General features: G+C 39.3%; 3 protein-coding genes across 7 annotated transcripts in view; 2 read left to right on the top strand and 1 right to left on the bottom strand.

Annotated features, from left to right (window-relative positions):
- Positions 1–5462: 5462 nt before the first annotated feature.
- Positions 5463–15097, top strand: spi1b (Spi-1 proto-oncogene b). 3 transcript variants are annotated; one of them, XM_026166540.2, is made up of 5 exons: positions 5463–5839; positions 6355–6445; positions 7707–7903; positions 10563–10713; positions 13206–15097. In XM_026166540.2, exons 1-5 carry the CDS (start codon positions 5798–5800, stop codon positions 13517–13519), a joined length of 795 nt encoding a protein of 264 aa, XP_026022325.1. In that variant the 5' UTR covers positions 5463–5797; the 3' UTR covers positions 13520–15097. The 3 variants fall into 3 exon arrangements, with proteins under 3 accessions (XP_026022325.1, XP_026022332.1, XP_026022318.1); XM_026166547.2 differs by having other exon boundaries at positions 6352–6445; positions 7749–7903; XM_026166533.2 differs by having other exon boundaries at positions 6352–6445.
- Positions 15098–18374: 3277 nt separating this feature from the next.
- Positions 18375–51755, top strand: mybpc3 (myosin binding protein C3). Its single transcript, XM_080302833.1, has 32 exons — positions 18375–18450; positions 20943–21212; positions 23300–23395; positions 24426–24503; positions 24795–24943; positions 25414–25531; positions 25733–25781; positions 28112–28171; positions 29002–29025; positions 30650–30813; positions 30908–31040; positions 32534–32536; positions 32653–32777; positions 32881–32986; positions 35417–35583; positions 36957–37122; positions 37210–37316; positions 37431–37460; positions 37545–37684; positions 38477–38548; positions 40012–40171; positions 40324–40428; positions 40548–40736; positions 44479–44613; positions 44707–44874; positions 44995–45083; positions 45918–46113; positions 46251–46390; positions 49077–49236; positions 49325–49461; positions 50065–50251; positions 51339–51755. Exons 1-32 carry the CDS (start codon positions 18426–18428, stop codon positions 51398–51400), a joined length of 3810 nt encoding a protein of 1269 aa, XP_080158959.1. The 5' UTR covers positions 18375–18425; the 3' UTR covers positions 51401–51755.
- Positions 51756–57334: 5579 nt separating this feature from the next.
- lgr4 (leucine-rich repeat containing G protein-coupled receptor 4) overlaps positions 57335–61555 on the bottom strand; it is a 28899-nt gene continuing 24678 nt past the window's right edge. For all 3 annotated transcript variants that reach the window (XM_080302820.1, XM_080302826.1, XM_080302828.1), the window contains 10 exons: positions 61494–61555; positions 61252–61320; positions 61098–61169; positions 60803–60868; positions 60604–60675; positions 60442–60513; positions 60231–60356; positions 59807–59904; positions 59472–59525; positions 57335–59377 (listed from right to left, as the gene is read on the bottom strand). The exon at positions 61494–61555 is cut by the window's right edge and continues 10 nt beyond it. In XM_080302820.1, the coding sequence (XP_080158946.1) occupies positions 57969–59377; positions 59472–59525; positions 59807–59904; positions 60231–60356; positions 60442–60513; positions 60604–60675; positions 60803–60868; positions 61098–61169; positions 61252–61320; positions 61494–61555 (2100 nt within the window). In that variant the 3' untranslated portion in view covers positions 57335–57968. The remainder of the gene's footprint in view (positions 59378–59471; positions 59526–59806; positions 59905–60230; positions 60357–60441; positions 60514–60603; positions 60676–60802; positions 60869–61097; positions 61170–61251; positions 61321–61493) is intronic.

Raw genomic sequence — 61555 nt, 5'->3', positions numbered from 1 at the left:
TGTTGGTTAACGACTGTGGCTTATTGGGGCATGTTATGGAAGTTAATATCTATGGAACTTATTCAATCCACCTCCACTTTTTACTCTTTGATGTTATTGTTGATGAAATCGGGCAGCTAAAGATTTGCAGTTGGTTTGCTGCCATTGGTTATTCTTATTAATAATAAAATATTATTATTGTTAGCTGACTCAACGCCCAGGAAATCAACGAACAAAAGAAAAGTAGGTCAAGTCCCTAGAAAACATGGACACTCCCAACAAAGGTGGTTCTGTTGACAAAATCTTTTACCGCGAGCTTTTCCTTTTTTTTGGATTGAATTGTACAAGAAAATAAAGCAGAAACTCATTGTGCTATGCTAACCATCCACTGACTGCAGCTTTCAATTTACCCTAATTAAGGAAATAATATTGATTTGTGTAATTCTCGTTGAACAAGTGGTAGTAAAACACCCAGAAGTAAAACAGGATTTAAAAGTATTCAAGCAGTGATATGGGACTTTTTAACAAAGCCACTAAAGGAAGAAGGACTATTAGGAATGAAATTGCCATGAATGGACCAGCCTCTTTAATATTTACATTCAAAAAGGAGGTTCATTTGCATTCAGCATTAGTAAAATATACAAATGAATTAATGATATTGAAACTTAGGCAGCTGCCTTGTATTTTGATGCTGAGTCGAGGTTAATGCCTTGCTCAGTAACCCTTAAATGTCATTAAGAGTGGGTACAAAATGTACAAACACGTACATTGCAGCAGATGGAAGATTAAATATGGAGCCCTCTGAGTACCTTTAATTTATACTATTCCAGTCTGCTTAGATTTTTTCATGGTCATTATTTTTTTTCACATCTGCAATGTGGGAGTATCTCTGCCAACGGAGATAAGTACAAACAACTTTGGCACAGCGATCACGCTGAAACTGGACATTAGGAGCACCTGTTTTAAGAGCAGCTGTGCTGAGCCTCGTCATGTTTTAGCAAAATGTCTGCCAGTGGTATAACAGAGCCCTAAGAAATAAACGCATGCACACAGTGTTAAGTAAAGGGATACTTTTCCAAAGGTTGCAAAGAAGTTTTTAGATTGTATTACAGTTCACAGATGTACCTAATAAAGTGACCTCTGACTGTATTTCAGCAAGAGGTTAGTCAAAGTCACTGTAAAATCATACACACATGACAAATGGAAGGCTTTCAGAGAAACACTGTGTTGCATGTGATGTCTTGTGGCAATGGTTTTTATGTTGTGTTTTTGATGTTGCAACCTATCTGTATGATGTTGGAGTAAAAATAAAAATAAAGGTTTTACTGAACACTGAATAAGTTGTCAGTATTTCTTTCTTAAAGCAATATGACTACTGAGTTTGTGACTGTACTTGCAATAAGTTTCAAAGCTGTGTGGAAACTAGTTTGTTTTCAGCCATCTGTTTACTGCAGATGTTTCTGTTACTGCAGTTTCTGTTATGTTGCACAATGCGAATTACGTGTCAACGGTCAGCTTTGTTTTGTTATTTACGCCGGCATTGCCACTCTTTTAATAATACCTTTATATGCCTGATGCCTGTCTGTTTATAAACTGCATAGAAGGGCCTCATCTGGAGCTGGCCTGCATTAAACCTGCTGAACCGACCAGAAAATAGCACGCAAATTAAAATAAAAATGCAGCAGAGAGGTGACCCGCTCTTATCGAGACCTGGACAATCCGGACTGTATGACACGTAAAAGGATTCATTTAAAGTCAGCCTTCAAGGAACTGAATCTGAAACAAGAGTTCCCAGTTCCTCATTTAATAGTATAATACTGCTGTTGTGCATGTAATGTACTTCATCACTCAGGCCACAAGGAAAACAAACTAACACTATAAAACCCAAAAGAAGAGACGATTAAAACACTGACGTCGAGTGCAGTTTTAAAAACTTTGACTGTATGCTCATGTATAAAAACATTAAATGTTAATCTGTTTTTTCTGTCTTTACCTACTTTGGACACAGTGTTGATGCAATTGTTACGACAGAAATGAAACCACAGACTGAAAATGCAGTTTTATGTTACACTTAAGCAAGTTCAACAGGGATAGTTTGACTTATTTTTTTAGTCAGCATGTTCACACTCACTCGGCACAGTACTGCATTTTATTTACTGCATTACATATATTAGAGTGCTGATAAAATCAGAGACAAGCATGACACATTTTAATTCCTTTTAAGATTCCTAAGTATCAGGTCATTTTATCTGTGAGGATTGTTAGGTTTATTTTAATTGGTCACCAAAACATTTAACATGGCTCTCTGATTCAAGATGGTGTTGCTAAAACAAAACAAAACAACAAAAAAACCCCATAATGTAGTACAATTACTCACAGTATTTGAGTATTTCAATCTTTTGCAATATTGTACTTCTCTGTAGCAGTTCAGAGGAAAATACTGTAAACCTTTATTAAAGCTCAAGTCACTGATTATGCCTGTAGTACAAACTACTACAAATAAACTTGCCTCTTTGCCAGTTACAGCATTAAAATGAAGAACAATTTTGCATTAATAATTATCGTGAAATAATATAATAAATATGATCTAGAAATGTGTTATTGTGCATAATGAGCACTCTTACGATAATAATAATAATAATAATGGATTGGATTTATATAGCGCTTTTCGGGGCCCTCAAAGCGCTTTACAATACCACTATTCATTCACTCTCACATTCACACACTGGTGGAGGCAGCTACAGTTGTAGCCACAGCTGCCCTGGGGCAGACTGACAGAGGCGAGGCTGCCATATCGCGCCATTGGCCCCTCTGGCCAACACCAGTAGGCGGCAGGTGAAGCGTCTTGCCCAAGGACACAACGACCGAGACTGTACGAGCCGGGGCTCGAACCGGCGACCTTCTGGTTACAAGACGAACTCCCAACTCTGGAGCCACGATCGCCCAATCCCATCGCCCACGATGGGATTTTTAAATACACATTGATGGTGAATCTACAAATACAACAGTTCTTTGGTATTTGTTCTGTGTACCAAAACTACTTTTACAAAAGTAACACATTAAAGTATTTCTCTCACCTCTGAAAATGATAACACATAACTTCTGTTATGAAATGCTGTATTAATTTTATTATATTTTTTATGATATGGAGCACATAACGGAGTAATCTAAATCATATCCTATATTTAAATGATCATATTTGAGTTAGCTTAAATGGACGTTGAATGTTATGCCAAAAATGGTCATTATGTTGCTTAGTGAGGGGGGGGGAAAGAACCAAACATTATCTTTTGGCGTCACTGAAAATAGTTGTGATAGAAATAGTTCCGGTCTTGCTGCAGCTCACTCTGTGTATTAATACTCCTGGAAAATGCTACTGTACATATGGTTGGTTCAGCTCAGGCAGCTGTGATTCAGAGGGGGGCTGGTTTGGGGGTAGGCCTCCGTCTGTGTGTTTTTAACAGCTCCCTAAAGTGAGACAATTATGATCCCTCATCAGTTCAAGGGGAAAGCAGGTCACAAGGATTAAAAGCATTTAAATTTACAAAAGACCCTGAGGTGGCACTATTTCTGTGACGGACTGTAACATGACAGCTTCCATAAAGAGATAAATGCATATGTGCACTCCGTATGACTAATAGTGTGCATTTGCTATAATGTCTATGTGCATGTGTGTCGCATGTGTGTTATTTTAAAATGAAGTTTGACCGACTGAATGATGTATAGCTGAAATCTCTGAATCTGTGTGACCGTGATCTGTGTTCGAAGATAAAGATAAACTCGGTGTTTTGATCCTATGCCGGACTTTATTTTCAGCACAATGCCTTATCACAATACTGCATTCTTCCTCTTAAGCAGGCAGGTCTAACAATATGCACTCAGATTTATGCTACACTGTTACTGTATTATTTATCAGTTATTTCAACATCTGGGAAATACGCATTTATTTTCAGATGTTACAGTTGACATGATATGTTTCGAAACTGGCAACCAATGCAGCTACAACACTCAGCCACAACATTAAAACCACTGATAGGTGAGGTGAATAAAATCATCCTGTTACATCTCAATATTTTTGGGCCCTTGGAATCATGAGGATGAGACTCTGACATGTACCATCCACCTAAAGGTAAAGAAAAGGCAGACCATTGCCATGACAGACCTGGGAGGCAGCGGCGATAAGCCTGCCATACTGCAAAAAACATGCTCTACAACTTCAGAGAATACTCCAGATTGATATCTAGATAGGAATCTGTGGGATGTGCTGGAACAAACCTGATTCACTGAGGACCCACACCTCAATGCTCACGACCGAGAGGATCCACCGTCATCTCACTGCACTCCAAGAGAAGAGGTCAAAGCTGTTCTGTTAGGGTGAAAGCGGGCTAAACATTAATAATCAGGTGTTTTTTTTAATATATATATATATATATATATATATATATATATATATATATATATATATATATATATATATATATATATATATATATATATATATATATGGTCGATCATCTAACATCTAAATTTGATGGCAGCCCGATGTCTTCCTAAACATTGAACATGTTGGCCAAAAGAATTAGTTTAATATATGGCATAACAATGCATTACTGAATTAAAAACAAACAGGTGTTTTCTCAGTTTCATAGACTGTCATTACTGTTTGGCAACAGAGGTACTCACTTCCCCCTCAGGAATTATTCCAACCGTATCTTCTCTGTGTGATAATCACAATCTCCATTTGCCTCGGTGAGGTTACAGCACAGACACTGTACCTTCATCTTATCTCACAGCTGTGCATTGCATGCGTGTGTGTTGTGTGTAGGGGCCACATTTTCCTCAGCAAGCCACTGTTTACATGACCAAAACAAATGTAGTAGTCATTTTGCTACAAAGCACTCCTTCAGTCTCTCGGTTTCAGGTCCGCAGTTCAGGATCCAGGCACATGGTTGCCATTTACATACTAAACATAGCAAGGTTGGTAAAATAGCATGGAATTTTTACTTGAGCCCTTGAGACAAAGCAGCTGAGCATTTATAAGCACCATATAGCCATGTAATACATGCTTTATAACATGTTGTTGTCTATTTGTAAACTGCAAGGGATAGTTGACATCATTTCAAGGGTTGATTTTAAAGCTTAAAAACAAAACATGATGTAGCAATTGTGAAAAAAATAGCAATGTTTATTTTAAATCTACATGATTTAAAAATGCATTATAATGTGCAGAAAGAATTTTAAAACATAAATGTTTATATATACTAGTCCATCTGCTTAAATATGACACGTTGTAAAAGCGCAGACATTGACAAAGAGCACAAACAACAACACGTTAAACGCTTGCAAACACTGTTGCCCACATTTATCACCTCACACTTGATGGGGGGAGAAACTGACAGTGAGGAAAGCCCTCGATGATGATTGGCTACCAAGGCATGGGACAGCATAGAGACCCTGATAAATGTGAAGTTTCATGGTCTCCCCTGACAAATCATCAAATGGCCAGGAACCTTTTGCAGACACACTCTATTGCTCCCACCCACACTAAATTTACAGAAGTCAAAAGTTCCTTTTTCATTTTGCAGTTAAACAGTGGGCCTTGTTTATTTAATTTTATCTGATGCAGTTGAAAGGCCTGTTTGAGCAGTAAGTGTTATAAGCTTGTGCTATACAATAAGAGAGGGAGACATTTTTTGGTTTTCGTTGACTGAGAGGAAATTTTGAAACATTGTGCAATGGTGCCGCAAAAGTTTTGAAAGGTTGAGAGAGCATTTTACCAGCAAAGCATCTGAGAGTCGGTCCTGGATAAGAGGTATCCATGTTCCATCCATACAGAATGGAGAGCTATCTCATTCAGCCTGTAAGTATAATTTCTTTTATTACAAATATCTAAACTCCGAGGAGACTTTCTAGACTTTGAAACTTAAACAGAGCTGACAGACTAGTCCTTTTTTACCGCAGGACTAAACAGAGAAACACTCTTAAGAATGGATGACATACATTTTTTTTAAAAATTAGATGAGTTAATGTGGTTTCTACTACAATTTGAATACAGGGCTTACAAACTCTAAGAGTGTATTATACGATGAGGTACATGAAATTGAAACTCAAAAGTTCTGAGAGTTTCAGAACTGTAGGACAAAGAAGAGAAAAGAAATCGTCATTATTGTAGCAACACTTGAAGCTAATTTAAATGTGTATACATTTACAGGCGACTTAAACGGGTGTTTAAAATGTTACAAATAATTTACAAATCCATTGGATAAAATGCAGATAAGGAATATATTTTCTGCATAGTCCACATACACCATTGACTTAACGCTTTTCATTAATGATATATACATTTTGTTGTTGTTGCTTTTGTTGTTCCAGCAGCACACAGATGAAATTTACGACCCTGAGATCTACAGACATCAAATTCCAGAATATTCATATCCTTATGTCCTAGATCCAGAAAGCCAGGCAGGTGAGTTTTACTTCAACGTTGATTTTTTCTAATCTTTTACTGTTTAAAGAAATTTAATGTAAATTAATGATGAAAAAAAGTTTGGACTGTGAAAATCCACTCGGTGATATTTAAATGTAAATAATTTTAAAATAAAAAACAATGCATGGAGATTGTATTTAAAGATACTGATGTCATTAACTAAACTGTATTTTTAAATATATAAAAAGATTGATATTAAACATATTTTAGTCATCCTTCAAAAAAAAACTTTGGCCATGGCTTAATGTGGTAACGCAGACTTTTCTGGTTTGTTGTACATAAAAAGACTGCAGTGTGTGCAGCTGGAGCACACTGGAACACAGGAAACAGATGCCATTTCTTTTTTGCCGCTATAACTACAGACATAGAACAACTTTCGCCCCATGGGGTTTTGTTAATATAAGAAAGGTGCTTTACTTTCTCTTGTAATCAACTGTTTTGAATGTTGCACTAAAACAAGTTGACACTGGGCTGGCTGTGAAGGCATCACTTGTCATTTTGATGTGCTCTAACCTGGCGTCGAAAGATGTCAAATCTTTATCTACACCCAGAAATGTTTAAATTCATATATACCGATCAAGGTAATAGATATTAATTACTGTTGTAGTGCTAGAGTTGACATGGGACATGCTTTTTTAACTATTTTTGTTTATTAGTGATAAGACTGCACTTTGCATTTAAAATATTTGCATATTTGCAGTGTTAACACTTAAAAAAAAACTTGTACTTTTCAAGCTAGCTTATCTATCTTTTGTTTTTTTTTCTAAACAACTAAATAAGTTTTAAAAATAAAACAACTAGGGAAAATTTGTAAAAAAGAAAATTGCAAATTAAAGACAGTCAGTGGCTGTGGTAATAATGCTAGTGTGGCAACAAACAGGAAAGAGCTTCATGCTGAATTCTCTTTTATTCATTTCACACTGTTGATGCAAACTCAGGCACTTTCAGAAAGCCAGTTTTCCACTTGTTGTTTGTTTAAATTCTTTAAATATCTCCAAATATGGATTTTCACAGAAATACATTGTGGCTTTTATTATGTCTCCACTGTCATTTGTGCATTTGTACAGACTTTTTTCCGAGTTTAGATTTGTCTAAAAATCAGTCTGAATGGGTTTAATTTCTTTCCATTTTTTCTAATTTCACATGTTACAAATTCTGCGGTAGCAAAAATAGTTATTACTGTACAAAAAGAAGAGAAAAGGTTGTGGCCATTACGCTGTTTTTCACCATCTCTATTTAGAACACTGGGACTACCATGCTCACCCTCATGTGCACCCTGCAGAGTTTGAAAACCTCCAAGAGAGCAACTTCACAGAGCTCCAGAATGTGCAGGCTCTCCACCCATCTGGGCTCTTACGACACGACACTCTACGATACGAAGCTGAAAACCTGCTTGATCCAAATCTAGCGGCTCATTCCCATGTGTTACAGCAACCAGTAAGTCCTCAAACCCACAAAACACAAGCAGTCATTAGTAGTCAGAGGCTAAAATGACAGTGATGCTGACTACTAAAGGGAATAATTAAGTGCAAATGAAACTGTTAAAAAGAACAAGTGCTGCCAGCAAGCTTTAAACTGTTGGTCTGCAGTGTGCATTCTTTAAACTAAGGCTTTCAGTGCATCATCATCAACTACTCGAAATGAGTTATTTGAAATCAAACATTTACCCACCAGTGAGTATGATAACACATTAAACTACTTTGATGTTATTTTTTTTTAATCTATTTAAAGCCACTGACATTTACACTATTCAACTGTGCAAGTATGAAGCATAACTATACTCTGCTCTCTGTGGTGGAGTGGAAAAAGCATTCACTAGAAACTGATATCTGTCAGCTGATTAAGCCGATTTTGCTACAGTGCACCATATATTTTTAGTTCTATGCAGACATCTTCAGAATCTACATAATTCGAGGCTGTTATTGAAATCACAGAGAAGATTTCGGGACCTTGAGGCCCTTTAAGGTCCTGTTACAAAAATCAGGAAGTGAATCTTTTGAGTTACAAGAAACACTTTTATTTTAGTGCTTTTTTCTTCTTTCTTCCCAGTGTTAAAGGAAAAATTACTTTGAATAGGCTCTGTAGACTCAGCTAAACTCAAAGTCACATCTGCATGCTTCAAACCTCCAGTTATGAACCAGTGAACTAGAACAGAGATCTCTGGTTTTGGAAAACAGTACGTCTAACCGCTTCAGCGTCGTCAGTTTCAAACCCCATACATTTTGTTGCCTACCTCAGTATGAACTTGTGTTATGCAAGCGTGTGCATGTGTGCCTGTTTTCTTGTATATTCACATGTTTCAAAGGAGAAAAAAACCCACAAAAATTCTACATTCAATCTTCAGCACATGTGAGATCATGTGCATCACAATAAAAAGGACTTGTTTTGATGAAGATCAGAGACTTTCCCCAAATCTTACCATGTATGTACCATGTATAGTGACATTTATGGCTACATGCAAAGTTCATGTTCCCTATTTTAGGTGATGTTAAGTCCAGAGATGTTATAACAATAAACATTTCACTCAGTAGTGTGAAGACGTAAAGTCCTGAAACAAGCAGATACAGCTGACGTGTAGCATAAAAGCATAAGGGATTTTTCATGTTGTAAAACATCTTTTGATTAACCTTAAACTTCACCAAAATACTCACCTCATAAAGAGCAACTTGTGCTTTTGCTGTTAGCAATCACACAAAAAAAACCCTCACAGAGCATGTGTGCCTATAGGTCACATGACGGTTTTCACTTGTTAGCGAGTGAAATTTCCCTTTTAAAAAAACATCTGCCATTTTTTACGAGATGAAAATGTTTGTGTGCTTGGAAAAAAAAGAGACAGAGCGAGATAAGGTGTTGATACAGAAATTTAAGTGTAACAGGAAAGTACAATGTGAAAACCACTGTTCGCACATGGAAATTCACATTTAGGTATCTGTACCGACCGTTGCCTCAAAAGATGTTATGAATACATTGACAGCTATTGCCTGTCACACGCACAGGAGCATCCACACATCACAGCTCATGCAGAGAGAAACTTTGTTTTACGCTTTCACTTGCAGTGAGAACATCTTAGTGGAAACCCACACTTCACTGTACGTGTTTGATATAGAGTACAGTACAACAGTACCCAACGACCATAGCGAATAGCTGTGCAATGAATTATACTTTTGCCAAGCTTATGCATCGGCATTGTGAAGATGACAATTCTAATGTTGCAGTGAAATGCTATACCGTTAAAAGTGTAATATGTTGTGGTCTTGCAGCACTACCCACTCAGGACCTCAGTTTTCATACTTATGGTAGAGCTGTCGGATGGCTTTAGATTTCACGGGCGTTTCTGATAAAGTGGTCACAGAGTGCATTTGAGAGTGGCACCATCATCTCTGTCTGCACTTTATATTAGTAACGTAGTTTAAAACTTTCCAAAAGTCTTTAGCTGTCAAACATGCGGCTTAAAAATGATATTAGAACTAAACCCATGCACACATACATACATGAAATAGATAAATAGATGCATACATACTTAAATAAATAAAACGTGTGAAACTGTGTCTGAAAAAACCAGATAAAGGCTAAATACCATACTTGAAAAAATGTTACATTGCAAGGAAAATTTCTTTTCTCAATTAAAACGGCAGACCTCTTAGGAAATTAAGTACAGCTACAAATACAAATTAAAAGATGGATTACATCATTAAGTTCTGTAGCCCTTGGTAGTTGGATTGGACCACTCTGAACATGGCAGTATCTAAATGTCACATTTAGTTACAGCAGAGTTTAGTTGAACTGCTTTACAAACTGCTCTTTATTGCATCAGCTTGTAGAAAGTACTGTACTGTATACTTTTTTTTTTTTTTACCAATAAATGCTAAGTGCAATTTTGCATTCTTTAGCCATCTTTGGTGCTAAACATTATTTAAAATCATTCGCAAGAAGAAGCTCTTTTCTATGAAATGATACATCATTATTTCATTATTATTATTATTGTTTCACTTCAACTCAGGGGAAACCTGGAGATGAAAATAATTTAATAGATAGTCTACAAGTTAAATCATTGCAAACATTTTATTTAAAACTAACTTTGATTTGTATGCTACAGGTAACGTTCTTCCCTCGGACCTTGTATCCACCGCATATATCCCAGCGCAGCTCTGATGAAGAGGACCATGGGGCACGAAGTCCGCCACTGGAGGTGTCTGATGAGGAGTGCTTGAGAGATCGAGTTTCTTATATCCCAACAGGAGAGCTGGGTAAGGAACTAGATTTGCTGTACTCAGTCTGTGGCAGTTAGCATGGATACTTTAGGAAGCACCAACTGTTCTGACCGTGTTCACATTCATAGTCTCACTCTTAAGATTCTCAGGTCGTTGTATATCTAGAAGTTCTACGTCAATACTCTTTCTTTAGGTTCTTGAGTCCTGGAAACTAAAGGAACTTTCTATAATATCTGATCGTGGCTCAAGAGTTGGGAGTTTGCCTTGTAATCGGAAGGTTGCCGGTTCGAGCCCCGGCTTGGACAGTCTCGGTCGTTGTGTCCTTGGGCAAGACACTTCACCCGTTGCCTACTGGTGGTGGTCAGAGGGCCCGGTGGCGCCAGTGTCCGGCAGCCTCGCCTCTGTCAGTGCGCCCCAGGGCGGCTGTGGCTACAATGTAGCTTGCCATCACCAGTGTGTGAATGTGTGCGTGAATGGGTGGATGACTCGATATGTGAAGCGCTTTGGGGTCCTTAGGGACTAGTAAAGCGCTATATAAATACAGGCCAACACCATGTGGACGTGGTCCAAGTTCCTCTATGAATGCGTTGACCAAGACAAGGGGCATGTTTATTTGTTGCGTTTTAGGTCATGCATGAATCAGAGGTGCTTCAAGAGTCTCTGTCTGACTTACGGATGAGTTTTGCTTTCTGTGCACTTGGATAGTGGACATTTGTCAATAAGACATGTCAGCTTTGTGTTCTGCTGACAAATTAAATTGCGCTTTTAGGATCAGCTACACGTTGCACAACAACTGCTGGTCTTGCATCTTCTCCGGAAATTGGCCACAAAAAGACAGTGAGGTTTTCTTTTCTGTTATGAATTATCATGAATTTGGTCTCCAAGAATGGAATTCAGTTCAACTCATTCATCCGTCCACCAAGCCTATCACAGCTGTCACTAGGCAAGAGGTGGGGTACTCTGAAAACAGGTCAATTCAGTTCAGTTCGGTTAAAAGTTTCTGTCTCTCTACACTGGATTTTGGAAAACATGCATTGTGTAGAGTGGGAAAGCTTGCTACCTCGCTGGCCTTCTAATGAGGTATCTACAGAGATCTGTCAGTCTTTGGGGCATTTTTTTCTGCTGTGACCAAGTTCTGTATAAAAGTGGTAGACAGCAGCATGTTTGTTGAATAGGCATTTTTTCCAACACAGCAGGATTGACTCACACACCAGAGTCAGAGTCTCAGTGTCAGTGGACGTTCTGGATCATGTCCAAATCCTTTCACAGTTGACCATTGTTCTCTGGCTTAACCAAAAGTAGTGTGCACTTCCTCTTTTATATTATTTAGGATGTGACAGAACCTGAGTAGTGTCTGGTGCCCAGTGTCAGTAGTACCTGTAGTCAAGTGGCTTATGCTTTATGCAGTGTTTTGTTTTGTTTGGGGGAATTTTTTTCTTTTAAACCAAGCACCGAGGTGAGGATTTCAGTGGAAGTGAATGTGCGTCATACTAAACTGGTACCATGTAAAATGCTCCCCCCCCCCCCCCCCCAATCGGCTTTACAGAGTTCCTTTAGTTTTGGATTGTGTATGAGTGGAAGTGAAAGGAGAAAAAAAACCAAAAACGCCATATTTCTCTGACTATAGAGACATTTTGTCCAAGGAGTAAATAGTTTGGTCGCATGTGTAATTGTCACCTACACTCCCGATCAGGTGGCTGTAAAAATAACTCTTTTAAACTATAAATTAGATTTTTATTTAATTATTTTGTTAACAAATTAGTCACAATAATCTTAGAGTGCAAACGAATGATTTTTAAATGTCTCAAAAAACTACAGTATGATGATATTAGAAAAAGATATGTGTTGTGTTCCCATATAACATACAGCATGAACAGTGTCTTTATCTTGCTTTTGATGTGTACAGAAGTCAATTGTCCTCAGTTTTGTTGTATGGCTACAGGCAGCCATGTGTAAAGTGATATAAATTAACGAACGACCTCCTGCATCGTTAATGTGACATCTAAGCATTGGTTAACCTACTTCAGATACAGTTAACTGTGCGTCAAGCTAGGTTCATTTCATTACAACAGAATGATTGTGTAAAAAATATGATGAATCATGGACGGCTATATCTGCAGGAAAAACATTTTCCATTGCTTCTAAGAACTTAAAAGCGTTTTCGTGCAAAGTCATTGCAGTGTTGCACTGTACGCCGTGTAACGTTGACACACATAAAACAGATATTGTAAAATCAACTACTGCTCTGCTGAAACAATTTTAGTTCAAATTTTCTCAGTGACCGATCTTTGACTTTGTGTAATTTGTATAAAGTTATACATTTCTTTATTTAATCTTTTATGATTTATATTCACACACACACACACATATACATATATATATATATATATATATATATATATATATATATATATATATATATATATATATATATATATATATATATATATAAGATTTTCTAATCTGTAAGTAAAACAAAAAAATTATAATATGTCACTTCTAATGATGCAACTCTCTTGTTTCCAAAGGTAATAAAAAGAAGATCCGCTTGTACCAGTTTCTGTTGGACCTTTTAAGGAACGGCGACATGAAGGACAGTATCTGGTGGGTGGACAGAGATAAAGGGACATTCCAGTTTTCTTCCAAACACAAGGAGGCTCTCGCACACCGCTGGGGAATCCAGAAGGGAAACCGCAAGAAAATGACCTACCAGAAGATGGCTCGTGCTCTGCGCAACTATGGCAAAACCGGAGAGGTGAAAAAGATCAAAAAGAAGCTGACGTACCAGTTTAGTGATGAGGTGCTGGGCAAGAGTCATCTAGACAGAAAAGCATACATATAGGCAGGAGGAATGCTCAAATACTAGCACTGAATAATGAAAAGTATAGATTTAATCAGTCTTCCTGATGAGTACTGCTGCACAGTGTGACCGGGTCTTTGAAGGTACTAGTAAATGCAGCATAAAGCTATGGACCACAATCTTCCTTCTAAGACATGCTGGGGGACCGTTTAATAAGTACAGAAGAATCACCATAGAAAGCTCAGTTTGGCTTGTCTGTCTGAAATATTTGGAAGACAAAATACTCCAAATGATCACAATGAAAATAAAGTCAGGGCCGAACACGGTTATGTGTAACACGCTGTTTGTAAATGTGTATAGATATTTGTGAATGAGTACTTTTGAAAAGGTGTTATTGCTGGTGTTCCTTGTTGAGGTGGCCAGAGTTGGAAGTGAAAGTCATGTGATACCATGGTTTAGAGAGACCTTTGATACACACACCTAACAGACAAAGTCAATATCAGGAACTAGAAAGAATTCCTAATTACAACTACCCTTGGGCCATTTTAGTCAAAATAGCTTTAAAGTGTGCAGTTTATTACAGATTAAAGTTTATTTCAGGCTTAAAGTAATACAGTTTAATGACTTTAGCTCAGTCTCTCAAAAACTGCAGGCAACTCTTGTCTGACGCCTAACTCTTGTGAATGAAATACAGACAAACAACATGTACAAAACAACCATAAAGTTGAACTTCACCTCTTAAACCACAAAAACCACTACCAGCCACGGGGAACAATCATCTACGATCATCAAACTCTACAACATCATTTTCAAACACATTCATAAATCTTTGTTCTTAATTTTTCTTGTAGAATTTCTTTTTTGTCATTTTGGTTTATTGTGTCTTTTTGATAGAAAGTATAATAGTTTTCCTGTGTACGCAACAGAAATGTGAAAAAAAATACATGGCTTTTACATTAAGACTTTAAATCCATGGGTAAACAGATTGAGTGCTTCTTTTCAAAGGTACTAAAGTCAGTCAGATGAACTTTCTGATAAACATTGCATCTCTGAAATGTAAAAGCAAGCTGGGATTATTGTTTTTCAGCTATTTGGAATCTGGAGCAATGAGTTCCAGCAGGTTACGTCTGCTTTTGTTTTGTAGTTTCATATTAAATGTACAAGCAGCAGCTATATGACTCTTTTCTTCGAACTCCTGGTATGAGAGGGATTTGACTTGTTCGCTGCCTGTTTAAAAGCATTAAGGAAAAGAAACAGAGCCCTCTCTTGGGTGGGGTGGATGTAGGCATGTTGACATCCCCCTATGCAGTTTTAAGTGGGGGTGCACACATAGACGTTCATATTCTGTTTGGAAATATCTGATATATTTTCAAAACTAAATTCTGCTTCATGTCATTCAACCACAGCAATGACATTCAACTTCTTTGTCATGTTGAACATGTACAAGTTCTCTTGTAATGTTTTTACTACTGTTTGTATATATTTAAACTGGATTTTTAAAAAATATATTTAAAACAGAATATTAGGTTTCATATCATGGTTTAGAAGACCGTATATGAAACGCTGTATGTTACAATTACAAATCGCATGTACAAAGTTAATAAATTGTCCGTCACCTTATCTGTATTGTGCTTCTTGCAAAGATAATTGTGATGTGATTTGGGCAAACACTGGAGATAAAACACAAAGAAGAAGAAACACAAAGTCTATATAAAGTTGAATTGTGTTAGACACACAGATTAAGTGACATCTCTCATTACAACTGAAAAGATAATCGTTCAACTATGAGGAACTATGAGGTTAATATGGGGCTGGGGAGGTGAAGTCACTTGTCACCAAGTACTTATATCTGCCTGTGTGTACTGACACACCGCAGCCACCAGTTCCCCTGTTCATAGAGGGTATAAAGAACCCACTATGTTGAAAGTTACACAACTACAATTTTTATGTTATATCACTGAGTGGGCAATGTAGTCCTCTGTTCATTTGTTCTCTATTTGCTTTTCATTTTCATAAAACATTTTTTAGCAAACTGTCTAAAGAAGACCTATGAAATGCTCACTGACTTCTCCGTTTCCACACACTTCCTTTTTTAACTGAGAAAATAGGAACGAAATTTATTTATCATGTCAGAATCAAGTATGTCAAAGGCAAATTTTGTCATAGATAGATGCTCCTGTATGTGAAATATTAACATATGTAATGTGTTACTGAGGGTAGCAGATTTAAATATGTATAATGTGTGAAATTAGATATTTAGAAACTGTGTTTTATGGCATATTGTATTGACCTTGTACTGTTGAAGCTTCATCGTGGGCCAGAGAAAAACACTTTGAGAGTTATTTTTCATTTAAAGTGCTCAGCGTCTGTGTGTTGGTCTCACAGTTGCATTCTAGTTACGATGGCCATTGGCATTATGGGAGTAGCCAAACTGCAACATTTACTACTGTAATCTGCAATATGTAAATATAAAGTTACCACAGCACCTGGTGTCTCAAGAGCCAACAGCTCCCCACAATGGCTGAGCTATAATTAATATCAATAACATGTAGGCGTTAAAATGTCCTTCAGTCAAATACAGTAATTTAGAGCTCATGCAAGAGAAGAGAACTGTGTACATGAGATGCATAAAAGCACCAGATTAGAGTATAGTACAATATAGTTAGTGTAATATAGTATAAACCTTTTGTAGACACAAATCCCTTTGGGGTGCATCAGGAAGGGCATCTGGTGTGAAAACGTTGCCAAATCAAACATGCATAGCTACACGATGTGGCAACCCTTGTGAATAAACGAGCCGCTGATGGCAGCTTTAGTATAGCATAGACAAAAAAGGTCTGTTAGGAGGTAACAAGAGAGAACGAAAGGCAGAAGTGTGGAGTAACATTTAATTTCAGGACTGTGGCTGTCAAAGAGAGAGCTGGCTGATTCACAAAATCATGGGTTTGAGGCATGCCACACAGGCTGGATGTCAGTAAGAAGAGAAAGAGGACTTCTGGAGTGAGCTGGATGAAGCGGTAGAGAGTGTCCCCGGGGGGAGAGAGTGGTGATTGGAGCAGTCTCCAAAGTTCATGAAAGTGAAGATAACAGAAAGGATTAGGAAGTGTTAGGTTGGTATGATACTGAAGAGACAAATGCAGAACGATAGATAGTAGTGGATTTCGTGAAAAGGATGGAAAAGGCTGTGGTGAAAAGTCTAAGGAGCTTGGAAAGCTTGGTGAAAATGTGCTTCAAGAAGAGGAGGAGCACGGAGTAACATATAAGAATGGAGGTGAAAAGAACAAGTACATGAAACTATTCAAAGGAGGATGTTAACAAAGAAAAAGTGAGATAATCTGAGACACAAGCACAGAGAGGGTATAGATACGGCAAAAACTGAGTTGAAAAGGAAAAGGCTAATTGTGAGTTGTATGTAAGGCTGAACACTAAAGAAGAAGAAGATCAGAGAGGAAGTGTGCTGATGCCAGTTTTCAAGATGATGTACGGAGCTGTAGTAACTGCACAGGGATAAAGTTGAAGAGCCATATCATAAAGATGTAGGAAAGAGTTAGTTTAAGAAGAGAGATGATGATCAGTGAGCAGCAGCATGGCTTAATGCTGAGAAAGAGAAGTATAGATGTAATGTTTACTTTGAGAGTGTTGATGAAGAAGTATAGAAATGGTCAGACGGGGCATCACTGAATGAATCTGCAGAAAGCATTCAGTAGGAAAGAGTAAGCGAGTGGCAAGAGAGGAACTGTAGTACTGCATGAGGAAGTCAGGGGTGGAAGAAAAGTATGTGAGGGTGGTGCAGGGCACCATGAGGATAGTGAGTGAGTAGTGAGGTGTGTAGTAAGAGTGACAGATGGGTTCAAGGTGTGGGTGGAATTACATTACTGAACTATGATGTTTGCAGTTGAGATTTTGATCTGTAGTGGGAGTAAGATGCAGGTGGAAGAGAACCTGGGCAGGTGGAGGTATGCTGTGGAGAAAAGAGGAATAAATGTTTGTAGAAGCAGGACAGGGAGAAAGGTGTAACAGCAATGCTTCGAGGGGTAGAATTATGGTATGATGTATGTGGCATTAACAAAAAGGAGGCAGAGCTGAAGATTTTCTTTGAGAGTGACGGGAACAGACAGGATTAGAAATAAGTACATCAGAGGGACAGTTCAGGGTGAGCAGTTTAGAGATGAAGAGACAAGGCTTTGATGGAGGGATAGTGAATATATTCAACACGGCATGTTGAAGATGGAGCTGAAAAGAGGAAGAACACAGTGAAGATTCATGGGTGTAGTTAAGGAGGACATGTTAAGGAGGAAGATGCTAGAGATAGAGTGAAATTGAGGCAGATGATCCACCTCGGTGGCCCCTAAAGGGATCAAGCAACTTTGTATTTGCTCGACAACCTCATGGCTCAGTTGCTGCCAAAAAACAACAAGATTGCCATGCATGTGTGTCCAAGACACAGACCAGTTAAAGACCTTATCCATTAAAAAAAAAACAAACAAACTAGAGTTTGTCTCTCTATTTGTAGTTTTAACTCTTAGACATACAGGCTAACAGGAGGCAGAACAGATGTGGGCAGAGCAGACTTTTTTTGGAATCAAAGTGCTAAATATAAACTACTGCGTTACATCTCTTCCCCTCCCTCTCAAGGCCTATCATTCAGCCGAGGTGCTGGAGGAAAGGATGGTTGAAATATAGCCCTTGGTCAGACGTGACCGGTGACAGGCGGTGGGCTGGGAAGTGGGGGCTGGGTCACTGCTGGAATGGGCTGTAGGAGTGGAGTGGTGTCTGCGGACACTGGCTTAGGACTAGCAAAAATGGCACAAGAGGTGGGATGGTTCATGGAAGGAGGGGAGGCATTTTTGGAAAGAGGCCCACTATTAAAGGCAGGGGGTGTTGAGACAGACAGCAGACTGTTTGGGAGCAAAGAGTCACACAATTTGAAGAGAGGAGATTGATCAGGATGCCAGAGCCAGTCAAAAAACCAAGTAAGTGGACATATTCGACTACCTTAGCAAACAAAGATGGAGCAATTTATTTCTCATCTTATTTAATGTTCCTACTGTTCTGTCACATGCCTGCTTTGAGCAAACTAATCCATGAATCAAAAGGTTTGCCATAGATATGAGTTCTCTTAATAACTGTAAACTTTTAGATACACTCTTTATTGTGATATTACCACGTTCTACCTTAATATCTAGTCAGAAGAACAACAATATGGCAAGACATGTGTAAAAAGTACATGTGAGAAAAAGTTGAGATGGGCCACACCCCTCTTAAGCAATGAACCACAACTAAACTGCCTGCCAAATACCTGCATATCATTTTCGTTATAGACGGTGACACAGCCTTTGTTTTTTGTTCATAGTGTTTTTATATGAAAAGTTTTCTAAACAGACTTAAAACATCATTTTAAATATAAAGCTTATTTATTCCCACGCAATGACTTTAACCTGTGTAACTGAGAAATGACATTTGGAAAACATAAAGAAAATGTAGCTCTTCCTTTTCATGATTATTAAATGAAAGGTGGTTCAATATGTTCACTTTGTACAGCTTAAAGATGTGTAATGCAGTTGACCAAGTAAAGTAGCAGTATTCTTCTTCCATCCCCTCAAATTTAAATATATTCCATGGCTTATTAAGGTGCCACAAGTGCCTTTATTAAAATGCTTTATCAGCCATCATGTAGCCAGGAAGGGAAAATCAGAACCTACTACATTCGTGTGCATGCAGTTGTTGTTTCTCATCAGAAAACACTCTGAACTTGAAGCCCTTTTTGGTCTCGTCAGTAGCTCACTTACAAATCTCGCGGCGCAGGTGGAAACATCGTCTGATGTGAAATCGACACTGTCACATTTCCAGCATCACTGCATTCACAAAATGATTCACTGATCCAAAAATGCCCCGCAGGATTCCAACTTGACAAATGACTTTCCACAGTTTTCTTTGCGCTCTTGAGTGGGAAATGAATGGCCGCTTGAGGAGCGAGAAGCCTGACATGTCACATATCCGATGACAAAGAGTGCAGCCCAAATGGCCAAGCTTGTGTGCGTGTGTTAAGACCTTTAGTGTCAAGGACTTGTTCAGGACAAATTGTCTTGAGCCCATAACATTACTGACAATTACTATCAGTACAGTGCGGTCAATAAGATTGTTTTCAGTCAAACATTTAAAGACAAGAATAAATACAGCAACAACATTAAGAAAAGCTGTAATAATATATAAATGAACACATTTGGCTGCAGAAGGTGCATTCAGCTCAATCCTAACCTTTAACACTAATCACTTGTTAATGTGATTGAATTAAACAGAGATTAAACTGTAAATGCCAACATTTAACCCGGTCATCGTGAGATTCAGCTGAAATAATTTGCTAAACATATCCAAAAATAAGGTGAAATTAGGTTTAAAAGACCACTAATCAGCTTTACAATTACTAAAATTCTCTAAAAATAAAACTCAAGGGAGTCTATTTGACCTTAAAGCCAGACAGCAGTATGAAAATTAGAACAGTACAGATGATTGACAACATGACAAGAAGGGCACATTATTCTTCCTCTCCCTTTAAAGTCACAAAAATAGCATCCAGCTAATCCCTCAACTATGATACCTGCAACCCCTGTTGCAGCTTAAGCCTGCCAGCCTCATTTATTAGTCCAGTACATATGCATCCTATATTTAAACTCATACTTGCGGGGCCATCTGTTAACATGTGGAGGGCTTTTTTTTTTTTCTTTTTTTGGTTTGTGTGTGGTTTGGTGAGGACTCGCTGAAGACTGTCCGCCTGCATTACGCCAGCACAAAGTGTGCGATTCATAACCGTTAAACCATTAAACATGTCAGTCAGTCGTGTCAGTCACGCTCCCTGTTTTTAGGCTTCTTGTAAAGATGACAAACACTTAAGAGTTGCTGAAGAAATTTTTTCAGTCTTTCAGATTAAAAGTGTTTAGCTTGTACACATACAGTACAGCACTGTTAATGCTTGTTCACGTTCCAGAATGTGCTCCAGAATTCATTTTTGTCTTCTAACTTGATGTTTGTGCTCTGACAGGATCTGTGTGGAGTGGCAAAAGGCAAATTTATTGGTTTTCAGTTAGCCCCACCCAGTGTGCTGTGGACTGTACAACATTTTTCACCCTGGGCAGCCATGCTGAGCTCATGACTCTTCTAGCTTTGCTGACATATTCATACTTATTGTTGCCCCCATATGTCTTGTTCTTTCTTCAGAATTTCTTCGGGCATGATCTTTGTTTTTTGAGCAGAGAGAAATTAACCAGATGAAAAAAAGTTTAAATAATGTCAAATCTCACAGATATTTGTCATTTAGTGTTTTTACAGCATGATCAAATTCTAATCACTGAATTGTCGGTGAGATGATGGTGTTCACTGCTGGCCTGGCAGCATATGAGCTTTAAAGAAAGAAAGTTAAATTGACACATCAAAGGTTTGCTTTTAATTTCCAACCCACCCTCCCCAGTTTCAGCATTTGCCAGGAAACCAAAGACTCAAGAGGCAGAAGAGGGGTCCTCTGTGATCTTTGAGGCAGAGACCGAAAAGCCAGACGCTAAAGTAAAATGGCAGTGCAACTCAAAGGACATTGCCAGCGACAGCAAATACATTATTGCAGCCGACGGGAACAAGCACTCGCTCACTATAAAAGTTATTACCAAAGAAGACGCCAGTGTCTACGCAGTGATCGCTGGGGGCTCAAAGGTCAAATTTGAATTGAAGGTGGTGTCTCAACCAGGTGGGAGATTGCGATGCTGCTGCTGTGCATTTGAGGTCTCTGTGTGCTCACCTACGGGCTGTAATGTCATCACTGTGCACAAAGCAAAATGGAGCACTCGATGCAGAAAACCACTGAAGCAGTAAATAGTTGACACACTGCATGCACTTGATGTTTCTGCACATTCTGACAGCACCCTCTGACAGTACTCAAAACCAGATCTCTGAAACAGCTTGTATGCTGTGCATTTGAGAGATGTTTGCTTTAAAAGGATCAGTTTGACATTTTGGGGAATGCATCATTTCTTTTCCTGTCGAGAATTAAGTTAGAAGATTGATGAAACTCTCGTATTTGACAGCTAGATTCAAGGTTATAGTCAGCAGACAGCTGGCTTAGCATATAACTCATACTGTATTAAGGGCAGCTACCTTGACTCGGTCCAAAGATTAAAAAAAAACATCAGACCACCTGTGCATGAAAGGGCACCTCTATAGCTCACTGTGAAGTTGCTGGGGAACCAGAAATGACTGTGTCGAACTTTGTCTTGACCTTTTTTAAAAAGAGACATCTATAAAGGTTTAGACCCTCAGAAGTGGCCAATTGTTATGTGGTTAAATATGTTTTGTAGTTGTGCATACAAACTTAGGAGAGGCATTCTTATGGGGCTAGAGTAATCAACTTAAAAACTTGTTTTGTGTTCTGTTGGATTTCAGTAACCCTGCTGCCCCCGTCCCTGCTGGAGTCACAACGTGATCAGCTGTTGGCTCATTAGAACAAATCTATGACATTCAAGCCTGGTTCCCTGAACGGAAAGCTCTGTATTAAGGGACTTTAAAAGCTTGAGTGTCGTCACACTGTGTTTTCCCCAAACATGACATTGTGATTTTTTAACACATCAAAAGATCCTACTGAAACTACATGAGAACCTACGTGGTCCACTAAATCAAAAATAATTGTCCCAGAAGGGACTTGAACACTAGTCAGCTGGCGTAAGGGTCTGTGACATTTGGCTTTGTCGCTATAACTGGAAACAGGCCTTCATGTTGTTTCAGTAAGACTTAAATTGTACATAACAGATGGTGGAGAGAGAGAGAGAAGTCATCCAAGCCAGTGGTCGGATGACTCGTTGTAACGTGACTAGAAATTACACAGCTTCCTTCAGTTAGTTGCATGCCTGTGTCCTGGGGACTGTTGTCTCTAAATACAAATGATATTACAACAGCAAGTTTATTTCCCAAAAAGTCCAGCTCTTCATTTGAGGCCGTGAACACACCTACTCACTCGTTTAACTTCACTCCTTTTGTCCTGTATTTTATCGCACCTGCACAGCACTCTAATGTACATTGAGATGATTGCCAAGTGTGTCACGGAGCAACATTTGTGCTATTGCATTTGTGTTCGTTTATCAGTGTGGCCCTTTGGCTTTAGTAAGATGTAAACAAATGTCAAAGAAAGACAGCGGCCAAAGTGCCCAGTGTGCTATAAGGGACTGGCCACAGCTGTCTGGGGCTCATATCAAAGCCACCTTTACTCTGTTTGCATGACGACCTTGACCCACACCAACGCATTATTTCCTCATGAGTAACCACCACTTGACTGGCACTGAGGAAAGGCATGAGAGGCAGCTGATAACACATGGAAAGTCAGCGGGCCTTTAAAAAATGATAAGATAAAAATATTTTGGTGATGAATGTTGGCCAGATACCTTTGTGGAGATAGGTTAATTGAAAAATCTAAATTGCCCATAGGTGTGAATGCAGGAGTGAATGTGAGTGCGAATAGTTGTCTGTCCCAGTGTGTTAGCCCTGCGACAGACTAGCGACCTGTCCAGGGTGTACTCCGCCTCTCGCCCTATGACAGCTGGGATAGGCTCCAGCGCCCCCCGCGACCCTGAAAATGATAAGCGGAAGCGAATGGATGAATGTTGGCCAGAGAGTTTTTGTTGACAAAACACAAAAATGTTTTCACCTCTCGTATTATTTATGTTGTTTCAAAGACTAAAAACTCACTGTTTGGAGCTGATTCTTTGTTGAGAGGGGAACAGTGAATGGACTAAACGTATGATTGTCGTTTCTCTGTGCCTCTCAAATGTTTCTTGCTATCTTCAGCTGAGGCCCCTGCTGATGGAAAACCAGAACAAGCCCCTTCTCAGCCTGCAGTAGCCCCAGTACAAGAAGAAACTCCTGCCCCAGCACAAGCTGAGGGTAAGTTCATTTTTATCACTCAGTGATTCCTTTGTTCTCTTACCAGCTGTCCATTTTTATAAAATATGCTGTGAAAATCATTCCCCGAATGCTCAAAAATGCCCCCAAATATCCCATAACTGTACATGTGTACTCCACAAAGACTTTGAAAACAGCTGCCATTTGTAAGAAAAGGCATTGCCTGGATGCTATTTTAAGTTTTGCACATGCTATGTTTAAAGAAAAGGTCTCCAAGGTCCTGTAATTCCATGTAGCAGGGTGAATAAATACAGGACCCCTCAGACTTTTTAATGACCTTCTTTTAAAGAGGATTTCACATTTATTTTTACTGTAGTAGAGTAATGTCAGATCAAAAATTGTCATATTCTATTTAACAACAACAGCAGAAAGTTGAATGGTTTATGTCATGTGCCTCTATGTGACAAGTGCATTAAGGAGGCAAATACAGGACACAGGAAATAACCTCAAACAATCAGCAAATCCAAACATTTGCCAGTGAAAAGTTGCCAGAAAACATTAGAATGAACCTCAAAGACAGTGAGCAAGTTTACTCAACAAAGGGCAAAAGGCGACTAAGACAAGACAGATGCAGAGGGATGATTGGGGCAAAGAGGACATACAGCTGAACTGGACAAGACAAGAGATGAGAGACTACCACAATAAAACAGGAAGTAACACAGGCACAACAACAGCCACACACAGAGACTTGACAACCTGACATGAGGAACAATATAGTGACCACAACAGTAACTGAAACTAAAAACCCAAGCGTGAACACGAATTAACATGCACAAAGCTGAAAAACAAAACAATAATAAACAATTTAGGAATGACCCCGAGGATCATAAACAGAACACGAGGGACCGAAATATAAAAAAGATTGGGTCAGCAGCCCAGGACCATGATAGGTTTGCCTTAACTCTCAGAGCTAAGCTAATCATGTGCTATTTTCAACATAATGAAAAACCCAAACATTTTTATAATTGAAGTTTATGCTGTAGCATTGTATTTTAATCCCGTCGGTTTTCAGATGCACATCCTCCAGACACCAGACAGGACCTGACTGGACTCTTCACAGAGAAACCTCAGAGTGGAGAAGTCACTGTAGGTGAGTGGCTTCAAAATACAGGATATAAAATTAAATACATTTAATCCTTAATCTAATCCCACATAATTAACCAGCTATGTATAGGAAGGGTGGACACACAAAAGCAAAGATACTTGTAATGAAAATACTTAAAAAGTAGAATATTGTATCCTTTTAATAAAAAACAAAAAGAAGCTATATCGCACAATGAATGTAATGTGTATAATGTGCGCTCAGTAAGATGATCATTTGTAGAAAAGGCAAAGATGCCATCAGATATGAGAATCAAATCCAAGCCTTGTTTTCACACAGGTGAAAACATCACTTTTGTGGCTAAAGTGAACGCTGAGTCGCTGCTGAAGAAACCCACGGTCAAATGGTTCAAAGGGAAGTGGATGGACCTTGCCAGCAAGTCTGGAAAACACCTGCAACTGAAGGAGACATATGACCGCAACACCAAGGTGGGCTAATGCTAAAAAGACATCACAACAAGCAACACTAGAAGAAATTTGGAATAACATATGGTAAAAGCTATGCTTCCGTTCAAGGAACACACAAACGCAAGGGCTCATGTTGTTTGTCACTAAAATGACCTTAAGGCTGGAATATGTAGCATTTCACGCTGAAGCAACCGACATGTTTTGCAAGTCCTGCCCTTCTCACTCTCAGTTGGGCAACATCTTGCCTCAGGCATTTATCCTGAAAGCACGACAAACCACAGGCACGCTATCTTCGAGGTAATGACACAGCAGTGACACATCTAACCTGTTCGGAAACCCAGAACTTCAGGGAAACTTAGAGATTTCAAAGGAAAGGAGGCAGGGAAAATCAGCAGACACCTTCCTAAAAACATCCCACATACACACAGCAAAACACATTATATCTCCAAACACATTAAATCTCACATCTCTTTGCACACATGTGATTGCAGGTCTACACATTTGAGATGCACATCATTGCTGCCAAGGCTAACTTTGCTGGAGGTTATAGATGTGAGGTTTCATCCAAGGATAAGTTTGACAGCTGCAACTTTGACCTCACTGTTCATGGTGAGTGTCCTTATTTTATTAATGTGACCCTCTTTTTATAATACATACACACACACACACACACACACACACACACACACACACACACACACACACACACACACACACACACACACACACACACACACACACACACAAACATATATATATACATGTATACATGCACCACAGTGATTTATGGTATTGGACACTTTCTTTCAGAGGCTCGTGCTCCAGAGGGCCTGGATATAAGAGCAGCTTTCAGACGCACGTAAGTTTTATTTTAAAAAATTAAATTAAATAATAATATATGTCATTCCAAGAATAAACAAAGTGATGTGACATTTTTAAAAAGATTTTAAAAAGTAAATTGTTTATATGAGTTGTTCATTGAGAGTTTAACTTCCTCATCCCATTTCTTTAATGTCACAGCTATAAAATTCACATTCCCTTTATAAAACTATTTATAATCCAGTAATCAGTCACACTTTTTCTTCAATTTTGTATTACCAGGCTGACTATATTTTAATAAAAGTGAAATATTGTCATATGTGAAGGGTACATTTTGATACATTTTTTGTGATCTGTTTTCTGTAATCTCGTTTTATAATCAGAAAACCATTTTATTTTGGATTTGTTTCATATGAACAAACCAGTTTTTGCCCTCTGTAGAAAAATACAGAATATTTCTAAACAGTCTAAAGATGGCTATTTAAAGGAAGGACTGAATTATTTCATTAGATGAGCTGGATTAATTACTTCTGCATGTTTTCGGTAGATAACAGAAACACTGAAAACCACTTAAGTACCCATAGGCAGATATATTTTTGCACATGCTTTAAATCAGAGTCAATGGGGAACAAAACTGCAGCCATCACTTTGCCGTCAGCTTTGTGTATGATAGCGAGGACTCAGTACATTATAAAGTCAATGCACAAGTACAGTTGCTAATAAACTGCAGTGGATTATTGCTGTCTGTGAAAAATAACTGTGGAAATGCTAACCTGTCAGGAGTGAAGGCGGTAAGAAGAGAAGTGGACCAGGAGCAAGGTAGTAAAAGTGTTTGTTGCAGCAATTGAGGCCTGTATTCAAACTCTGAGGACTTTGTTAAAGAACAGAGAAATCAGGATGCAGATCAGAGACTCCTCTCTCTTCTGCAGCCTGCCTTTTCTCTGCCAAACAAACCCAGTGTTGTGAATGATACGGCCTCCCTTTTGCAGATTTTTGAGAACGACAACAGAAGGAAGACCTTGAGAGAGAGCTAAGTGTGGGACTCAAATTCAAAATCCAGAATGCAACTGCTAATTATAGCTGCGATTGTGTTAATCTTCGGCTCTCCATATGTGGAGATTTGAGCTATTAAACTGTTAAGTGACATGCCGCTAGTTGCATCTGTCAGCTCCCTCTGATCTCCTCCTGGGTCTTCATCAAAACACCAAAGCCAGCTGCACAAACAGCTACATGGCAGAGTGAAATTGGACGGTGGTTTGATCATACTGAAAGTGCAGGATGTGCTAAGACACAGGCTTTTCAGTAGCCGAGCTCTTCCATAAGGGGTTGCCACACAGAGGAAGTGCAGCTATGGTGTGTTGTAACTCCACCGCATAAACCAGAGACTCACCTTCTAATCCTGCTGCCGGGTCACAGTCAGGAGACAAATACACAGTCACGTCTACTGAGCCCTTGTTTTTATCTGTTATCCCACTCATGAGCAGCAAACAGAGCCTATACCGTACGGTGACTTGTGTTTGCTTTAACCTTCAGTGTTTTGCTTTGTTCTTGCGTGAATGAATGCTGCTGCTCATGGCTTGAAGAACAGTTCTATAGTTTTGGGAAATACAACTTTTTGACTTTGTTTCCAGAAATGAAGTAAAGTTATCCTAATGTAACAAGAATGGAAGGAGATGTAAACGGCTTGCCTCGATGCCTTAGGCATGACTGGCTTTGCTGTTTTGCTCTTTGTTAAAAGATGCTGGTATAAGACAGATACAGCCATTCCGCAAAAACAAGAACACCATCTTGTGTAATTTCTAAACTTCCATGCAGTAAACTATTTGAGTTTCAGCAGGGATTATAGTCACATTCAGATGCACACTGGCAGCTGTGGGCACCACAGTTGAGCAGTTATTCCTGTTAAACTTTTCCAAGTCTGCTTCGAGTCCGGCTGGACTCATGAAGCCGGTATGCAGTATTTGTGGAGCTTTGTGGATAAGTTTCCACCTACAATAACTGGACCAAACAGACCCCGACCCCCCTGACTACACCAGCATAAATAAATGTGTATTTCCCAAAATGAAAGCTGCTTCCTTAAACATGGCAACATCTGTCTTTCCAGACAAAAACATCTGCCTGCACTTCACATCTTTCCATTTGTTTTCTTTTAGTTTCGGCGTGTCCAATCCAGTTTTTTTTCTTCCAACATTTTGATATGCAAGTCTCTCCCTTGCATATTCGAGTAAACAGGAAATGATTTACCGAGTCTGGGAATGTGGATTTGTTTTATTTAAAATAGACTATTTCTGTTTAGTAATAACATTTACTTATTGAAGAAATGAGAAAAAGGTAACCTACTGGGTTGTTGATATTTTCTGATTCCTGCAGTAGCACAGACGGAAATGATGACTCAGGAGAGCTGGACTTCAGTACTCTATTAAAAAAGAGGTAAGCAATTACAAACTAATAAACAAAAAAATTCTAATTATTTATAGTCTTTCAGCTTTTGTTGTTGTTTTTTTTTGGGGGGGGGGGGGGGGGGTTGCCCTTTATAATCTAAAACTCTCACGCTTTCATTCCTTCTGGATCTCCTTGCATCTTCAGAGAGTAAGCTACTTCTGCATTTGCAAACTAAAAGTTGGAATGATCACGGATCTGCAACCAAATAAGCCTGAACACAAACTAACAATGCACAGTGATAATTTAAGGTGGCATGATGTGTTCATTGTTTCCGAGCTTATACATTTGTCTGTCACGCAGAATAGAAAAAAGTGTTACCATTTTTTAAACGTATACACATGATTTTCCATCACATAACATCCTGAGTCACTTTGTCAGATCCCATTGTTTTTCCTGACACTTTAAATAAATCCCCTGCTCACCACTGTCACAGCCCCGAAGATCATTTCACTCAGTCTATAATAAGTCTGACAATACTTCCACCTCCGTGCACCTACATTTTTCTTTGAAAGTCTTCGGGGTTAACACATGTCACATCCCTAAAATCCGCATATATGCCTCACTATGAGCAAACCCTGTGTTAAAATCCTAACAATGCATGCTTTGTTAGCATATGAGTCATTTTTGACTGACGTTGTGACTCAGGTTTAGCGTGTGCACGATTGCTTCAGTGCATTTTAACCATTGTAATGATATTTAATGTGCTTTAAAAGCATATTTCTAATTTGCTGATTGCATTGCTTTTGAAATGCTGTGTTTTAACTTTTCTGGTTTGTTTTGCCATATTTGCCTCTTGGGTTCTACCTCTGAATGAGCAGCAGTTTCTTAAAACCCTCAAATCGGTAAGAAACTGCTGACACGTTGTCTGAATGTCACTGGGAAACTTCTTGTTGTTCTGTGTTACGTGTTTTTTTTCCCCCATGACAGCAAACATTTGACTGCAATAATTAATAGTAACGCTGAAATCACGATCATTCTTAGCTGATTAAGTGCTGCTAGTCTATTACAGAAGCATAAGCAAGAGTCAGTCATTTTGACAGTATATAAAACAAATGCATAATAATTCCCCATTACATGATGCACAGAGCAGGCAGACAGAGTTAAACAAAACTTTACTCAGGAGGCAGTCTCACACCAAACAAGACATCAGCAGCAAGTAAGCAACAAGGAAACAGATGACAGGTACACAGAGGTACACAAGCAGTGTGCACAGCTTAGATCCAAGGTATGAAAAGGAGACATTCTCATTTGTAGTGAAACTGCTCTAAAGAAAAAGAAAATGCACATTTTATCTTATTTTGATACAAATATGTTGATATTAATGTTTAATGGGGATCATATTTGCTAGGGAAATTTAAGCATCTCATAGTTTTTCACATCTATAACTTTTATTAACAGTGACACTCTCATATGGAAGGTGAGCAGCGCAACTGGACTGTATAAAAGTAATGAATTTCAGGCCTCAATTATGGTGCAAGGGAAAGCTGTTTTCTCTATTTCTTTTATCTATATTATTTCTGCCTCTTTTCTGGCAGCCAGTTCTTTATTTAATGGGGTTAGGCAAGTAGTTTAGGTGCCTAAACATAACCAAATAAATAAATAAGTTCACATAAAATTTTAAAAAGTAAAAAAAGAAGAAGAAGAAATACAAAGTAGGTATATATGGAAATATAGTACTACAAGTAAGTCAAACTCTTGCCATGCCTTCACCACCACTTTAACCTTTTTTTCAATCATCAAGTTTTTTGTTGTCTTCACTACCAAATGTAATTTAGTAGCGAAGATAATACATTGTTATGAAGCAGGGTACAGGGCTGTGGTTCAGGAGGTAGAGCAAGTCATCGACTAACTGGAAGGTTAGTCATAAAATCCCTGGCTGCTCAAGTTTGATATTGAACCCTGAGTTGAAGAATGAACATGAGAGAGAAAGCATTTAGGCGAGGGGAAAAAATGCTCGTTTAAATGTGTCTGTAAATGAGACATGTTGTACAATGCACTTTGAATGCCTAAGTAGGACAAAAAAGTGCTCTATGAGAAACTGTCCATTAACAGCAGCACAAAAAATGTGCATGGGGAGCTTCATAGAAAGCCTTTCTCAGGTGGCTCAGTAATTTTGTTCTTGTAGTTTGTAATACTCCTAAATTCTTGAAATTAGCTTTACAATAACTACAAAATGAGATCAAGCCCATAATGACACAACAGGAGATTACAAAACACAATCGATATCGATCTGTTTAAGCTAATCGTTAGCTACAAGTCTGTAAACAATCTACTAAAATGACTCTTGAGCGGTTGCTTGTTAGTTTTTCAGTATCGAATAATGAACTGATGCATGCGATATCAATGAATCTGACTGTGTCAGTTTTGCCAGTGTGTTACAGTGACTGTCCCTGTTTTAACAGCCTGCTTCTTTTCACTTATTTGTGTCACTCGAGTGGTTTTAACATCTCTGTCTTTGTGTGTTAGAACCGTGCAGGTGCACACAGAGACCGATGTGGATGTGTGGAACATCCTCAGCCAGGCTCCTCCTACTGAATATGAAAAGATTGCTTTTCAGTACGGAATCACCGACCTGAGGGGCATGCTCAAGAGGCTGAAGAAGATGAAGAAAGATGAAAAGAAAAGTGAAGGTTGGTGCACTGAGATAGTAGCAAAACTAACACAATTTAAATGAAAACCTAACAGAGACTGATTATTTTATTTTATTTATGCTCTGAAACACAGCTTTCCTCAAAAAGCTGGATCCTGCCTACCAAGTGTCAAAGGGCCACAAAATAAAACTGGCTGTTGAGGTTGCCAATTCAGATATTGAGGTGAAGTGGCTGAAAAACGGGCAAGAAATTCAACCAACTGGAAGGTCTGAATACACCTTACCTGTGCACCTTTGCTAAGTTTTATTTTTATAGATGCAAGTATTTTATCTTAATCAGGGCCTCATGCCTCAGTTTGCAGGGTGAGCTGAGGGATACTTAAAATGCATGCAGCCTTCTGAATGAGAAAGTGAACGCTGTTTTATTTCTAAAGTTTTAAATAACTCTGCAAAAAAATAATCTGGTTTTTAGCAGGTCTTAAAATTAGTTAAATACAATTAAAGTCAGATGAACAACAGCACATATTATATATTACACTGTGTCAGTATTTATGTAACAAAGATTAAGGTGTGATGGGAGAGGAGTGTGTGGAAAAACTAAGTAACACTTCCACAGGAATTTGATTGATCATCGGTAAATGTGAGCGGCTTTATAAAAGCAGATGTTTTGGCAGTTTCTAGATCTGGAGCATTCAGATATATTTTAACACAATGAGAAGCAGGAAAGAAAACATCAGAGATCTTAGAGAAGCTATCATTGTTGCACATCAATCTTCACTTCAAACACGTTAAAGTCTGTCATTCTGCATTGGGGAAGCGTATATTCAGTTGTAAAACATTTAAAACAGCTGCCGATTTTCCCACGAGTGGACGTCCCATCAAATTCACCCCAAGGCAGAAAATTTGGAAAAACCCAACAACTACAACTCAGACTCTTACATGTTAAATGCTAAAGTTTGTTACAGTACAATCAGAAAAAGACTGAACAAGGCTGGCTTGCTTGGAAGGGTTGCCAGGAGAAAGTCTCTTCTTTCTAAAAAGATCTTGGCAGCATGGATTAGGTTGCATAGTTGCATCTCAACAAACCACGAGACTTCTGCAACAATGTCCTCTGGACAGACGAGACCAAAGTGAAGATGTTTGGCCATGTGGTGGAGGGGGTGATGATTTAGGGTTGTTTTGCAGCCGCAGGAATTGCAGTCACTGAATCGACCATAAACTCCTTTGTGTACCAAAGTGTTCTGGAGTCAAATATGTCAAAATTGCCAAAACTGGGCCATGCAAAAGGACAATGATCAGCAAAAGAATCAAGGTGTTGCAATAATCCAGTCAAAGTCCAGACCTCATGGGCATAAATAAATGCCCACAAGCCTCAATGACCTGTATTAATGTTGCAAAAAAGTGGGTCAAAATTCCTCCACACCAATGTGAAAGCCTGATAAAGTCATACCGAAAATGATTACTTCACATTATTGCAACTAATGGTCTTTCCACAAGCTATTGAATCATGGGCTGTGCTTAGTTTTCACACACTGCTTCTGCATTTTGCAGTTCTTTTTAATGTGTTGTTGTTCATCTGAAATTCTATTTAAATTATTTTAGAAGATGCTCAGGGTGGCTTTTTATTATATTCTGTTGCAAAACTTTAGGAAGAACATACTTAACTATATTACTGATTGTTTTTCATTTCTCTCTTTTGCCTCTCCATGACCAACTTCCCTAATTTGTGCCTTTATTGCGTCATTTGGTTAAATCGATAGCAAGTAAGTGTCATAAGTAATACAAAACATTTCCTTTCCTTCTCACACGCTATATTGTGGTTTTAAAAAACAAATAAAAACAGTGTTTTCATTGTGTGATAATCTTCCTCCCTGTCAAGGTACATATTTGAGAGTGTTGGCAACATGCGGTACCTCACCATCAACCACTGCTCCCTGGCAGATGATGCAGCGTATTCCTGTAAAGTGGGAGATGAGAAGTGCACCACTGAGCTCTTTGTTAAAGGTATTTGATGTTTTGAGAACATTCACAGCATACCCGTTCCAGCACAGGTATGCAAAAACAGAGATGTTCAGCTAAATCACATGTTCTTATCTGTTTTGTGCAGAGCCTCCTGTCCTGGTAGTGAAAAATCTGGAGGATCAGATGGTCATGAAGGGTGAGCGGGTGGAGTTAGAGTGTGAAGTCTCAGAGGAAGGAGCAAATGTTAAATGGTTAGATGTTTTTCTTTACACTCATGGCTAAGCAGCCAGTAACTGATCATCCATGTCCCAATTTATAAAAAAAAAGTGAATAATCATTATTAAATAAAATAAATGAATCATGACTGAATAAAAAAGTATTCAAAGTGCCATCTACCATTAAATTATATTTAATCGGGTTAAATTTAGGCTCTCTTTTAATTTGCTGGATCCTTAACAGTTGCTCAGACACCCCACAGATGGCATCTGAGGATGTCATGTCTGCAGGTAGATACCAGGCCTCAGAGACTGTGAAATGTTGCTACAAGCTGTGAATTATCATCTCAATGAAAAGGTTGCATGAGCCATTCAGTATGTCCCTCATGACCTTTACCCGAAGAAGAAAGTTGCTGCTACAAATGTATACAAGATATTATTGTCTGGCCAGTGTAGGTTTATTGAAACAAAGTACAAAGATTAAATGTATCAGATATAATAATAATAATAATAATAATAATAATAATAATAATAATACATTTTATTTAAAAATAGCACCTTTCAAAGTACCCAAGGACACTGTACAACAGATAAAACACAGAAACTGGAAATATACACAATAATAAGAATAACAGATAAAAGATATACCACCTCTGTATTACAGTTCTCTGTGGTTCTATGTATTCCTGAATTACCTGTTAATCTGAAAGGTCACCTTGTGTATTTAATGGAGTGATGCAAGTAGACCTAAACCTGCCAGTAAATTGAGTGAAGGAAATTTGTGATTGTGTAACTAAAATGCAAAAAAACAAAAAGAAACAGGTGGTTGTAACAAAGTGAGAATCATCTGAAAGTTCCAACTTTTGCTAAAGCGATAAAATAAGTGTATAACACAGGACTGCAGCCAAAATGCTTCAAACAAATAGTCAAACCTGAATTCTTTTGCAAAAATGGCCCAAACTGGCATGTGTATTAATTTGTACATGGTCCATCTAACTAAACAATGTATCCCATTTGTTGAAGTTGGGCTCATGTGAATTCAAATTGGATCAATTCTGAAATGCAATGTAAACTTTCTAACTTAAGATATTGTCTTTATTTCACCTATTGACCTGTACTCTGACCTTGGATTCTGGAAGCAGGAAATCTGTAATGTTGCAATGTAAAGTTACATGTTGTTTAAAGTGTAACACCCAGAATAACATTTTAAATTTTGTTCCACCGCATACTATGAAAAGTACACAAAAACTCACCAATGAAATGCACTGAACCATAATCAGACATGTTGCTAAGTGATGAAACCAACGCGTGTGTCATAATATTTTTAAGTGATGAAACAGATGAAATTTCTAAATGTCAAAACATCCCACAGGTCAGTGCTAAACCACCTAACATTGAAATATTAATCATTCAAGCTCTTTTATCTCAAGGGATGACTCAGTCATGTGTCTAAACATAGCAGGCAACTAAGCAAAGAAGTAATTTTAACTGTAACTCTTTAAGCTTTTTGTTACTAGCAGCCTGTTGCAAAAATAAGTAGTTTGTGGTGCGTGGTATGCAGTGTGTTCTTAAAAAATCTGAGGAATTTGGGCAAGTGGAGGACAAAAAAAGAAAGAACCTGCCTTAAAAAAATGTCTGCAGTAGATTAACAATATCTCACAGTCGTGTCCTTAAGATACAGGGGAAATGTCAGCTAAGCCCTGACACTGGCCCTTCAGTTGATCAGTCTAGTGTTCATCAAATCCTCATCACAAATGGTCTCGGTGGAAGTTTGGCTGACAAGAAGTCATTCTTGAGGAAGTGAAACAGGATAAAAAGAAGCCTGAGATTAGCGAGTTTACCTCAGTTGGACAGAAAGTAAGGTCTGATGAAGTGATGAATCCATATTAAAATTTGTGGGTACAAATAATCATCAGTGCATATGGAGGAGGTCAGGAGAGAGCTTCAACAGTGAGTATCTGCAGCCATCTGTAAAGCACGGTGGAGGCTCTGTCATGGTTTTGGGACTGCATTTCAGCCAATGGTGTTGGGGATCTTGTCAAAATGGAGAAAGATTGATGAATTAAATACTGATTAAATACAGAAAAGTATCCTCAGATTTTGATTTAGTGTGCAGTGCCAACTTACTTACTGTGATTTTGCCTTATGCTACATTTCCACATATGTTGGCACATGGTTTAGTAACATGTTTCACCATCTATTTACCATTTTCCTAGCAACATATTATGTACTGTACATAATATGATGCAAAATGTAACAAAAATCTAACGTCTAGCCAATTAGCTGTTTTAATTGTCATACTAGGATTCAGTGACATCAACATCCACAAGACGTAGTGCATTTTACCTCAAAAGTAGGCAACCTCTGAAAAATGGTTGAGCAGTGTAACTAGCTCTTTTTATCTGAAACGTTTCACCATGTTTGTTGATCATATTAATTTTAATTGTGGTTTTAATTTCTGTTCAGGGAGAAAGATGGTGTGGAGCTGACAAGAGACGAATCTTTCAAGTATCGCTTCAAGAAAGACGGCTGCAAGCATGTGCTGATCATTAACGAGGCCACCAAAGAAGACTGTGGCCACTACAAGGTTAAAACAAACGGTGGCGAATCTGTGGCAGAAGTCCTGGTGCAGGGTGAGTGTCAGTTACGCCGTACAAACCATATGAACCATTTTTGTCAGTGATGAATTTTTCAAGGACGTATTCCCATACCTTACCAATAGCTCCGTGGCCTTGCCACTCTTGGTATGTGGTCTATCTTTAGGATATAGCACCTATCATTGTCCCAAGGTTGCTCCACAGATGTAAGAGCACATGTAAGCTAAAGTTAGAAGACATATATTTCACCTAAAGGGCAAAGAGTACTTTGTGGTTTGAAAGTATGTTTTATTATTAGATGGTAGATTTTCCTCTAGTACCAAGTCACAGCAGCTCGGTGATGCTGATGTAGGATCCCCGCTGGGCACAACTGAATTTTGTAAGTCTCCTTTTGAGAAATTAGTTAGATTTGGAACTTTTTTTTTCAATAACATGATGGTCTTTGGTATATTTAAGACAAGTGTCTCTTTGAAGGTGATTAGATGTTTTATTTTTAATTCCACAGGTGATCTAGAAATAATGGATGGAGACTGTTCAAACTCATCCATACACGGACATAGGCAAAATTCATTAAGAAAAATCTAGTTAGTTTTCCCTGTAACCATTTTAGCACCATTATCTGACAGAACAAAACATTCATCAAAATCCCTCTAAAAGAAAAGATTATCACACAATGGTCATCAACATCTGCTTAAAATTTCTTCGCATTATATTGAATATGCATGCTCTCTCCTTTGCATATGTTGTTTTGTGTGTGTGTGTGTGTGTGTGTGTGTGTGTGTGTGTGTGTGTGTGTGTGTGTGTGTGTGTGTGTGTTTCAGAGGTGTGTGTAGATATAAACCTGATCTTTGCCTCTTTGTTGGCCTTTTAATTGAACAGCGAGCCTGCCAAGAAATACCAGCTGCTATCGTGTTGCAGGGATCAACACCTCAGTCCACAGTAGAGCTCCCATTATAATGCCATTGGACATTCCCATCATATATGCCCTACCTAGCAGTGAGCTGACGTGAAACTGTTGTAACCTTTAAAAGGAGCGCGGTGTGAGATATCTCACCCAGATAACAATTTCCCTGGGACAACTTTAATAACCCTCTTGTACATTATTTCATCTGATATACAGTAATAACCCGAAGCTCCTGCATATGGTCCTCATATCCTCATATCTTGCCACTTTATTTTCTACTATAAATCTAATTAACTATTCCTCTTGTGTCTGTAGCTAAGATACAACACACAGAGGAGACCCTCATGCTCAAAATCATTATCACATTATCCACGCGTACAGTCGCTGGAGCTTTTATTTTTTTTAATCATATTATCCTCACAAGCTATCAACTAAACCTGGCGTCTCATAAAGCAGAAGGCCTGCTGTTATCTGCACTCTGAGCCTGTGTTTTCTGAACATGTAGAGAAAGAGCTGGAAGTCTACCAGAGCATCGCAGACCTCACAGTGAAGGCAAAAGATCAGGCGGTTTTCAAGTGCGAGGTGTCAGATGAGAACGTGAGGGGAACCTGGTACAAGAATGGCGTCGAAGTCAAGCCTGATGCCAGAGTGAACATCACGCATATTGGCAGGTGAGGACATGTTTGCACGTGGTAATGCGTGTTCGGTATGCTGCCTGCACTCCATGACGCCACAAGCTAAAGTTTTTGACCCCGTAGGATCCACAAACTGACCATTGATGACGTCAAACCGGAGGATGAGGGGGACTACACATTTGTGCCAGATGGCTATGCTTTCAACCTCTCTGCTAAACTAAATTTCTTGGGTAAAATGTGTGCTTTTATATTCTTACACTTTAAAATTAGAGTCTCTTTAGAGACTCACATGTTCAAATTTTACTTAAATAACTTATTTAATTGTTTTTTTCTTGATTTCCAAGAGGTGAAGATTGATTATGTGCCACGCCAAGGTACACAGCCACCAACTTACGCAGATTGTACCAGTCATAATACAAAATATTTTTCCATTTTAACCATTTACATTACGTTCACAGATCCTCCTAAGATCCACTTAGACTGTATGGGTCGCACCGCCGAGTCAACCATTGTGGTGGTGGCTGGCAACAAACTACGTCTGGACGTCCCCATCACTGGAGACCCAGCTCCAACAGTGATCTGGACCAAAGGAGAAAAGGTAAGACAAATGGAAGGCTTGTGCTATTAATCATTAATTAAGACATGTGCCACCAGTCCAGAGTTATATAGGTAAGATTTGAAATCTGGAAAAAAAAACCCCACTTCATTCATTACCAAAGACACACTGATCAATCACAACATTAAATCACCTACGTGACAGCGTACAGGTCACTGTTGTGCCACCAAAACTGTTCTGACCCAGGTGAGACCTTCGAGGTTGGATAGCGGAGCCTACAAGCTCAATTTGATTGAGATACAGGGATCTCAGAAGCCAGGAAAAAAGATCTTTTTGTTTGGTTTTGCTGGGTGAGGTGGCTGGCTGCCATCGGGGAGTGCTATCATCATGGGGGTGCATGTCCTTAAATAATGTAACTGCAGTGCAATGAGAAGATGAATGTTGTTCATTTTACCTGTCTGCAGTTTCAGTGTTGTAGCTGATTAGTTTATATTTGTAGCTGATTATTTTATATTTGAAAGACATACTAATACTGCATTTTAAAAATGAATGCAACAATATGTTACATGCTTCCAATATTAAACAAGCCAAGGAAGTATATTTTCATCAAATTGCTTTTGATAATCTAAAGTGGAACAGGCTAGTTCTTCCATATTCCATATTCCATTCCTCCCTGCTTTGGCTTGTAAACTTTGATGCTTTCACCGAGCTGAGTAAGCACAGTGCTGCTAATGGCTTCCAACAGTGATGCTAGCTGTAGTTTGCAAGTCTTTGATTTGAGGGGACCCTCTCTGTCCTCTTTGGCTTTTAAGGCTTTGCTCTGCTCAAATGTAGGCTAGTTCTGTAAAACCCGGTGGAGATGACAAAGGAGGGCATACAACCTCTTGGACCACGAAGGATGGGGAAGTAAGTGTACTTTTCATTATATGCTTATTTTTTGTTTGTTTTTTTTCACTCACGCCAGCACTGCCAGCGCATGCCTCAGTTTCTACGCATGTGCACTTGCTGACCTTTACAAGCTTTTGTGACACATAAACAGTAACGTCACATGTCATGCATTTAGATTTGCAAATGTATTGTAGAAATGTGCTGTAAACCTGCTGTCTTACAGCTTGAGCTTTGAAAAGACTTTAACAAGAAAACCTCAAAGAGCAGAAGTAACAATTGTAAACTAATACATGGATTTTCTTAAAAACACTTTCTCCAGTGAATACCATGGTTTTTTCCTTCCTCTGTGTCAGTTTTAAACACTAAGAACAGGATAAAACTGCATGCAGAGTTCATCCATGTCACTAAGGTAAGAGCATGTTATGACTCTTCCCTAAGACAGACAGAGGGCACAGGAGGCTGAGCAGCAAGTACAATGTGTACAGTATGGAAAAGGTATAAACCATATGAGCATGAAAACGACATTTGGAAGCTCTCTTGCCACAAGGGGTCACGACAGCAGGTAGTTCCACACGTCTGATTTGGCAGAGTTTTTTGCCTGATGTGACTCCAATGGGGATATTTGTATCTAGTTGAAAATGAGCTAGCAACCTTTTGTTTGGCAAGCAAATGTGTTAACTGCTACACAACTGGAGATAAAATATGCAACTAAATACTAGATTCCAACACTAAATGTAGTAATTGAGAAATATTGTCAAGGTATAATATTAAGTTTGTCATAAAGGAAGCAAGAGCAGCATCACCTCAATCCGGTATTGGTCAAGAAAAAAATTCTAATGGTTAATACTATCAGTCAGACCAGTATGTTATATTAGCATTTTAAAGTTCACCTACTCTGAGACTTAATCTGAAGGTTTTTTACTTTCTATTTTAAAAAAATAAGAGGAATTAATTAGCTCATGAAATTAGATTTCAAATTAGATCTTCAAGTTGTAAAGCAGCAAATTGACATGCTAAATTGTATATTCATGGAAATAATAATGAAAGCATTCAGTGTCTGCATTTATAAAAGCTGATAAATGACTTCAACAAAGTCAAGAAGAAAGGGGAGAAACACCCTTCAAATACGTTATGAGAGTTGAATTTGCATGGTTTGTCCACCACAGGGCACTCTGCAATTTCCTTGTCAGCGACACATGTTTGCAACACTACAAACAACCAGCAGATGTGAGCAGAGTGAGGCAAAGTGTAAAAAAATAATAATTTTAACAAATATTAACTACACAAATGGCAGTGTAAAATATTAGCTGATACACTTGGATTTTTTTTTTTAAAAATCAATAAATATTGTTATTTGTATTCGTCTTAAAAGTCATAATTGATCCGGCTACAACTATCATTTTTAAGAAAGTGCAGCACAAATTCCCCAAAAAAACTTTGCTCAATATAATCGAGTAACTTTCATGGTTGTCCTCATGTAGGTCGTCACAGAGGGAGATGGTAGGGTCCATGTGGAAACCACCAAGGGCCACTGCGTCTTCACTATTGAGTGTGCTGAAAGGCAGGATGAGGGAATCTACTCTGTTGTGGTTCGAAACCCTGCTGGGGAAGATACAGCAGATATCCACGTGAAAGTTGTCGGTAAGACATCTTTTATCATTATTCTCCCTACCAAAGCCCCAGCAATACCAATTAACACACACCAACAGCCATCAAAGTTGTAAATTTATGAAATTTATCTATGAATGTCAAACTTTCTTCTGACAAAAAGAAGAGTAATGTTTCTCCTCCAGATGTTCCTGATCCTCCCATGGCTCCCACAATCCTCAGTGTGGGTGAAGATTCCTGTGTCGTTCAATGGGAACCCCCTCTGTTGGACGGTGGCCAGCCAATAATTGGTAAAAATAACTTCTAATGGGCTTTATTTCATAATAATATGAGCCATTTTCTTTTTGCATCTTCCTTTATTTTTCCTTGGAGACACCAAGCCAATGGCAACACACATTTGAATTTGCAGGGTATGTGCTGGAGAGAAAGAAGCTGAAGAGCTACAGGTGGATGAGACTCAACTTTGACCCCTACCCTGAAACCACCTATGAAGCCAAGCGTATGATAGAAGGTGTGCCGTATGAGATGCGAGTCTATGCTGTGAACAGCATTGGTATGTCTCGTCACAGTCCAGCCTCTCAGCCATTTGTGCCAATCGGTGAGTCTGTGAATTTATCTTTAGATTAAATAAACAGAAATAATTGCAACACTGAAATGGATAAGTGGATGTTCCATTTTCATTCAGGTCACTTTCATGAAAAGGTTGATTGATGAGTTGTCTTGGTTGTAAAGACAGATTGTGATAACATTGGCATGTTTGACTTGAATAAGTTGGGTCATGCAAGTTCCAGTGACTTAGTCAGTCTAACGTTTCACTCAGGTCATAGGGCTAGGGTGACTTGTAATGTGGTCATGAGTTCCGGGTCTGTGAACTGCGCATGTAACAAATTAAAAAACAAAAACATGATGATGCAAAGATCATCTCTGAGTTAACTCAGGAGTACAGAGCATGTCTGTTGGCTATAAGGAAGAAGTGGCATTTCTGTGGTATAACGCAAACATGAGTAAATAGTCACTGAGACACCGAACACATGTCAGGCTCCTATGATATTGATTTAGAATGGACTTTTAATTAAAACAATTGATAGTCTATGACTAATTCATCAATAGTCTACTGGGCTGCAGGCACACCAGTTCAGCTCCTGGGCTCCTCTTCTCCAAATCTATGCAGCTGTACTAGATGCAGTATGTAGTTTAGCATTGTTTTACTGAAATATATGACATAATCTGGATGGGAGCATGTGTAGCTCTAAAATCTGTATATACAGACTTTAGAGGCATTGATGGTGCCTTGCCACATATGCAAGTGCCCAGTTCCACAGCCAAACAAGGTTTGGAGTTAGATGCACTCTTTATGACTGTCACTTTTCATTCAGCAGCTCAGGTTTTAGTTGTCTTTTATTGTGGCACTAATTTATCTAAACTGCAGTCTTATCCTACACTTGTTGATTTAAGAGGGAGCATCAGTGTATCCAGATGGTCAGTCACTCCTAAGACAGCTGATTGGGAAACTATCCATGGCATCCCTCTCTATAAATAATGGCCTGGAAGCCCTTGACTCTGCTGGGACCAGCTGCTTAACACACAGGGGGGTCACTGCTTCTGTGGAGGCTGCTGCAGAACAAGTATCGTTATTACAACAAAGACAGCAGGACGAGAAGAGAAGACTGTCAATGAGAGAAAGAAAAAGACCACGTTGAAGAAGCAGATACAACCACCAGTTTAAATTAACAGCAGGACGTCTATGCACCGAGGAAAAATATGACAAAGGCTAAGCTCTCAAAGACGGCTGAGAAGAAGCCAGTGGAAGATAAGAAGTCTTTGGAACGTGTGGAAGAAATGGCAGCTGGGGCTCCAGAGAATGCACAAGCAAACTGTGAACACAGTAAAGCTGAGACAGAGGCACCTCCACCTCCTGATGCAGAACAGGAACCTGGAGCCAGTAGTGCAGAGGCAGCACCCAGTGGAGAAGAGGGAGCACCAGCTGAGGATGAAACACCAGCAAAAGGTGTCACTCTGACAGAAAGTGGTTCTCCTGCAGAGGAAGCTGCAGCCCCAGCAGTGCAGACCCCCGTGGAGCCTGCTGCTGCCGCTGAGCCAGACCCACAGCCTGTTTGCAGTAGGCATTGTTTGATTTAGGATTTTAGGATGTGATTTTTATTTGATTTTATTTTTTGCTGGATTATCATGCAGGTTTTAGAAAAAGGTTCAATCCACACTAGCAAAATTATTATGGTCATAGCTGACTGTATATTTAGGCCATGCTGGCAGTGAATTTTGACTAAGTAAATATTTGTCAGTGCACTGACTGCTCAGCAAATCATTCCCTAACATGTTTACTGGCTGTGCAACACACACAGAAATAGTCACACAATATTTAAAACTTTACACATTTGGTTTCTACATGTTTAAGGGCAAGATGGAGTAGCTATTCAGTTTGTTCATAGTTCCGCATATGCTTTCAGTTTGTCCTCAGAGTGATAACAATAGGGCTAAACTAGCCACTAAATCAGTTCCTCCTCTGTTTCACACAAATTCTAATTAACCCATTGAAGCTGTTCTTCTAACTGTCCTCCTAAAAGAAAAGATTTAATCCAAAGATGTAAGGCCGAAAATCGACCATCTTGGTCTCTATGGATGAGAGACTCCCAGGCAAAAGAGCTGTATAGCGCTCCAGAGCCACAGGTCTGAAATCACGTGTCACACAAAGTATCACAGCCACTTGGACTTTAGCCTGGCAAGTCAAGGTCAGTCATATTCACAGACTCATATTTCACTGGATGGAAAATGATGCCTAAATCTGGCTTATGGGCTAAACGGCCATTTGATAACTAATAACATTTAATATTTAATTAATATGTCTTTGTTGTTCAAGTTAGGACAGGATTAGGAAACCTGACGCTGATTTTCATTATTGGAGATGAAGATTGTGCTAAACCCTGTGGACTATATAAGACCAATAGCTCATCTTCACATACCTCCCACTACAGCTGCCTGAGTATGATCTGTGTATGCTAACAAGAACTTACACAAGTGCATACTGAATTTAACTTGACGGTCTACCACTGCTTCTTAAACACAGAAATGTAATAAATGCTGTCGATTATTATCTTATTGGATGTAGTCAAGCTTATACTAGCAAGCTATATATACAATTATAGAGTGTAGAGGAACACTGCAGGAAAGAAAGATGCAAATTAGCCCAGATATCTATACAGAATTCATCAAAACTGCAGCACAGGAAATTCTGGATGGTCTGTTAGTAAAATTACTGCAAGGCAAACAGCATCATTGTCATAATTCAATTAAAATGCTCTAGAACCTGCTTTTTAACTAAGTGTAGATCTTTGCCTTAAAAATAAATTAATTTAAATACAAGATGAGGAAAAATAGTGATTTTCTTTTCTCAGTCATTGCTTACCTGGCATGTTCTCCTTAAATTCTCTTTACATTAGAGTTTTAAATATTTTTATTCAGCCATAAACTGACACACAAAATAGGACCCAGTGAGATCCACTAAGATAGATTATGGTGATTTCTGATGCAAAAGGTATCTGGGGTCATGGAGATTTTACATTTTAAATGTACAGTCGAGAGCATTTAATAACATTCACACTATGTGGAGCCTATATTAAAAATCTCACATTATACTGCATTTAGCAACACAACATTCATCTTCACTCAAATATTAACATCATCTCTAAAAAATATCTACAAAAGGCCTTTTTATCATCGATGTGATCAATTGTAAGAGGATAAAAAGTTAAAAAGATTGTGCATTAATATATAACATATATGATCCCTAAATTCTAAAGCTCTCTGTCACTGTCCTGACACTGATGACAGACTGATTGTGGAAGGAATTATTTTAAATAAAATGAATGACAAACTAGCATCTACCTGGGGTTTCAAGAAAGACATAATGTGCAGCAAAAGTGGAGGAAATGGAGAGAAGACCTGTTCCTCATAACTAACCTGAGGTTTGAGTTAGCCCTCTGGCTTTGAGCTTTTCCTCATTACAGGGTTCACAAATTTTACTAGGCCTCCTTTTTTGGAACAGGACTCTAAAGTGTAATGAAATGCAATTTATTAGGTAGACTTTAAGAAGGGAGTTTTTTTTTTCTTACTGTCTATGACTTGGAGCTTGCTGACTTGACCTGGTGTGGAACAAAAGAAAAGGAAAGCTGCAGTGTAATGTGATGATGGCTCTGAAGAAGGGTTAAATAATCTTGTACTGATTATTGTCATCCACTTGTCGAGTAATTAATTAAAGTAATGTATTGCTTTAAAGCTCTAGCTGACTCAAAGGGACATTTATGTGCTCTCTGCCTCTTCCTCAGCTCCTACAAGCGAGCCCCTTGGACTGTGCGTCGACGACGTCAGTGACACTTCTATCACGTTGAAGTGGCGGCGGCCTGAGAGAATTGGCTCAGCTGACCTTGAGGGCTATGGGATTGAGTACTGCAAGGAGGGTAGTACGTACCGGAGCAAGTTGCATTTATGCTAATTTCCACATCATAACTCTGTGATTTGAGTTTATTTGAATTTTTTGTGGTTTCTGGCAACAGCTGATGAATGGATACCAGCAATGGAGGGTCTGACAGAGAGGACGTCGACGGTGATCAAAGGCCTCACCACCGGAGACAAGCTGCAGTTCCGTGTGCGAGCCTACAACATGGCGGGACCAAGTGCTCCCGCCACTCTGGCTCAGCCCGTCACCATCAGAGAGATTATGCGTGAGTAATTATAGATTACACGCTTCATTATTCGCTTGCATCCTTTAGTTCCCTACGTGGACGTGATACACAATACTCAGCCATTTTTTCATACTCTTATTTTGTGTTTTATTTTCACAGAACGCCCTAAAATTTGGCTTCCAAGAAATCTCCGTCAGACTCTTATCAAGAAAGTTGGAGACACCATGAACATCGTGATTCCATTTCAGGTGGCTTCATGAACACATGAAACACAACAAGGGATGTTACCTATGTTTGATATCAAAGTAAAACATGACTGATGTCTTTATCATTATTGGTCATATCTGGTGGTCATATCAGTGTGACTGGATGGATAAAAAGGTAGGATTATTTCACCTTTCCCAGCACGGACATAAAAAAATGTAAACCTTGGTCTAAAGACGGCGCCAGGTCAAAAGTCACTTTCATGTTAACATGTAGGCTGTCAGTAATTAGGAATGAGGCCACTTAAGAATCTGCTCTTTGGAATCTGGAAACTTCACCTGTAAGGTCAGATCATTGCTTGTAAAACTTGTTTGGGGGAAAATTCATAGTAGTTTCCTCAAAAGTATTTAAGATTTTTTAACTCTGGATCAAAGCAGTGTAGTGATGCCACTTTGAGGTCAACCACTTTTAAAATGAGGTGCCTTTGATATTGACCATAGACTGGTCCAGGTCCAGGTCTGAAAAGGGAAGCCACAGTAGAAATGTTTTGAACCCACACTCTAATGGACCAGCAGGGGGTGAGTCCTGAGTTTGTAAAAAGAAGACAGGTTGTACTGAAGTCTATAGAGAACTGCTCCTCATCTCCCTCACTCTATCACCTCAGCCCTGATTGTGTTCAAAGAAGGAGTTTGCAGTTTTGTTTTGACAAGCTGACCAACTGTGGCAACGCTGAGCAATGTTCTGTTTATGAGCTGCTGTTTGAACTTGTAAGTGTGACAGGAGAGAGCTGAAAGGTTGCTTTTCTTGTCTCTTATTTGCAGACAAACACAGAAGCAATCTGAGTTACAGCCATTCCTTTCTCTTTTCTTGTGATGCAGGGGAAACCCAGGCCAAAAGTCACATGGAGCAAAGATGGGGAGCCCCTAGATCCCACAATAGCTAGTGTTAGGAACAGTGAAGTTGACACGATATTCTTCATCCGCAAAACAGAGAGAAAACATTCTGGGAAGTATGAGCTCCAGGTGCAGATTGAAAACGTGGAGGACAAAGCAGCAGTAACACTGCAGGTCGTTGGTAAGCAGAACTGAACAAATGGAGAGCTACGTTTGACTTCTAATCGGAGTATAAAAAATCACTGCATTAAAACAGCACCACAGATGTTTTGTCAGTGGGCACTGAATGAGAGCTCCTATTTTTTTTTCCTTCTACAGACCTCCCAGGCCCTCCTGAGGCTCTAAAGATTGTTGATACCTGGGGTTTTAATGTGGCGCTTGAGTGGAAGCCTCCAAAGGACAACGGAAACTGTGAAATAACCGGTTACACCATTCAGAAAGCCGACAAAAAGACTATGGTGAGACTGCGCTAGAAAGCTTTTTGGAGTCCAGCTGGATCCAAACACTAGTTCTCGCTTTTGCTTTTAGCATGTTTTTCCATGCTTTTCCACCCAATAATGAGCAGCTCAATTCAATAAAAGCAGAGATTAATTTAATGTTTTAATTTACCTAATACTTTCCTGTCCCTTTTTCCACGTTTCAGTACCAAAAGTTACATAGAGCAGACGTTCAGGTTAGGAAAATCCTGGTGGACAGAATCTATTGGAAGCACTTTTGCTCCACTTTCTTGTGGTACCATGCCTGTTCCAACTTTATGGTACCTGTGCCAGTAATAGAAATTTGTGCAATATGTTCCACATGGGGAACCTTTGGTAATTTTTGTTGCTAGTGCGTTTCTCCAGTGGTCAGGTTAGGTAGAAGAGATAATAACACTCAAATCTAAATTTCTTTCTCCCTGGCCCAACCGTCTGTGGTCCTGGATGAGGTCAGATTAATATTTTAGTCTCCCTCCTGGAACATATCCTCTAATTACAGCAGCTTATGCTGAACATGCAGTTTCTGCTGGCACACGGGAGAAGTTTGGTTTCTGGAATTTGTATTTGGAAACATCTGCATAGTTTGGTTACATTTAGGTAACAAAACTATTTTTTAAGTTAACAAAGTCTAAATATAAGTCAGCAGTTAACAAAGATTTATTAAATCAATGAGGCTTGGGACTCTCAAGCAAGCCCTACTTATCCACCACAGCCTGCTCCCAGCACCAACTTAGTCAGTCAGTTATTACAGTCAGTTATTACAGTTGTGGTCAGTTTACATACAGTTTTTAAGTTTACATAAACTCATCATGGGCATAAATGGTAACGGTAAATGTCCTGTATTTGTATAGTGCTTTACTAGTCCCTAAGGACCCCAAAGCGCTTTACACAACCAGTCATCCACCCATTCACACACTGGTGATGGCAAGCTACATTGTAGCCACAGCCACCCTGGGGCGCACTGACAGAGGCGAGTAATATTATAGTAATTTGTTTTTTAAATAATTTCTTTCAGCTGTTAACTTATGGTATTTGGTTAATTGTCCCTTATCAAGTTGCACCTTGACCAGATACTTCTGGTGGCCATCAACAAGCCTCTGGCATCACACAGACCCAATTTCTAAGGAGGCCTACACATTTTCAGTAGGGTTTAGGTTGGGAGGTTAGCGAAAGAAGCTAAACGTTTTATCCACTGCAAAGCAGGTTTTGATGTGTGTTTGGGATCATTGTCTTTTTGGAACATCCGTCTGTGTCCAAGTTTGATTATTCCGTCCACTTTGTGCAATGCAGCAGTACCACTGGTAGAAAAGCAGCCCCAAAGTATGATGTTACCACTTTGACCATGCTTAAGAGTTGGTACGTTTTACTCCTCCAAACATACCTCTTGTCATTTTGGCTAAACATCTTAATTTTTGTCTCATCTAAGCACAAAACTTTTCTCTAGAAGTCATTTGGCCTGTTCGGGTGTGCAGCTGCAAACTTCAGTCCACCTTGAAAATGCTGATTTTGGAGCAAAGGCTTCTGCTGTGGTCAATAACCTCTCAGTCTGTGGCGATTTAAACCTTATTGTGAACAGTAACACTGGTGTTCCAACAGTTTCCAGTTAGTGGCAGCTTTGAGCCTTGGTGGTTCTCATCTGATGTTTAAATTTCTTTCTGACCATAGCAAAATGGTAGCAGATCTAAATAACTTGTAGTTACGTACAATTGTGTAAACTCCTTATCTTGAAATCTGCAGTTGTTTAGAAACGTCTCCAAGAGACCTTCCCAATTCTACAATTCTCCTTCCTAGATCCTATTGTTAGTATTGGTTACTCCAGTGAGTGCTTGTTAAGATATAAGGCAGAACCTTTCAAAACCACCTATTAAAAAATTAAAGTGACTTTAATGGCGAACCCGTTGTGTATATTTGAGCCTTTTTGCCGACGTTTGATCCTGTGTGGATTATCGAAAACTGCAAATAAATTTGATCTTGAACACCCAATTCTTGTTTTTTAAAGTCAAATTCAGACTCTTCCCAGTAACTTTCCTCTGTGGGTCACTAGTGATGTAATATCTGGCCTCCTGGCAAGAGCTCCAACTGCCACCATCCTCCACCTCGAGCCGCCAGGAACAGTGTCAGCCAGGAATGTCCTAATCTTATCCTTGTAGCTTTGAGCTGGTCCAGATTGTCTGCACAGTGACGCAGGACCATTGTTCCCCTGCCAGCACAGCAAGTGCTCATGTTTCACTCCAGCCATTATTATTAGATCAAATTAAGTTTGCTTGCAACATAGTGAGGTAGGAGTGTTTATTATCATGTTACCAAAAACAGTGTACCTGTTATGTGGCATAGATAAAAGCACTTAGGGCAGGTGTCCTTTAAATAAACCCTTGTCTCAGTGAACAAACAATATATCCTGTGTAACTTTATGTGGGCTGTGCCTTAATGTAAAGATTAAATGTCATAAAATGAAATATTATCATAGCCATCCAGAGTAGCTTCAGGTGTCTTTAAGCTGAAAACTTAAATAAGTATGAATGACACCCTTCTGGACTCTAAATAAAACCAATTTATAAAAGTATGATGATTCATTCTTTTTCCTCACTCGTTCAGTTACATTTGTCTTTAAAGTGGTACTTAAACACTCAATCTGTTTTTTCGTGTGTTTTTTAAAATTAATGTGAAGGAATGGTATACAGTCCATGATCAGTACCGCCGAACCCATTGTGTTGTGTCCGACCTCATCATGGGGAATGAGTACGTGTTCCGAGTCTTTTCCATAAACCTTGTGGGCCTCAGCCCAGAGCCGTACTGCACAAAAGACAGTGTTTACATTCAGAAAACAGGTGAGCAAATATAGCCAGTGTGATGCACTTGTGGTTATGATTATATGCTCTTTGGAACTGAAAGGAAATTATCCAATTGTCATCTCAGGTATCATATACAAGCCACCCAACTACAAGGATCATGACTTTACAGAGGCTCCCAAGTTTACACGCCCTTTGGTGGACCGTTCTGTCATAGCAGGATACAACGCCACCCTAAGCTGCGCCGTGCGAGGAATACCAAAGGTCTGTAGGGTATGAATTAGATGTTTCAAAGATATTCACTTTTACTAGAATTAAACCTTGTTAAACATTTTCCTCTGCTTATATACAGTGCTTAACAATTTTTTAGACCATAAGTGTGTGTGTGTGTGTGTGTGTGTGTGTGTGTGTGTGTGTGTGTGTGTGTGTGTGTGTGTGTGTGTGTGTAGATAGATAGATAGATATAGATAGAAAGAATAACTCTATCAGAAAAACTTCAGGAATGCAAATAAATAAGCAAATAAATAAGCACTTTACAAATCCTAAACTAGTACAGAGAAAACCCCACCATCAGATGACCCCCTATGAGCAAGACTCCAGCACGCTGAATGAACAGATCAGCAAAGCTGGCTCTATGATTGGCTACAAACTGGAAACTTTTGAAGCTGTGGTGGAGAGGAAGTCACTGAACAAACTGTAATCATTATAATCTTGACCACCCTGAAATCTTTATTATTATTATTAGTAGTAGTAGTAGTAGTATTAATTGTATTATTATTATGTTATTCAATCAACATTTAAACTGCTTTCCAAAATCTTTTCCCAAAAATATATACTTACATAATTCTACTTTTCCTCCCTTATTAGCCCAAAGTAACATGGTACAAAAACAAAATGGACATCTCAAATGAAGCCAAGTACAGGATGATCAGTAAGCAAGGTGTCCTGACGCTGGAGATCCGTAAGCCCTGTCCATTTGATGGGGGGGTGTATACGTGCAAAGCAGTCAACGACAGCGGTGAAGACACAGTGGAGTGTAAACTGGAGGTTCGCCGTAAGTAGTTCATGAAATGCATGTGTCCTCTTTTGCATGCCCCACTTAGACTGCACTTTTTCTCCAGCATCCTCCTTTAACACCCCCTTCCACCTCCCTTGTTTGTTCTTAAAGAAAAACATTCACGCACACATGAACTCATCAAATAATTAAAGAAAAATATATAAATATATTTTAGTGTTAATAGCAGAATACAAAAAAAAAAACATCCACATTTGATGTGAAATGGTTTCTTGGAAAATATTAACTGACCACACACCCCAGAAAATCTTCGACACAACAGTCTTTTATTTATGTATTTATTCCATGAGTAAAATTGGACATTCATTAACAAAGAAAGATAAAGAAACCCATTCAGTTTGATATTTCCCCACATCCTGAATTGGCTCTCAGGCTGCACACTTACTAAGAGATAAACAAGTTTCTGCTGAAGTCCTTTGAGTCCAACTAACAATTCATTTAAATTATGAATTAAACCCGCCGAGCCTTTTCTGTTTTTTCTGTTAAATACTAACATTTTATGAAGTTCTTTCTGAGATAATGTCTTGGGGATTATTGGGAAATTATAGAGCTCTAAATTGTGCTGCAGAAAAATAATCCTGTTAAAAACTGATTTGCAATTTCTGTCATAACTGCAAACATAAAAATAAAATCACATTTGCACAGAGTAAAAGTTGGCATTTTTAATTGTCATAATTTACCCTGTCAAGCTCCAAAATAACCTGTAATATGATGATAATATGATAAGTTCTTAGGAGGGATTTGACAGAGAATTATGGACTTTATTACAGTCTCCACATTTATGAGGTTTTAAATGTCCACTGAGAATGTTTAAACAGTTCAGCTGTATTCATTTATTTTTAATTCAACAATAATTATTAATTGAATCTACAGACAATCATCGCCAAGCTGTGCAACTCTCCTCAGTTATGTGGAGGTGTGACTTTCAGTGAACTTTCAGCATTTTTTAAAAACCAATAAAACAGTAAAAACACACTACAGACATTAATGTTACCTACTCGGCACCTAACAGATTAAGTAATTTTTTGTTTGTTTTTACTGAATAAAAATCCCCCCTGCCTTGCAGCTCAAATTACTAGAGAAGATAAGAAGGAGCCCAAGAAGGAAAAAATTCAAGAAGCCAACTGAAGAGAAGATGGCATCTCAGAGTTCAGCTCCACATCCTTTTTATGTTTATGTGCTGCTTTCCTCTCCTGCAGTCATCTCACATCATGTTATCCTCACTGTTATATTAGTGTCATGTAAACCACTGGATGACAGAAGTGAATGGGGCTCACTGAATTTGCTGTTCCTTTATTTTCATTTTGCTATAAGTATTTATTATTAATTATCCCAAACAATGATCTTTATTTCAGTCCAGTTCTTGGTATTGATAACAGAGATAACAGTGTTTAGTAAATAGTATCAATATTTAGGAAACTACTGTCTGATTTGCTGCTTGTCTGGGCTGATTTGTGTGCATAAAAATTACTTGAAAACAGAATTACTAAGTGATTTTTTTTCAGTCATGTAGTGTACAGAGCTGTGAGGACTATGTATTTGCTGTCTTTCTACTTTTTAATTTCTTTTCACATTTACATTTAAGATCATCAAAGTTTACACAATATTGGACAAAAATAACCTGAGTAAATTCAAAACAGACTTACAACCACCGTGTTAAATCATGAATTAACTATGATTAATCACATTTTTCTTTTTGGAAAAAAGAAAAAAAAAACTACAGACCTCAGTCCTCAGTTAAGGTCTGAGTTCTTGATTCAACAATATGAAAGGGAAAAAATCACATCTATAGGGGAGCTCCAAGGAGAAAACCACTGCTGACCAAAAAGAATACAAAGACTCATCTTAAATTTGCCAAAAGACCTCTTGTTGATCCCCAAGACTTTTGGGGAAATATTCTGTGGACTGATGAGACAAAAGCTGAACTTTATGGAAAGTTTGAGTCCTGTTACATCTTGCATTAAAACTTCATAGAAAGAACATCAACAGTAAAACATGGTGGTGGTAGTATGATGTTCTGGGGCTGCTTCGCTGCTTCAGGACCTGGACAAATTGCCATAGTTGATGAAACCATGAATTCTGCTCTCTACCAGTAAAGGAGAACATCCGGAGGTAAAGAGTACTTGACTTATGCAGCAGGGCAATGATTAGAAACACACCAGCAAGTCCACCTCTGCATGGCATGAATGCAGGTGTTGGATTGGCCTAGTCAATCTCTGGACTTAAATCCAACAGACTTGTTTTTGCATGACCTTAAACAGGCTGTTCATGCTCAAAAATCCTCCAATGTGTCTGAATTAAAGCAATTCTACAGAGAAGAGTGGGCCAAAATTCATCCACAGTAATGTGAAATATGAAAAAAAAAAACTAAGAAATCAAGAAGTGTACTGTATATGTAGGTGGTATTACATTATAGTGCAGCAAGGATTTTTTGAAAACCCCCAAAGCCTGCCACTGATACTCAGAAGTCTGGTGCAATTGATACGAGTTTCTGAGAGCTTAGTTTTATTGTAACAAAGCCTTTTTAAAGCCAGAGCTGTAAGGCATGTGCCTGAACTATGTGAAGGGCTAGAATAGCCGGGATGTGATTAAATGTAGAGTAGAGCACATTCTGGCTTTGCTCCATAGTGGGCTCCTGTAAGATCACTCAACAGTTATTCCTTTGATGCCTTGAATGTAAATATTTCCCGTGCCCTTTCAGCGTACAGCTGCAAAAGATCCAGAGAGCCTTGTACGTGTCACAGGGTCACCTGGAACATACTTGATAAATGCTTTAGAGCATCTCTGTTTTTTGCAAGGTGTTTTGACAACTCACTGGCTACTGACTAGTGACTGATATCTCTTTAGCCAATGAGTGTGCGGTTTCATACCACATATAATCCACCATTTTGAAATAGAATATCTTGAAGAGTTACAAAACAGAATTACATTTCATTCAGCATGACCCAAATTGGTTAAGTGAGTCCATAAACTCAGCAAGAAAGTCTTCAGAGAGGTCAAGACAGAGAGCAATTTTCCCATAGACCTCTACAGGACCGGCAGTCTTTTTGCAACCACAACTATCGCCATCTGGTGGCCTTCAGAGACACTGCAGGCAGGTTGAAGACACTTTCACATTGGCTTCATTTCTCCATCCAAGAAGCCTTGTCCTGGTTTTATACGCTTTAAGGCTCTGGCTCAGAACTAGCATTGTGTAATTAATCACATTGTTAGCTTGAAGATCAACTAAGTTTCTGTAATTTACATTTAGTGGCAGAAATGGTACAAAGTTTTGTGTATCCATCACATACTGGGTAATAAGACTGATAACTCCTCACTTTAATTCATCAGTTGTACCTCAACTGAACATGTGGACAGAGCAACTGGCTCAAGTCACTTCAAATGTGGTACAAGCAAGCAAACAAATAACCTTTCCTCTCATATACTGCCAGATGCTGGTTTGTGAATAGGACTTTCATGGTCTTAAAAGCAACACAAAAGTACAAGGATTATTGTGTTCATCCAATTTTATTCATTCAAAATTTAAAGAAATAGCTTTTTTTCTACTTTAACAGAATAAAAACAACTCGGGGAGATCTCACGTGTAAAACTAGTAAGATTTAATTCAAACTGACAATAAGTGAGATACTTTATATATAATCTGTATTATTCTGCAGGTTCATACCTATAAAACATAAAACCAAAAAAATTCATAGTTTAAGGTTGGTTAAAAAAAAAATCACAGTATACAGTACATAGATTCCTCCCACAATTTGCAAAGAACTAAAACGATGTACAAACAGAGGTGACAAATTAAAGGAAAGGCCAACTTTAAGCCCTATGTAAGGTGTGGCATTCATTCATTCATTTATTCTACAAGTCTGTTTGGATGACGGTGCCGGAGAGCCCCGTCTAACTTATCAGTCTACAATCTCCCATAGGTGCTGAGATCTAGCGACTGTGAACACATGACAAACATTATTAACGATTCAATGATCCCTCATGCCCTGTGGGATTATCATCCTGGAAGAGACTGCTCATATGATGACAGAAATGCGTCACCACAGGATAAGCTGTGTAGCTAGTCGCCAAGGAAAAGTTCTATTTTGCAGAGAGACAAGCAGACCTAAACATAACAACAAAGCACAGCAAAGCCTCCGAATCCACCCCACTGCATGGATGTCAGGCATTTGAGTTTTCCTTTAATTTGTCACCTATCCTCTGTCAATGTAAAGCCAAGAATGCAAAAAAAAAAGAAAAAACAAAAAAATGAACAAATCACTGTTGGTAGCCACTACAGTTGAGGAGGTAGCTTCCGTAGTTAGCATCCCATTCTTGATTATCTGTGTTCAAATAATTTACAGACAGACACAAAAACAAATAACAATAATCAAAACTACACAGAAAGAAAGAAAGAAAGAAAGAAAGAAAGAAAGAAAGAAAGAAAGATAGAGATGCATACATTTTCACCACGTGGCGCATCAGACATCTCAAACAGTCAGCGAGACATTTTAGTAAGTGAACTTATTTACACACTCAGTTGTCTGGTGTGTGAAAACAGAAGATAGGAGTCGAAACGCCGAAATTGAAAGTTGCAGTAGAAGAACACAAGAACTTTTTATTGGTGGAAGAAAATGTTTCCCTACATTGCCTGAATTCCAAAGCGCTCACATGACGTGCACTTGTGAATACATGCTCAGAGGGTGTATCCACCTCAATGTGTACAATCATGCTCTAGCACAACACCAGCCAATCCCTCGTCAAACACAGCTTCACTTAGGTCAGCTCTCAGGATGGAAAGACTTACATTTTACTTTGAAGCATTAAAAAATGCTTTTCTGATCAGCTAGACGGACGGGACTCAGTATAACTTCTCAGTTAAGTCTGAGAAGTCTCAAACAGTTTTGGCTGCTCCATTGCCACAAGGGGTCACCACAGCGGGTAGCTCTGCACTTTTTTGTAGTATAACCAGCATAAATGTAGCTGATTTAAATTCGTAGACTGTTTATTGCCTTTTTTTTTGCAACATATATGTGAGTTTCCATGCTCTGAAGTAAATCCAGGGTTGTAAATGTTTGCTAAACATAGAGCTAGAGCAGCAGGTGGATAAAAAAACGAATACAAAAGAAAAAGCCTGGCTAAGCTAACAAGCTGCTGGCTGTCATCTTACCCTAAGCCAGTGGTTCCCAAATTTTTTTTGCTAGGCCCCCCTTTGTTTTACAACATAGGTGTCAAACTCTGGCCCGCGGGCCAAATTTGGCCCGCAGCCTAATTACATTTGGCCCGCGAAGCCATACCAAATTACTATTAGAGCTGGCCTACTGGTATTATACAGCTAATATATATATTGTTTAGTATTAAGCTTTGCTTGCTCCATATTCAGTTTTTCAGCAAAACTTGTTTGAGTCCATAAGAAAAGATTCATTCTTATATCTAGAGGAAGATTTTTTTTTTCAATAAATATTAATGTTAGCCCGCGACTTTGTTCCAGTTTTGAATTTTGGCCCACTGTGTATTTGAGTTTGACACCCCTGTTTTACAAGAAAAATGTTCGCGCCCCCCCTCGCACGCACACACCCTTATTTTGCTCCATTGCAGTTTATTTCACACCTCAAACATTTAGTAAACAATTAAGCAAATACAAGTAAACTGCAATAAATTACAGGTAGTAATAAAATAAACTACTAACTCTTTTATGCTACGTCCGCACCTACACGGGTATTTTTGACAACGCAGCTGTTTCGTCCACACGTAAACTGCGTTTCGAATCACCGACTTTTTAAAACTCCTTTTTTGCGTCTACCTGTTTACGAGGAATACAGAGCTCGTCACGCAACGTCAAAGGTATGTGCCTTTTTCACGTCACGCTGTGCGCCACGTTATTGTTTACATGAGATGAATTGCAGAATGGCAGATAGTCAGATTAACAGTATTTTGTCTCTATCTGCAGGTTTTACACGCTTACATATACATACACAGTTACTGTCCCTCTATTTAGAAAGGCAAAGGCGTCACGGTGTAATTATTTTACATGTAGTTGTTTTTTTCCTGTGTAATAATATTCAACATTGCTATCAATACATTTTTCAAAAAATGCCTCTCTGTGCAAAATGGGTTTAAAAACATAAACAGCTGTAGGATACTGTTTGTCCGTGATTTGAACCGGGGGAACAAATCGTGGCAGGATCAGCCTGATATTATTTGTATCCCACTGTAACTTTACTGTATAAAGAGCTAACATCTCCAAAATGTCAGGAGTAGTTAGTCATTACAAGTGTTTGTGAACTAAAAATCACGAATGTGGGATGCTGTTTGTCCGTGATTTGGAGAGCCCAGCGCTGCTCCCGACGAAGGGGAAACCAATTATGCAGGGGAGACCTACCTTGGCAACTACCTTGGAAACATATTCAGCTATGCTTCATCTCCTGCTTTGCGTTTCTGTGGCTGCCCCGTGCTAGCAGTGTCCATGCGTTTTGTTTTTCCCCCCCTTTTCATACCGCGCCCCCCTGCAATGGCTCTGCGCCCCCCCTAGGGGGGCGGGCCCCACACTTTGGAAAGGTCTGCTCTAAGCAAACAAGCACATTTCCCAAAATATTGGTTTATTCCTGTGATTTAAATGATTTCTTTTTTTATTATTATTATTCATAGGATTCAATTTTTGAGCAGTTTATGCTTATAAATACTCTGCATTCAGCACCATTAACAATCACCCTGTAGGCCACAACCAATCTGAGTATCAGGCCTAGGCAGATCTCATTTAAGTGTCATTGTACTGAAAAGGCTAACAGCATGCATCGCTCTGTAATTTAGCAAACAAATAGCTCAAAAAGGAAAAACAAATATGAAAATAAGGCCCAGATTTTAAAATAACTGGAATTTTCCATAAGAAAGATCAAAAATTGTGACATGAACCTGCATGAGAGTGCTTGTTTTGGTTTTTTGGTGAGGAAAAACTAATAAAGGTGCTGTTTTTTTGGTGAATGCTTGTTATTACACTGTATTTATCATTCAGAGGCCAGAAACTGTCTCCACCCAGCCAGAGACTTAATGCTACTCAAACAATAAATAATCTTTCACATCCGCTGTGCCTAGTTGTTGCTGAAACAGTGATATCTGCTACTTTTAATCACATTCTCTTAAAGTAAAGACATGTTTGTTTTAGACTATTTTAGACACTTTACAATCACACGCAGGCAGGGCAGAAGTTATTGCTGACTTTATATTATCCCCCCCGCTAGGTGAAGACCACCTGAAAGTTACATTCATACATGAAAGTTTAGCGTGATTATTACATTTGCTACATTTTTGTAAAAGAAACAAAAATTCTGAAATCAAAAGTTGCTGTGAAGAAACTTTAAAAATTGACAAGATGTATAATAATTAAAAATTTAAAAGCTTATAAGTACAGGTGAAACAGGGCAAAAAAAATCATTAACACATACATGGAGGCTTGCAGACGCAGGCACCGGTGGCAACATTTTCCTTTGCGAGATCCTTTGTCGACCAGTTTGTGATGCAACTTTCTCGGTTCAGGTCTCCTAGAAACTGTTTCTCAGTTCAAAAAACCAAGTTCCCTTTAAATGATTGGCTGTGTCTGTTAACACAGTTATTAGAAACTAAGTGCTTGCTGAATCGTAGGGTAGTTGGCACATTTTGCTGTTTGATATAAAAACGTTTATTCTTGTAGCATCCAAGTTCACATGACACAGATGCGTCATTAGTCCTTGACTCGAGGTATGTTGTATGAGTAGTGTACAAGAGGAAGGCCTCTGCTCTGACAAAAGCAAGCTCGGCCACACGCCTGAATCTGGTCCGAGCTATCTGACACAAAAGAGTCCCCCTCGTCTGCGTACTCAGACTGTGCAGACGGCGTGCTGCTGTCTCCCCAAAACCCCTCCGAGCGCTGGTATGCCGCAGCTCCAGCCAGGAGGGTGGGACAACTGTGGGACTTGACCAAGTGTCTACAGACTGTGGAGGACGAGGGGGAAGAGCAGGTCCTGGCACGCAGTGCTGCCTCACACTGCTCACAAACAACCACCTCACCGCAAAGCTGCGAGTACATCCCACAGTCAAAGCCTAGGTGTGTGGAGGAGCCCCCGTCTGTGAGCTCAGACCCTCCGCCACTGTCATCTCGGTGACCTTCTGTGGTGGTCTTCATCTCCCTGGTTGAACTTCTGCGACTGCGTAGTCTCAGCCAGTCCTCCCTGAAGGCTGGGCTGAAGAACACGTACAGCACTGGGTTCAGGCAAGCGGGCAGCGGGAAGAAGATGAGGGTGACGGTCTTGGCAATCTCCGGGCCACCAGCTGAGGAGCCAGTCAGGAGGGGGGCAAAAGAGAACGCTGCCACAGGACAGAAGAAGATGCAGTTGGTGAAGATGAGCCAGGCGATGTGTCTCAGGGCACCCGTCTGCTCCGGATCTGCCAGCTCCACCCTGCCCAGTGTGCAGTACAACTGGGTGTACACAGCTGCGGTGAACAGGTAGGCCACAGCGTTGAGCAGCACCAAAATGACCGTAACACTCAAAGCTGGACGCTCACCGCCGGCAAACGGCAGGCAGAGAGGAGACGAAGACTGATCACCGGAGGTCACGAGAGGCAGGCAGGCCCCAGCAGCGGCCAGCAGCGCCAGCAATCCTGCAGCGAGGCTGAAGCGTCGATCTCCTCTTAAGCACCCGCGACGGCTGCTGGCACTCCTCCTGGGCGACATCATGACCTTCCCAAGAATCATCCGCACGGCCACGCTGCGCTCCACGGCTGCCAACGACAGCAACAAGACTGACCACTCTGACGAGAAGACGGCCAGAACTCCTGTGATCTGACAGCCGGGTCCCATCTCCCACCACACCCCAAACTCAGCGAAGGATCCCCACGTAGCAACATCGAGCACAGTCAGCACGCCGACGTACAAGCCCGTGAGCAGGTTGGCCAGAGCCAGCAGCCCCATCAGCAGCCTGGCTGGAGAAAGAGACGGGGTCGGGCAGTGGGAATGGGCAGCAGCTCGATGTGAGGGAGAGAAGGTGGCCACCAGCACCAGGCTGTTAAAGACCAGCGACACCAGGCAGATGAACCAGACTGTCAGACGGATCATCCAGTTACCCAAGAGGTGTTCACAAGGCTTGAAAGCTCCTGAAAAGCCAACAATATGACAAATTTAGTTATTATCTTTTTTGGGATTATTTCAAATCTTTAACACTGATTGATAAACACAAAAGCTGACTACCTGGTGAAGGAGAACAATGCATAACCATTGAGATTTTTTCCACATCTTCCCCACCTGCAACAAGAAAGAAAATGGATATACTAAGAGGGGAAAGTGTTTTTCTTTTTTTTTAACTCAATCCAAACTAGTAACATTGCTGTTTAAGCTCTCTGTGATACTTTCAATTTAAATGTAATTTACATTTTTTTATATCTTTTTTTGGGGAATTTTACAACCTCATGACAGCCAGGAAATATAGCACAATTTTTAATGTTAGTAAGATGGAGTAACACTAACACTGCAAACAATCTTTTTACTTCAATAACACATGCAGTTAACATGTCCGCCATCCCCACCTGCAGTTTTCTTCATGTGCTCTTTCTCAAAAGAAGTCGTCACTGAGTCACATCCAACGAATGCACAGCACTGGTAGGCGTAAGGGACAGAAATGGACCTTAAAAAAAAGAAAATGTTTATCATTTAATAGCACTGGCAGATTTAAGTGTCATATATACATTTCTGGCCCTTCTGATTGCTTCCAATAGTAGTATTTAGATGTGGATTAGCCTCCTCATTCGTGGAAGCTGTTGTGTTTTCCTCAGTTTTTCTATACCATTGTTGATTTGTTTCTCTTTGCTGTACTGAGGGATAACTGTTCAGTTTATACTTGTGTGCACCATGTATGCTTTTCAGTTCTTGAAAACTACTTGCCCTCTTTGTCTAAGCATGCAAGTGTATTTTACACTTACATGTCCTCAGCCTACACAGCGTCATTCTCACCTGAGTTTAGGCAGGTTATTTGCAGTTAGCACATTTTTCATCTGCGGGTTCCCGGAGAGTTTCAGCTGACTGAGCACGCTCAGTCCAGCTGTTGGAATCCCAGTGAGAGAGTTCATACTCAGGTCTCTGCAGAAATGATTGCACACAGACAGTTTAATTTTGTAGGGCACAGAGAGTGACACCAAACAGTGTGACTGAAGGTCCTACTCACAGGTTGGTGAGCGCCCTGAGGGTGAGGAAAGCATCTCTGTGGATAACTCGGATTTCATTTCTACTCAGGTCTCTGTGTAACATAACTCAGTGAATTCACAAATCAGGCATAAAAACATTTGTTTATATTGCATCAAGGAAGTGCATGACTAAGTGGACTTACAGTAAACGGAGAGCAGAGAGACCTTGGAAAGTGTCTCGGTTAATTTTTTCAATATGATTGTGCTGAAAGTTTCTGTAAATGGGAAACATAATTTTATCAGGTTATAAACAAGCAAACATTTCTTTAATCGCCTTATTTGTTTATTTTTTCTGCCTTTTAAAGCTTTCTTTTGTGTAATGGCTTTTCGATCTTCACTCACATCTCCTGCAGCTGGGTGCAGCCCTGGAGGGAAGGTAACTGTTTTATCTCATTGTAGGACATGTCGCTGATGGAGGAAAAGAAATAGCTTCAATAACTGCACAACTGGGACAAATTAAAATGAAAGAACAAAGACAAAAAGGTTGGACTGTTCCATTCAGTGATAACTGGTCTGTAAAAATGAGTGCACAGACCTTACTAAAACACTATGCACTGTTCGACCTACTCTGCTCTCTTTGTATTTTCCTAATGATCAATTACCTGCTGTAGGTAACAGGAAAGAGAATGTTTCTTACAGCGTTCGCAGCACTTTGAGGTCCTCGCACAGATCAGTGGGTATGGATGATATCTTGGTGCCCGAGAGGGTCCTGAATATGAAAAGCTACTCAGTCACTTCTGAAACACAAAATCGCACAAGCAGAGAAAGATGCCACATCTTAGTTCACTTACAGACTCTCAAGGTTGTTAGTCCATGTAAGGATGGGGAAGTCCTGCATCATACTGGCGCCACGCAACATTCTGAAAACACAAGTTTGAAGAATAGTAAAATCATTATTACAGAGATCAAAGTGTGAGATGGTGTGACTTAAATAAGACTGACTGACTCTTAGAGCACATTCAAATTGCCTTTTTCATATATTTTTATTCAGCACTACCATCTGTCAGGAGTTGAGCCTGACGGAGGGACTTACAGTGAGTGCAGGCTGGACAGGTTCTGGAAAGCTGACGCGCCCACGAACGACAGAGGGTTGTC

The sequence above is a fragment of the Astatotilapia calliptera genome, chromosome 1 (genome assembly GCF_964374335.1).
Source record: "Astatotilapia calliptera chromosome 1, fAstCal68.1, whole genome shotgun sequence".
Classification (NCBI taxonomy): domain Eukaryota; kingdom Metazoa; phylum Chordata; class Actinopteri; order Cichliformes; family Cichlidae; genus Astatotilapia; species Astatotilapia calliptera.
The sequence above is the reverse complement of the archived record's forward strand: the minus strand, read 5'-3'. Positions and strand labels throughout refer to the sequence as shown.

Coding starts and splice junctions, on each gene's coding strand:
- spi1b (XM_026166533.2), top strand. CDS start 5,798: ATGTTCCATCCATACAGAATGGAGAGCTATCTCATTCAGCCT. Junction 5,840..6,351: donor AGAGCTATCTCATTCAGCCT/GTAAGTATAATT, acceptor TTGTTGTTCCAG/CAGCACACAGATGAAATTTA. Junction 10,714..13,205: donor TATCCCAACAGGAGAGCTGG/GTAAGGAACTAG, acceptor TTGTTTCCAAAG/GTAATAAAAAGAAGATCCGC.
- mybpc3 (XM_080302833.1), top strand. CDS start 18,426: ATGCCAGAGCCAGTCAAAAAACCAA. Junction 28,172..29,001: donor AGTACTCTATTAAAAAAGAG/GTAAGCAATTAC, acceptor CTGAATGAGCAG/CAGTTTCTTAAAACCCTCAA. Junction 40,429..40,547: donor CGGTGGCCAGCCAATAATTG/GTAAAAATAACT, acceptor TTGAATTTGCAG/GGTATGTGCTGGAGAGAAAG.